Here is a 72,089-nt window from a genome sequence, read left to right on the forward strand (position 1 = left end):
TAGCACAGGGGTAGAAGTAGTGGGGAAATTTAAATTAAAATATTAATAAAATTCGTTGAATAGATGCCAAAATCAATTTTCTTAAAAAAGAAAAGAATGGTAAAGTTGCTTTGGGTTCATGATTTTTTAAAAAATCGATTCATGAATCAGTTCTTATCCTGCTTACTAACTAGCTTCAATGGAGTAGCATAGATAGCATTCTTTCCAAAAGAATCCATTGTTTTGTTGAGAGAGGGTTAACATACAGGTGCATGCTGATGAACTCGGTTCATGCCAATCAAGGGATTCCTGAAGTATGTCAGGGCTGAAGCAACTCTTAATGCCTTAATTTAAGAGTAGTGTGTCCTGATATTGTCTTCTTTCTATCTAGGGAAATGCAGGGTATGTGCAGGTGTGCTCTTGGAGGGAAAAGAAGCAGTAAATAATTTTGACAAGATAAAGCCAGAGATAAAATTATGAGTTCAGCTCTGATTTGTGCAGACATCAGATATCTTAATTTTAGCACAGAAAGATATGATTATATGTATATATTCTGCTTTTAATTATAGGTTCACTGACTTGCTGTCTATGCATTTGACACTGAGAGGGTTGAGGGGAAAAGAAAGACAGATGTCTAACATTAATTTCAGAACACTTATCCAAGGGAAGCTGTATTTGTCACACAGCAAAGTACAATAATATACAAAATTTGCAAAACTGTGATGCCTTTATCAATCTCATGAAAAACACACAAAAGACATGTTTGCTTTTGAAGATGTTGTTTTGTTTGAGACCATCTTAACTTACAACAATAAATTATTATTTTTTTGAGAAAATATGACTTAATACTTTTTTCATCTTCTCCTGTAGGATCTTTGAAATCTTTTGCCTGGTAAAAAAAAGCCGGCAGAGCTTTGAAAGCTTGCATAATGTATTTTGTGTATTTTTAGTTGACTCAATGAAAGTATCATTGTTTTGTAGATTTTGATTGTGTTCAGAATTATCCTACTCTTAGAATTAAAGGAGATTTTAGTTTCTCTTACTTTCTTTTCATATTTTCAATCTTTTTCTCTCCTACCTGGCTAGTTCAGTCAGTAGCTATTTGGGGTGGGAAAGAATGATATTCAGAAACCTTATCAGTGCAAAAGCAGTTTTCCTCATGACACTCTCATCTGTTTTCAGTTTTTGACAGATGTCCTTTATGCATATTTAGCTATGTAGCAGAGGTGATAGGAAACCTTGTTAGTGGATTACAAAGACCTATAGCAGGATGCCTACAAGTGTCCTGATGTACACCAGTTTCCCAAAGCATGATTGGTATGATGTATAACAAGACTTTCACTCATAAGTCAAAATGTGCTTCTATCCCAATGAGCATTGGTGACTTCACTGGCTCCCCTAAATAGTAGCCCTTTACTTGATTTGAACATTGTAGAACTGGCCTATTCTAAGTCTTGCAGATCTTAGTCCACTTATGAATGTGCTACCTCTCAACAGGATTCTAGTCTTTGTGTGCTTGCAGTTGTAAAAAGAACACGTCATGCATTTCTAGCACTCAGGGGTAGACACTACTACAGTATGAATATTGCCAGAATCTTGGTAGGTTGATTGATCAAGTTAAAAGAGTTGTCAAAATATTTCTTCTGGAGCTTAAAAATGTCATTTGTTTGAACAAACTCCTCTCCTGAGAAGATATGGAGTACCAAATATAAAAAAGCATTCTGACTTTTTTTAAAAAATGGATGAGCCTTTTGATGCTCTTACCCCTAAACTAAGAAGGGAAAAGAAATCTGAAGAAATAAATCCATTGTTTGTTATTGGGGATGCTATGCAAATCTGGGTTCTCTATTCACATGGCAGTGTCATTGGATATTTTTTGTGAGACCTCCAGTGATTTTTATAAGCCATCTTTTTGTAAGGTTGGGGGTTATATAATTGTAAGTGTCAAAGGAAGGAAGATTTGCAAGTATTAAGAGAAGTAATGCATGTAAGCCTTTTCTGAACAATAGCAGAGATTAAACCCCTTCACATTGACTTGGAAGACCTATGAACTTTAGGGTTAAGTGGGATATTTATAACTATCTGACAGCCGCATCAACAGAGGCCTTATCCTTGAACTTATCTTATCTTGGGCACACTGATCCATGAGCCTGTTAAAAAGTCAAGAATACTTTTATTTAATCTGGTTTAAGTCCCATTAACTTGACAAACATTGGATCAGTCAAAAAACCAAATGGTAGGACTTAAACTATTTCTAAACTAGGCTGTAAAGCTCTCCGTACAATTCCTATAAAATTTTCCAATAAACTTTCTGGGTGGGGAGGAAATCCATAGAAATCAGCAGCACTACCCACATTTCCAAGCTTGTAATTTTATCCAAAAAGATATAAGATTAATTTGAAATGAGAAACCCACACTGGCTTTTAGTAATCACAGCATTCCTTGTCATCCCTGTGTGACCAAATGGGCTGTTTAGAACCTTCTCTAATATTGACCAAACAAACTTGCCAGTAATTGCTCAGAATATCTTTTTTGTCCCCCCTTTTTAAAGGATGGGGAGAACATTGGCCCTTCTCCAATCTGCTGGAACCTCTGCGATTCTCCAAGAATTGTCAAATGATTTTCAATAGCTCAGAGATTAAATCAATGTGCTCCTATAGTACTATTGCAGCGGTGTCAAACTCATTTTCATTTAGAGCCTTAAAGTTGTCTTTAAAGGGTCATTGAGAGAGAATCCGTGGATACAGCGGGCCAACTATAATTATTTTACATAGTGGTCAGTTCTCTAGTTTTTACCCAAGGTGCATCCCAAGATGTTGTTGAATGATGACTCCCATCATTTTTTTATTATCTGTCATCCAGACTGGGGATAATGGGAATTGTAACCCTGCAGCACTTGTGGCTCTGAGGTTAGAGGAAAGTTACAGGACATGTAGACGTTTTAAAGTACTTATTTTTCCAAGTATTTATTTTTATATAAGATTGATAGCCTCTCAGAACTATTAGGCAGAAACTGGGGATATTTATCACTCATACAACCAACCCAGTAATACATACATACATAAATGCCTAGTACAATTTACATAAATTATCATTTAGGAAATAGACGGATAGTTGCTTTACCATTTTAAAAGCTAACATTAACTATTTGTTGTTATATTTTTTCTGTTTTTGCTATTAATGTGATATTGACTCTGACAATTCTTTTTGTCTCAGATGTCATGGATTTCAATGTTTTATCTTGATTTTGAATGTATAATAGATACACTTGTGTGTGCGTTGTTTCCTGATTTCATGTTAGCCTGAAAAATTTTCTTGGTATCCATTCATTCTACAATCAGAAACAGCTGTGTGTCAAATCTCATATCAACTTATGATGACTCCGTGAATTTCATAGGGTTTTCTTGGGCAAGGAATTCACCAAAAAAGTGGTTTTGCCAGTTTCTTCCTCTGAAATCAAGCCTACAGCACTTTATGTTCATTGGCAGTCTCCTATCCAAGTACTAACCAGATCTGACCTTGCTTAGCTTATAAGATCAAATGGAATCTGGTGCCTTTAGGGTATTTAGGTAGCATCAAAATAATTAGCCATCTCCAGCTCTCTGTTACCAAGGAGTACTGGGTGTGTTTGAATAATAAGGCATCACTGTACACTTCACTGACTTTGCATCACTCCACACCTCATGTCTTGTATCCCAGAAGAAGAAAAACTGTGCAACTTTAATGCAAACACTTTTGCTTCATCTCGATTTAAAAGGTTGCATTAATTAAAAGATTGCAATCATTGAATAGCTTTCCTAGTGAAATTCTAAGACAAGTAGAGCCATCTATGCTTGTGCCTTTGATTTTGGCTTGCAGGGGAAATGTATGGCATGCTTTCCCTTTCATGCAAATTGTAGGGGCTGGAATGCACTGGTTTGGATTACCAGTTCTGCTGAGATCCTTGTTTGCTGTGAATAAAGAAGTCTTGTATGACAATGACAGGAAGAATGCACCCCCCAAAAGAAAGGAGAGGAAACAAATAAACACCAATATCTTATGACTGAACTGAGTTAGTTTTCTGCATGGTACTTTGAAAAGGAAACAAGTTCATCTCCCTATCTGCTCACCCCTGTGCAAACAATTATTTGAAGAATCCATTGTCTGATTCCATTTTTTAGCTTTTGGAAGGGAGGTGATTTCAGCTTCTGCCCTCAGCCCTTCCCAGGAGACCCAGTTGAAGTGAGATGGAGGATCTCAAGGGGTTTTCTATCCAACATGAAATTTACAAATAAAAACATGATTGAAAGAGAAGAGAAATTAATAAAGGCAAACTGCAAAGGACGCAGGAGAAACAACTTTGTTGGGGGCTGAGAAAAGTGCAAGCATTTGGATGGGGGAGGGCTTTCCCTTTTTAAGTAGCTCTACATCATGGCACCAATTTAAAATATTATTATTAATAATAATATTCTATAAAATTCTGTAAAATCCATATATTACCACTCACTACAAGAACCCCATGATATATGTTGTTTCTTTCTGCAATTGTGATTCAGGCCCCTTCTACACTGTCATATAAAATCCAGATCATCTTGTTTGAACTGAATTCTATGGCAGCATAGATTCATATAATCCAGTTCAAAGCAGATAATGTGTATTATCTGCATTGATAATATGGATTATATTGCAGTGTAGAAGAGGCCTCAGTAACTAGAATCTACTATTTTGCTACAGAAGCAAATTATCATTCAGCTTATTATTCTGAATATAAACCTCAAATACTAGGGCAAACAATCTGTATCACCTGGTAGGTTAAGTATACAATCTTCCTTCCCCAATGTAGGTTTGACTTTTTCGGATTTGATGATTCACAGATTGGATTTAAAATGTTCTTGGAATCTCTAGGTCCTTCAGTGTAACCCTATAGCCAACTTCCATCAATCATGTTTAAGGACCCAGAGATTTCTAGACAGAGCACCTCTTTTGGAATTTCTAGATATCTAAAGCAGAAGTTGACCACAGAGTCATGCTGGAAGACGTAGGCCTCTTCTTCACTGTCATATAAAATCCAGAATATCAGCTTTGAACTGGATTATACAGTGTAGACTCATATAATCCAGTTCAAAGTATATAATGTGGATTATCTGCTTTGATAATCTGAATTATATGGCAGTGTAGAAGGGGCACTAAACATTCCTAGGGAGAAGTTTTCTCAGGTAGAAAAATAGGAATTTCTTTATTTGCAGTTTTTCACTTTCATTGTTTGCCCTAATCCCAGCAAACGTAACTTAACTAAGTAGCTTCTCCTGGCCTGACCTCCTCAAATCTGATGAAATGGCATTCCCCTTGTGCTCCAACCACCAACAGAATGAACTCCCTTCTCTCCATGTAGTCGATGCCCAGAAAAGTAAAGGAGGGGGTTACTATCTCATAGTATTAAGGTCTCAAGCATGGTTAAATATTTTGTGAAAGTAAAAGAGTTACTTAACTTTATTCATTCTTAACTGTTCCATATCCACAATCGCTCCTGAGTACAGTATGCTTCACTAAGTAGCTGATGTAGAATACTGACTTAGGTCTCCTAGCTTTAGAATTATTAACTATGTATCTGGTTAAATAAGTGACATGCAAATATAGTTATTGTGCCATGTAGATTAAATCATTTCTTTTGAATCATTCATGTTGTTTCTTCAGATTAACAAACTGCATAATGATCTTTGTTATGCACCAAACAAGAATGAGAGTGTTCCTATTTTTCTGGAACTAAACTGTTTTTAATTCCGAGCATACCCATTCTGGGGTGCTTTTTACAATAGATTTTATAATTGAGTATTGATAGACAAATAGAAAATAAACATGCCACCTGTCATTTATGAATGATGCATGCATAGTTTTAGTATCTTGCTTTCTTTATGAAATAGACAATGGTGATCAGGAACCATTCAGTCTTCTGCTTCCTCAGGTTTTGCCAAGAACCATTTTGATTTATATATGCATATGTAATTCACAATTAACATGGCACAAATGTATGTTGTGCTTGGGTATTTGCACTTGAGTACAATATTCTATCTATTGGGTCATATTTGTTCTGATTTAGTCCATTGAATAGCCAGCAATTTTACGTTGATAGAAAATGAACTAAAATTGTAAATTTATTATGTTCAGAATTAATCTACAGCTTTCCACATTTGCCTGCTTGACATTTCTGAATTTGATTATTTGCAGATTTGATTAAAACATTCTCCTTAGGAATCTCTATGTCCTGTAACACAACTCTGTGATCAATCAATACAATAGCCCTGTGGTTACTGCAATTCTTGGGGTCCTCTTTTTGGGGAGTTGGGGTGTATCGTAAGCATTTCTTACTTCCTGGCATAAAAACTATCCAAAACATTTTGTCTCAGGACGAAAATTGTGGAATTGTCTGAATTTTCTCTTTGCCAACTGAGATACCATTCTAAAGATTGTTTTTAAAAAATCCACATTTTAATAATGTTCTCTAGAAAATGGCACCACATCTTTCCACCACTTCCCAATAGCAAAGATATTACTGAGATCTACATAACACTAACAGTATTTATTAATTATTATTTATTTATTTAGAGCTTTAATAATCCGGTCTTCTCAACCTCCGAAGAGGGACTCAGGCCGGCTAACAGCAGGAAATTCATACACAAGTAGGATAAACATAATAGCATCGTAAAACATTAATACATAAAATACATTAAAATACAGATCATACAATTACAAAAAGCCAGGTCGTCAAAGTAAAATCACAAATTCATCACCATTCGCCGGTGTGGTCAGCAGTTATTGACTCGATCATCATTCTGCAAATGCTATATTCCAAAGCCAAGATTTTACCAGCTTTCTGAAAGTCAGGAGGGAGGGGGCAGATCTAATCTCCAGGGGGAGAGAGTTCCAGAGCCGAGAGGCCACAACCGAGAAGGCCCTGTCCCTCGTCCCCACCAAACGCGATTGCGAGGGTGGTGGGACCGAGAGCAGGGCCCCTCCAGAAGATCTTAACAACCTTGATGGTTCATAGGGGAGAATCCGTTCGGACAGGTAAACTGGGCCTGAGTTGTTTAGGGATTTATAGGTCAGCACCAGCATTTTGAATTGTGCTCAGAAGCTAATTGGCAGCCAGTGGAGCTGACACAGCAGAGGAGTAGTATGCTCCCTGTACCCCGCTCCTGTTAGTAATCTGGCTGCCGCTCGTTGGACTAGTTGAAGCTTCCGGGCAGTCTTCAGAGGTAACCCCACGTAGAGAGCGTTGCAGTAGTCTATACGGGATGTAACCAGAGCGTGGACCACCGTGGCCAAGTCAGACTTCCCAGTATGAATTCCTTTGGATTACTTCAAAACAACGGGTTTAGCAAATTCACTTGGATGGGTTTTAGCAAATTCATATAGAAACCAAGGCAACTGACTAGTTGGTTCCTTAGCCAAGTTTCTTTTTACTACCACAAAAGAGTCCACAATGATCAGAAACTGCTGCCTTCTGTAAGTCATAGAACATTACAGTGCAACATGATTTACTAGAGATATTACCTGTTTTAGGTATAGAGATACACCAGTGAACCAACTTATACTATAACACAGCTTCTAACTGACTGTCAAAATCACTGCCAGAAACAAGTCAGTTCAGGCCAAGATACATGTGCATACTTTGCCTAAGAGAAATATTCTTGTCACATAAAAATCCTACTATTAATCAAAAATCACATTACAGCTTCTGGAATGAAGTTTCCTTTACTACTTTTTAATAATAAGTCCAAGATAAGATAAAATTGGTAATTGTACATTCTCTTCTGATGGAAGATAATAGCAAAGTGGTATAGAAATTTGAGTTACAAGAATATATTCACCCTTCTAATAGGCTTTCATTATGTAGTCTTTACTGATTTATTCATTACACATTTTCTACATATATAGAAAACTTTAATTGAAAGTTGCTTAACACATTGTTACAAATGTTAACTCAAAAGTTCTTTTTTACTTCAACAATTATTTGCAGTAGAAGAGCTAACCCAATTCAATAGCACACTCTTCAAAAAGATGCAAAAAAGCAAAGAAAAACTCCCCAGAAATATTAGCTGAACAATGTTTATTAATTGGAGCATTTCTTGAGATAATTTTAGAAGCAGAAAAATGACTTATTGGTATTTGCAAGGATTCTTTTGGAAATGTTTACAGAAACCTGATCTCAGGTGCATGGCCTCAGGCTGGTACACAGAAGAAGGATGTTGTAGGTAAATGTTACAAGGTTCCAGTTGTAAACACACTTGCTAACTATTACTATTACACTTCTCTAAAGACAGCAGAATTTCCTTCTGTAGATAGAATTGCATATGAGGCTCCAGTTTCTTTATGAGGGAATAAAACACATTGGAATCATAAGCAAAAATTTTGGGTTCAGACTACAGACATAAAGATTTGATGTTGACGTGCAGTCACCTTGTAATCATGACATTCCCTATTCCATCTTCCAGTCCACCCTTCTGGAATTAGATAATGCTGTAGACAGCATGAGATGGATATGAGATGGAGTTTTTTTCACCTTGGATTAGGTGAAGAACATCACTTCTCAGCGTTTCGCTTTGTAAAACAAACACAAAAGTAAACCTTCCTCTCCCCTTGGCCCAGTTACAAAAAAAATCACATCAGGAAGCAAGATTTTGTATCCAAGTTTACTGGTTTACTTACTGCCTAGAACTTTTAATTTAGAGAAACATTGTGAAATTCTTATTTGCCACAGGCATTCGAAGACTAGTCAGATTGCAGTCTCTTTTCATTGCCTATTAGATTAGACCTCCCTCCTTCTTTCCCTGTCCTGCTTTTCTTTCTTTTTTACCCTCTCCCATCAACACCAATACGGTTATTGGAAATGCAACACTCAGAAGGTAGGATTCTCTGTGTTACAAAGCTCTCATCACTATAATATTGTTCCATGTTGATGGGTTGCTGCTTGCCCTTTGTCTACATGAAGCAAAAAAACCATATTCACTTGAACCTGTTGCTAGTAGTCTGGGCAACATATGGCCAGTCACACAATTAAAACAACTGCAGGTCATTTCCAGCAAACACTAGAATAGAGTTTTTGAGGAATTGACATCTAAAGCAGACTGGATCAGGATAAGCCACTGTTCACATGTCAATAAGACCCAACACAATTAATTGGCCAGAAGCAGATCCCCAGCAGAGCCTTGATTGTGGCATTGCTTCTGGTGAAGTTACAATGGGGCGTCAATCCATATGATCAAGGAGGGAGTCACTCTACCCTCTCCTTATTGATAACATGCCTTGGGCACACCATTGTGACCTCACTAGAAATGGTGTTGCCAGCAAAACTCTACAAGAGAGCTGCTTCTGCTCTGCAAAACGAATTGTCCAAGCTTTGGATAGATACATACAAGGAATCTGACAAATTTTCTTTGGTTTGCTCTTGTTGAGTGCTGAGTTGTGTTGGTTGTAGACAGTGCTTGTCCCAAATATTTTGCTGTCTGAAGTTAAATAATGGATGGGTCTTCTTCCCCAAGATGCCAAAATAACAACGCTAGTCAAGATATTTTGGCATCTTAGACAGATAATCTCATTGGAAGTAAAAATACAACAATTATCTGTTTAAAAAACCTAATTTGCTGCTGCTTCATACCATGCAAATAAGCTCCCTTAGGCAACTACTTCTTTCTGCCTAACGGTGGGATCAGCCTTGGTTTCAGAAAAATATGGGAATACGTTACAAATACTGAAAGTGCTGGCAGTATAAATGAGAAGTGGGGATGACAGCTTGATGTGATGAGGGAAAATCACATTTGCCACAAATGGTTAACTAGTCCCCATTTTTTTCTGAGTCTACAAATACAATCTAAAAACAATCTGTTTCAGTAGTTTGAAAATCAGCATAAGTAAGAACATCCTAGCACTCATGTCTATATGAGTTAAGTTCACATAATCATATCTGCATTACATCCCAGTGGCCTTTTCACACTGCGCAATTCTTGTGATATGATTCCACGCTAAATGTGATGGCAACATCCCGTGGTTTCTTGGACTTTGTAGTTTGGTGATGCACTGAAACTTCTGGCTGAAAATTCTCAATGTGTTTCCCTAAACTGTAAATCCCAGGATTCTATGGGATGCTATCGTAACACTTGAAATGGAAATATAGTGATCTTATTGTGTGAAAGAGCCCCCAAACCAGTTCTTTCATCATCCTCCAATATCCCACATTATATCAAAATACCTCAAATTCTTTCTTTCAACAAAATAGTCAGAATACCTGAAATGAACTCAACCTGTGTATGCATGTATCTACATAACTGATGCCAATGTTAACATTTCAAATTTCATTGGCAGTGGATTATGTTTGCTTTTTTTCTCCTGCCAGTCATAGTTTCAGCTACAACCTCCCCATGTCATTTCCCAGGCTGACTGGCATTTCTAAGAGCTGCAGACTAAAATATCAAGAGGCCAAGAGGTTCCCTGACCCTAACAGATGAATTTATAAATCGGTATCATCAGGAAATATCAAAGGGATTTCTGTTATCCAGAAGGTAATGAAGTGTTCAATTTGGAGTATAACAACACATATTGAAATCAAAATAGTCAACATTGCTTCTAACATGTTACTTTTACTTTTATTCATATTACAAGTTTTGCTTGCACTGTGAGTTCCTGAGGCTCATGATCTGAACAAGCAAATTGCAAACATCACCCCTAATTTCCAATATTTACTCGTGGAAGACATATTATATCTACAACTAATTGTGAGCCATTGTTTCAAAAGCAAAGAAAAATCTAGCAGAAAAATATCCTTGGTTGCAAAAACCAGAATCTGCAAAACATGCTATGATGACACAAAAACCTTGGAACATGGTACTGATTGCAATGCATTTTCCAAAGCAGTTTCAGAGTTTCAAATTACAGAAACAGATAATGTTGGGATCAGTTAGTGATGAAAATCAGTCTCAGTTATGATGGGAACAATCATCAAAGAAATGGCAAATCAGCATCCTAGTCAAAGGTAATGGGACAATTCCCCTTTGGGAATTGTAGTTTTGGCCCTCGTTGTAGGTTCAAATTATTTCACAACACTTTAAGCAATAAAGAATATCAATTTCAACAATGGTTAACCAGTAAATCACAAGGACCGATAAAATCATACAATGTCCATGGAAATTATTGTATGTAGATGTGAAAACAAAGGTAATCAGGCTAAGGGTTACTGAACATAAGAGATGCGTTAAAAGCAGAAGGATGCAGGATCCATTTTATGGAAAACAGGCTCCTGGGAGTCTGATAACACTAGCCTAGGAGCTGGCATATTTGTCAAAATACCCCGGATTACAACCTATGCAACTGTTGGCGCTTCAGCTTATGTAACCGAGTTACAGAGTGTACTCATTAAAGTCACTTTGAAAGCTGGGAGGTTTTCTGGAAGCATAAAAGGAAGTTTTAATTGGAAAAAAGACACATTACAAGGCTAAAAACTGAAGACTTGTCTCCAAAGGGATGATGAAGAACAAAGAAGGGAGAAAGATGAGATCTCAGAGAATACTTGGTGTGATCCTTACCTGTTAGAGGAGTTGAGTTAACCAAAAACATTTGCTCCTGTTGGCTTCTGTGTTAATGAGATGGTGAATACAGAAGTAATTCTTAGCTAATTCTGTTTATGAAGGAAACTACAAGCAATTTTAGCAGTTTTATCCCATTGTAAGAACACCTTTGAAAATTGTGATTTTGGGGCTCATTCTTTGCCAAATTTAGGTGGGTTTTCTTTACTTTTCTTTTTGGTGCAGAAAAGAATTATGTAAAGGAAACAAAATGCACAGAAAACTACATGTGAATTTTTGGTGGGTAATTCCCAGACTGGACGATTTCATCAGTACAAAATGCAGGGATTTCCTGAAATTTGGGAGAAACTTTTTTCCTAATTTTAAAATGTTTAAAAAATATTATTTCCATCCCTAGCAGTGAATCTGAGTTTCAGTGGTAAACTTTAAAGGAGCCATCCAATGTGATGTACAAAATAGTCAGCACTTTGGAGAATACCTTTAAAGTTTCAACTAAAATTCAGAGTGGAAACTACCATTTGCTTCTAATCAAAGGGAGAACGTTTGTAAACACAGACAGACAAGGAAGAAACATCACAAATTATCCCTGCCTCCCATAGTGAGCAGGCTATTGTTTCTGGAAGGAAGAAATCTTGTAATATGAATAAAGGAAAGGACACATTGGATACAATTTAGTGAACATTAACTTTATTTGCTCAAAATGAAATGCCCCTCACTGTCTTTTATCCTTACAACTTAAATATTGGTAAAATCCATTTTGATCATCTCAGAATAATTAAGTCTACCTAAAATTATATTCCACCAATTGTAGCTTTATGGCATTCAATCTATTTTTACTGCTTATTTTCTCCATTTACTTATCAGTTTTGCTCTTCTTGTTGTGTTCGGATACTATTATCGATATGTGACCAACTTTCCCCATATAATTACTAAACATAGAATTTTAAAAATAAATCAGCCCTTCTAAGCATAACTCAGCAAGACAGTGACCCTCTCTCTCCCTTGAAAGCATCATTGAGTTCTAGAGCTTAAGATAAGTTGTAGTTTTAGAAGAACAAAACTAGGTGAGAAAGGAAGATATCAGCACCTCCAAAGAAGAAGCTCTTTGACTGTCTTCAATACATAATCATACATAGCAGGGAGTGGGAAATGGCTAAAGTTTGGGGAGTCTAATGTTGTGCCTCCTCAGATGATTCAGGCGAAGAGGTTAGTCCAGATAACATGCTCCCATCAGAGCCAAAGGAGATTGGCAGTCCTGCCTTGGAAGCTGAGTTAGACCATCACAGATTGACCACGAAGAGAGGAAGCTGGAGACTAAAATGCTTCATCTTCTATATCAGCAGCAAAAGCACAAGTAAGGCTGTAGTATCCCTAAGAAAATGCTGGCCAATGAGGCAGGTATGTTTGGATAAGTTGGCACAACAAAGTACTGTGGAACAGCAGCTCCGTTACCTTGGCATTTCCTGCTCTATAGTTTTTAAATTTTCAGCTTGTTTTTTAACTCTTCTCTTCAGTTATTCCATGATGGACATCTGACTCTCTTGGGACTATATTTTGTGTTTAGACCTTAAATTGATTTAACTATTCTTCTGCTCTTGAAGATCATCTGAATTGGTTTCTCTATTTTTTTCCTTCTTGAACTAGAAGTGTACTCTCCTGAGCACTCTGAATCAATATGGGGGGTGCATTGAGCCATGGGAAACTTGGCGGGGGGGGGGGGGGAGCTACCCTCTTGATTGTCTCCATATCAAAACCAAAAAGATGTTTTGAAATGTCTCTCAGTGTTCTCTAAGTTCATTAAGAAGCAATTTTGCCACATTGTATGACTCTTCTCTGGCTGTGGGGACATAGCATTGTATATAAAGTGCATCATTTTAATATATCATTGTCTATAATGGGACCTGACCATCCACAGATTTTGACATCCATGGGACATCCTTGAACCCCTCCCCAGTGGATACCAAGGACCTATTGTACTTCCTTGTGCAATACATTTGCAAGGGCACCTGGAGGCTCCTGAGTGCAGCTCCGCTTCATAAAATCATAGAGTGGGAAGAGAACGCAAGGGCCATCCAGTCCAACCCTGTCATGTGTGAATATTGATTGGACATTGACTGCCTTCAGGGTTGTGGAATGGGGGTCTGTCTCATCCCACTTTCTTAATTCACTGAGGGAAGAGGAAAAAGTGTTCACACATGGACACCAAACAAGGTAGTTAGCAGCTAATGCTTTTCTAGGTGTCCAAGGGCAGCCAGCCAGTGCCCAGCAGCAGTGGTGGAGTGGCCAGGGTGTCAACTTGTCTAATGGCAAATGGCCCCCTATATAACAGAAGTCCAATATTATTACTATATGAAACTAAAATTTATGCTCTAGTACTAATTTAATTTTAAAATTTAATAAATCATTTTTGAAGATTTTATGTGTAAGACTACAATAAATAACTCTAAAAAATAATTCCAATTAGGGTTATTTGAGGCTGAGAAGTTTGCTATATAGGCTCAGATCTTTACTATTTCTTATAAAAATTAAATGATAGCCTTATATTTAAATTAAATTAAATGATAGCCTTATAGTTATGGGTGGCCCCCCTTTGTCTTCTGGCAACCAATATTTTTAGACCCAATCCGCCACTGCCCAGGAGGACGCCTGAAGTCCATCAGTTGGGAGGATATTCATGTGCCTGCATGTGTGCACATTCTTCCATGCACGCACCCAGTCTCATACTATGTATAATTTATTGCTCAGTAAGGGCTATACTTTTGGTTATTATAAGGTACATCTAAGTAATCTTTGAAAAGAGCTTATTTTACAATTTAGTGTTTGATATTTTGAAGAGCACGGCATTTACGCCTTGTGAACTTTTCTGTCCCTCTCACGCACATGGTGACAACCACATAGATACTGATAGCACACACCCCTTGATTGAACGTGATATGTACTTATGCATGTGTTTATTTGAGGTATTTGAATCTATTTTCTGTACCAAGAAATCAGGGCTCCAAATAAATAAATAAATAAATAAATAAGAATAGTAGTCAATATTCTTCCCTAAACACTCAGAGTAGCATATTTTATTTGCAACACCCTATTGGTAGTGCCATGTGACGATGGCAATCTGTGCTCCTTATAAAGCTCACCAAACTGACTACAGAGTCAATCTTTTGATAGAAGCATTATTACAACTGCTCTTCCATCTGTGATCCTATGTGTGTGTTTCTAGATGGTATCAGCTGTTGTTTGAATGAAGGAGCCAAGCTGTCTGAATAAGTTACAAATGGGAAAGTCCATGCATTTGAAAGAAATATTTTCTTTCAGGCTGTAACCTTGTATACCAAAGCGTCAGTGCAGAGTAAATATTTACAGTCAAGTTTCAACCTGTCCTAAAAATCTGCTTCTTGGTAGATGCTTTTTTTTAAAAAAAATAATAATACAGAACACTTTACACATCAGGGTGCAACTTTCTTCAGATAAATGTTGCTAATTATAGGTTTCTGGCAGCATTATCAAGTATATTCTTGAAATTTATTTTTAAGTGTACTGTTATAGGTTGGGCTTTTTCCTTCTTCCCTGTAACCTAGTACTTTTGAACCCTCTGCTTTGTGTATGACTTCAAGCTGTTTAACAGGCAACATGTGTATATGTGTGTGTTTCCAAGTGACTTTGTCATGCTTCATTTAGGATTCATTGGACTGCAGGTGTCAGACAAAGACAGCCTTCTACCAGCCCTGCTCAGAACCAGGTGGGCGAAAGGCAAAAGCATGACAATATGGGGGTCCCAACTTTGAAAGATTGATGCTACTTGAATATCTTTCTTCCTCCTGGAAAAGCTTAAGGCACAAGATGGACAACAGACAGATGGGTGGGGCACTTTGATGAACATCCTCAAAAATTTCCAATCGACACAAGCAAAGTCAACCAAGTTTGCTTGGACAGAAATGCACTTCCTTCAGCACCCTTTCACACAGAGGATAACCTTCATAAATCATGCAGCGACAGCTCTTACAATGGTCCGATCTTGCCAACAAGTAGACTTGTCAAAGCCCCTGCGTTTTTGTGGTCTGTTTTTCTCCTGTCCTTCACCATCTGCAGTTCATCTTATCATCTGAAGAAATATTTGAGTTTCTCCACCGTCTTCATCCCGACCCCCACCCCTCCACTTCTGGAACTTCTTCTCTTCTCCTTCTTGATTTGTTTGAACACCATCTGCTATATATAACAAGTGGGAAAGTTGTAAAAAAAACATGCTTGCAGTGAGAAAACATCAATAACTTTATGCATGAGCTTTGGGGTGGGATTGAAACAAGTTGAGGAGTTACTTTTTGTTTTCCAAGGTACCCTTTCAATGGACTATACAACTTCTATCTTGCATTTTGTGGCTTGTTTTTAAAGCTGCCTTTCTAAGCAAGTTCAACATCTGGTTTACAAAGTATAATAAAAGAAATCTTATGCAAGGGGAAAAAGCTGAGAGAGTCTCAAATGTATTTTAATGAGTTTAAGCAATTCAAAGTATTTAATAGCATTCCTCCACTTTGTGACAGATTTTCATTCATTCACTAAGTCTATGTCTGCATATTACCTATAACAAATGAAAGAAAAACATTTTTCTCTCTAAATGTTTAGAAGCAGCTACAAAGCACTTATTAAAAGGCAAAGTCTTTCAAGAAGTAGGCCTTTTGAGACTGAATGTATGTCATGGCATAAAATTACCACAGGGTGGTGGAGCAGTGCAGTTCCTCATGTACACTAGGGTAAACTTTCAAAGGCAAAAAGGAGGGGTAGGGAGAAGATAAAATAAACTATCCTGGAAGAATAATTTGTAAGTCACTTTGCCTGAGATTTAGCCTAAAGAGAGGTGTCAAAAATTCAGGTTAGCTCATGGAAAATCCAAATGGCTAAACATTTGACCCATAGCTAATCCCTCTCCCAGTTTTACAGCCCCATCATCTCATTCAATATAACTTGGCATACAAAATTGCTCAAGTTCCATGGAGTGGCACGTAGTTTGTCAGAAATTAATTTTAAGTCAGGTGTAAGGATAGAGAACATGCTCTAGTCAGGAGGCAATGGGTGCACCAAAGTGCAGCCGTGGTTTGCTGGGTGGGGGGGTTATGAGGGTTGGAGAACCGAGCCCACAAAGGCTGGCTCACGGCTCTCCTTTGTCTAGGACTGTACAGACAGGCTCTTTTTCAGGAAGCAAGCAACAATTGTATCATGTTTAATGTACTTCGAGAAATCTATAAACCTTATGCCGAAACATTTAATAGCAATTGTCTAGATCTGTCAGAGATACATTCCAAAGTTCTAAGTGGTATATTAGGGATACATTTTCCAGTCTTTTGATTAGGACTTTGCTCTTTGTAAATACATAATGGACATAGGATAAGAGTTATGGTGTATATTGAGAAAAAAGATTACTAATCAACCTCTATCCTCTTCTGAAGAGCTGATAAGGATCAACAATAATGAATGTTAAAAACTGGACATTATCAATAATTTTATTTTCATAGTGGCATTGAGGAGTCTGTTAAGAAGGTGACCAATTTGTGTTACATAACATAATGTAAAGCCGCCTTCAGTTATAAATAAAAACATTCTCCTTCTGCTCACAACTCCAAGAACATGTAAAAATAAGAGGAAAGGAAAGGAAACCCAACAAACCATCACCCTGATGTAGGGCAAGAAATATTTCGCTCTGAAGAAAGTATCTCGTCAGTCATCATCTACAGAAAAATCTGGAAGGAAGATACAAACTTTATTAGGCTCTCCAAAATTTCTAAAATGGCCTAGGAATTTGGGGGGCATTTCTTTCCCTGAAGGCACACACACACACATTTCCATTACTCCTAGAGTCTTTTTTCTTGGACATCTCACATTTGTGTCGTACCATTTCTCTTTATGGTATGATTTGTTAGTGCATTTTTATGTATAGGGTGTCTGCATCTGGGAAGGTGTACAACTGCGCCTCTTTGACAGGTCCAGATGTTGTGAAGATAAAATACCTCCTGTGTGAGGGACTGGCTGGAATTGGGGTCTGTGCGAGGTATCCTTCTTCCAGTTTCAAAAAGCATCTGTCTTAAAATAATCCCGACATCTTACTTTTCCGTTTACTCTTCTGCCAGATCTTTTTTCAGTTGATCTTTTAGAGCCACTGCTAAGGCCATTTCCAATGATTACTTACATGTTTCCATTCTTCATTGAGATGCTTTAATGAAAGAAAGTCTGAAGCAGCGTGATACACTTGTATCTTATTTGTCAAATTGGTGACACTACAAGAAAAGGTATGTTCAAACAATATTTGAATGTAAATTGGGAGGAGAAAAACAATACAATGAGAGAATTTGCAAATGAGCTGCAGGAGAAAAAGAAAGGATCACTACTTGAATGTCATCCTTCATAACTCATAGCACAGTTAACCTCTTAAATATATTAATGAGAGTTGACCCTTATTAGTTTTCTCTCAGCAGTACATGCCCTTGAGTTTCCTTAGGTGGAGTGAATGCTTTGGGGGCACACTTTAGACCACCATTATTTCTTCTCATGATATATGATATATTAATGTTATTCTTGGTACATTCTCCTTCCACATTGTAGAGTAGGAAAGCTGTAAATCAGCCTATAACTGATGATTTTTAGATTGCCGGACTTGTTTCTGAGTCCAGCAAGGGATTGTGGCACACAGCGTCCTTGAAGGTAACTTCTTTAATTTTTAAGAGAGGCCAAGAGCATATAGTGAAGAGCAATGCACTGGAGGCCAAATATGGATTTAATCTTTTTTTTAAAAAAAAATAGTCCAAAATAACTCCACATGTCCTAAAATCTTCCATTTCTAAATCTCAGTTACAATTACAAATTGTAATACAAATATCAATAAGAAAAAATAGAGCAAGTTAAGAGAATTAAAGAACCTGCATTAGTCCATATGCATGTATATGTACAAATAATGACCACTAGAAAATAGTCAAGCAGTATTATGTATATTTTATTTTGAGGCATGTATCTTCATAGCACTGCCTCAGAATGCTGTGGTTATCCCTTTCTCGTGATCCAAGATACAGTATCAGTTTATTTAAGGCAAATGAGAAAAGTAAATGATGTATACTGATGAATTACGGATAAACATAGACTATCTGCAGAATCCATCACAGGTAACTTTTTCTAAAAATGCCGATATGTTTTCACACATTATTTCAAGTAAATGAAAACCGTTTACCTTTCGCATGCTAGAGAAGATTTACAGATACGTCTCTCGTCTGTTTTGCAGATGTGCCTTGGTGAACTGAACAGTAATACAGACTGTCATCAGGGTTGTCTTCAGATCTTTGAAACCATTTTTGCATTGCACAGTACATATTTTATTGGATGTTTGCTTGATCTGGATAGATAGCTGGTATTTGTGTGTGGGCGCAGATGTGTGCACATACTGTGATAAACTCTTACAGCGAAAGTGACTTTTAAAATGCTGTACCGACACACACTCTGATATATCCTAAACAGTTAAGGAGAAGAAAGGGGGAAGAGATGCAGATTAACACTTCCTCTGCTTTTTGAAGTCACTCAGGCATTTATTCTGCAGGAGAAACAAGACAAAAGTAACATTTTGAGCTGCATTCATTCACGCAATTATGTAACATCATTTTAGCTCACTTTCCTCCCATTTCTTGTGTTTTGTTTTTGTCCAGAATTTATGTGACTACATTGATTGAGGCAGATATTTCTTTCTTTGATATTCTTCAACAAAAGATTTGAGTGAGTCACTTTTAAAAGAATAGGCTATGGAGAGGGGCATGTGTTCCCTTCCTAAAAGATATAGAAAAAGAAAAACTTTTTTTTTCATTTTTACTTTATTCTTGCCAAGAGCAGATCATGCGTACATCTCATTGTTTTTCTTTCATGAGCCTATTGCATTTTTAATTATTCAATTACATTGATACTCCAATGGAGTGACTTAAATATTCCTGGGGTTTATTTACCCTTGAACAGTGTTAGATTCCACAAAATGTAACTTCGAATCTTGAATGCACTTAAAAGGTTTCTTGACGGGGACTTTTGTAACTGTAGTCCAAAATGTATTCCTTTGTAGTATGTGTACCCACTTCAGTCAATGGATTTTTTTTCTTCTTCAAATTAATATAAGTTTTTTTTTAAAAAAAAAAAAAAAAGGAAGGAAGGAAGAGGAAAGGGAGAGATGGACATTTACTACTTAGTATCATTTATTGGGAATCCCACATCAGAACAACATATTTTATGTGTGGCCAAGATCCAAAAATAACATATAAAATAGCTCTGCTTTTTAGCAAAGCAATATGTCTGAGAACCACATATTTGGGGCTGATTGGGGTAAATCGTACGGGTGAGATGGAAACATGATGTATATACTCAGTTTTATCATATCTATTTACTGTATTGTTATATGTATTTTACTTAACTTACTATATAAAGTGTCATTAAGTTTTATCAAGCCTTTTTGTTGGGTTTGGTATTGTGATATGACCTAAGGGCTAATCAATAAAATTTCCAACTACTACTACTTAGTATCAGGAGGTGCATAGCTTGATTATTTAAGAATAGAGCTTTATTTAATATTCTAAATAAGAATTTAATCCTAACTGTAATATCTAATAATGTAAGATGTAATAATGTAAGATTATTTCCTCTTAATATGATTTCATTGCAATGTTCTTAAATCTGACTGACTTTACAAATTCTAAAATATACTGATATGCATATGAAATCCATAATACCTTTCTGCAAACCATGATTATTAAAAATAAAATCAACAATTTAAAATAATCTTGACTTTATAATCAAACTCAAAGATATTTCAGTGAAATTCAATTAAATATTCAAAGATATGGCATTGCCACATTCCAAATAATGCTTTTGAAAATCTTTGCAGAAATATCAAACAACATAAGAACTTCCTTTTGATTATTCCATAACTGTTTGATTATTGCATTTTATAAATTGATGAAATCATATTTTTTTGCAAACACGTGGAGTTTCTCTTTAGTTTTATCAAGCTTTGAAAAGTCATGGCAAAACCAAAAGCAGCATACAAGTAAAACAACCGAACATTTGGTTGTAATGAGTCAAGTTAATTATAGGCCATTTAACATTATTTTCTTCATCAAAGGAGGCACCATTGCATCCTCATTTATATACATATCATCCATTTTCAGAACGGATGCTCGGGCATGTTATATTTTGTTGAATAATCCCCTCATGACATCAATTAATTAGTTCTTCTACTAAATACATAGTAGAATTTTGATTCTGATCTCTTTCTCAGCAAAGTAGCTCACACCCCAGTTTGAAACCCTTGGGTGGAAATACGTCCTTTTGAATTAAATTGGATGGAATGTACTGCTAAGTAAGTAAGTAATCCATTTTGTACTGGAGTGTAAGAAATATATGTGTATAGACTACAATTTTGTGAATTAGTTTCAAGGGCTGGGCTGTACAGGTCTCGAGTCACTTCACTTTTGCCTTAATTATTGGTTACAAATACTGTGGCATATTTTCATCCTTGTAGAAGAGACAATTGTCAGGTTCAGAGAAAACTAGGGGAGGGGCGAAATTTCTGTGACATTCATGCTTCATTGAGGGGTTATTATAACCATCAACTCAGTAGCCACTAATTTCTCATCTTTGGATGCATGAATTTCCAAATATTCCTACATACAGTAATGGGCTTTTAAATGAGGATGTGGGAGAGGGTGGCATATTCTGAAGACAATAGATTGCAATCAGATTTTGTTTCACTTAGAATATATTTGATATAAATGGAAGAAATTATGATGGCTCTTTTCTATCTAATTCTGGATCCATCCCAGTCATGACTATTTCTACCATAATTAAGATGTGAACATGAGTGATATAAGCAACTAGCTGAAGATCAAACAGGAACCAGGTGATGGAATACAGACTGATGTGAGCTCAGTTTTGCACTAGTGTTTTCTGTAGCAAATACTGTTAAGTGCAAAGGAGACAACAGTATATTGGGTTGCTGTGAGTTTTCTGGGCTGTATGGCCATATTCCAGAAGCATTCTCTCCTGATGTTTCACCCATATCTATGGCAGGCAGTCTCAGAAATTGTGAGGTTTGTTGGAAACACAGCAAGTGGGGCTTATATATCTGTGGAATGTCCTGGGTGGGAGAAAGAACTCTTGTCTGTTTGAGACATGGGTGAAACATCAGGAGAGAATGCTTCTGGAACATGGCCATACAGCCTGGAAAACTCACAGCAATTCAGTGATTCCGGTCATGAAAGCCTTCAACAACACATTAAACAGTATATTATTTGCTACAGTGATCCACAGTGTGATGCATGTCCTCCAGTACTTGGAAACAATTGTGTATGTGTTTTGTAGTTGTCAAGTGTTCTTTCCAGGTAATGGGAATCACTCTCAAAACCTATTTTCTTATCAGATCTATAATTATCCACTCTCCTTTAATGTTAAATGGAATCAAACCCAAGCAGATACTCTGTGCACTTAACACATTTCTGAAAGATGCTAAGCTGTACATGTACTATCTGCAAACTACTTTCCAATGTCCTCTGAGGTTTAAGAGCAGCATAGGGAGATGGTTGGTAGGCATGCATCCCATTTTACATGGGTTATTTCTTCCTCAGTTCCTCTTACGTGTCTAATTCTGAAATTTTACATTGAACTCAATAGCTACAAACTTCTGCGGAGTTAACTGATGTTCAGGAATCTTTTGGGGAATGGAAAATTGTACATTCTGAATCTCCCAAGATGGGGGAGTCAAAGGTTTCTTTCCAAGTTCATCTTATTGGGAGAGGGGAGAATTATGATGAACTCAAGTAATAGTATAGTACTTGCATTGTATTTAATTGTATGTCTCTCACATAATGTCCAGTTCACATAACACACAGTCTCCTGAATCAGACTCCCAAAGTCAGGCTAGGGGCGGGAGGAGGACTGGCGCTTCGTATTTGCCTTCTTAGGCAGTTTCGATTACAAAATAGTATTATGTATGGTGCTCACTGGTTTGCCGCATAAACCAGATTGATATTAATCCTTCAGTCTGGAAGGGGAGCAGAGAGAAGAATTGCCTTTTTCTATTTCCTTGTATCCAAACTTTTACTGGCAAGAACCCAGTTCGCATACAGCTGAATTCTCCTGGGGGACAAATTCACAATTGCTTCTAGCACAGCATGTCCAATACACCCTTTTAGTCTCAGATTAGTGAATTAAAGCAATGAAAATGAATTTCACATCCCAAATCTCCCCAAATCCTGAAGACATGCCACACTGTGGGATCACACAAAGTATGGCAAGAGCAACTTGCCAGCCCTGTGACAATGTGAGAGCGCTTTGGCAGTGCTTAGGTGTTCATAGTCAATAGTGTGGGAGATGAGCGGGGAGGGGAAGGAGGGGGCCCTTGGAGGAAGAGAACTTGGATGGGAGAGGCATTCTCAGGGACAGGAATGCAATTGCCATCCACTCAGCTTGCTCCCAGTCCACCTGCAAGCAAAAGGGGATTTCTATGCTCGGAAACCAGATTTTGCTCATAATTTATAAACAGTCAAAAATAAGAGAAGGGGCTTTTTACCTCCTCCGAGCAGTGTTCACTCTTGTCCAAATGTATTATCTGTAAAAACCTGTTCCTTAGGCTTAGACTTGCCCAAATACTCTTACAGTGGTCATATTTAGTTATTTAATAGAACCAGTGGGAAAAGAGAAGCATATATGCCATGATGGCACAGAGGCATTTTTTTGTAGCATTTTCTTTTCTTTCTAGCTGTTTGAGCTAATATTGTATCATATTGTTGATCATACAGGGGTAGGAATTTTATTTCAGTTACAGTATCTATTGATGAGAAATTATAACAATCTGCTATTTTTTTCACATTCAAAGAATTTGAGATTTAACGTATCTAAATGTGAGAAAAAATCTGAAACGGATAAAATCAGCTATCCAAGCTCAGGGCTTTGCTTGCTTAATCCTTGAAAATTCTGTCTTTGAATCCTAGGATATTTGAACTGGGAATATTTGAGCTGTGTCCAGTACAAAGCAAAAGAAGCTGATTTTGTTTTTGAAGATAAGGTTCACAAAAGTCTTTATATCTGAATCTTATGGCGTGATCATTCTGGGTGCCAGAAGAAGCAAAATGAACAAATTTCCCCTCTCCTCAAATGCCCATACAGTTTAAAGTTGGGTGGAATTACACAGGACTGTTTTAGAGCTAGTTAGACCACTGCTCCATCTGGCTCAATATTGCCTATATAGAAAGAAAGAGTCTTTCCCAGATGCGCAAACATGCAAACTGAACCTAGCGTATTTCCTATTGTTATTCTACCATGGATGGAACGATTCTGGACAGTGTTTCCACTGGTTGAAGGACAGGAGAAGGAAGCAACTGATTCCTCCTTATTCATGAAGCTTAGAGTGTTCTGGAAAAGACTCCAATCTTCTTGAGAAAGTTGAGGGTGATGGGCTACAGGGCTTTTCAGGAGAACAGAAACATGTGTACCAAATTAATAAAAATCACCCGGCATTTATCCTACAGGAGTATCCAAGTAAGGAAGGTTCCCACAGTCATAAGAACATGAGATCTAACTCTGTAGGTGGCAGTCCTAGCGCCAGAACACTTGTTTCCAGAAACACCCTGGGCATTCACGTGCATAGAACAGTCTTGGTTCACAGACTCAGAGGTGCTTCAGGACTTCTTCTTTGCAACCCCTAAAAAAAGATGCGAGCATTTGCAAAATGGGCTGAGGTCAATGTTTACCCCTGCTACCCTCTCCAGTGGGTTGCACCTCTGCATTTTCAAGTCTGCTTACTCATTTGTTTCTGTCACACAACATAGTTCAAACCTGCTGATACCACATTGATATAATTGCCATAGAATACCCAATAGAATCCTGGACTTTGTAGAGTTCCTGTTTTTGTTTGTTTTATTTTATTTTGTTTGTTTTGTTTAAAAGATTTACCATTATTTGCCAGAAAGTTCTGGGGTCCCTCAAACTATAAATCCCAGGATTCCATGTAATGCAGACCCAAGGCAGCTTACATACAGAATACAAACATTAAAATCCTTCAATCAGGAGAACAAAATAGATAAAACTATGATAAAACAACAATCAATAAAATAATAATGTAGGTGCAACAGTTAAAGGAGTAATAAAGTGCTACAAATAGGTAGTGTTAAAGGTACAATAGTGTTACACCCTGGCTATGGTTGTGCAAGACCCACTGAGCTAACATTTTAGTAAGCCCTAGCCGTCTCCTGCCACATGTTGCTGTGGCCCAGTCTGGTGATCTGGAAAATAAAGTAATGAGGAAGTGTTGGTTTCTAATATATGTAATTTCTTTATGCTTGTGGGTAAACAGTATTTAATTACATTTTCTTGCCTTGGTGAAGGGAGTTGGACTGGATGGCCTTAAGTGTTTTCTATTGGTCATAGGGGATCTGTATGGGAAGTTTGCCCCAATTTTTCATTCATGGGTTTCAGAATGCTCTTTGATTGTAGGTGAACTATAAATCCCAGTAACTACAATTCCCAAATGTCAATGTCTATTTCCCCAAGCTCCATCTGTGTTCCTAGTTGGGCATATGGAATATTCATGCCATGTTTGATCCAGATCCATCATTGCTTGAGTCCACAGTGCTCTCTGGATGTAGGTGTACTAACTCCCAAACTCAATGTCAATGCCCACCAAACCCTTCTAGTATTTTCTGTTGGTCATAGGAGTCCTGTGTGCCACGTTTGGTTCAATTCCATCTTTGGTGGAGTTCAGAATGCTCTTTGATTGTAGGTTAACTATAAATCCCAGCAACTACAACTCCCAAATGACAAACTCAATTTTTTAGTGATGGTCACTCCTTGGGTTAGTGGGTGTTTAGTGGCCAAATTTGGCGGCAATTCGTCCAGTAATTTTTGAGTTATGTTAATCTCACAAACGAATATTACATTTTTATTTATATAGATTGGCAGCATCACTGAAAGGAACTATGGACCTCATCATATGGAGGTCCCTGATCCGGCAATAGCAAGGGGATTTACAATGGCTCGTGATGAATCCGGTGAGGGGGATATGGGGAACCCAGCTCCCTGTGACACCTCATCCCATGGGGGGAAGCATTATCACCCTGATTTCCCTGTTCTTTCCTATGCAACATGGGAATCCTCCTGTGTTGTTGGTGCAACCTCTTATGATGCTTTGAGTTCACCTGAGGCATGGAACCTCACTGATAGTAGATTGATATCATGTGATGGAAGTCAGTGTGCTCTGTGCCTCAAGTGAAGTCGAAGTGTCACAGGATGGGCAATTTTGCCCATCTGATGAAGCAGTAAGTTAAAAGCACGGTCAGTCTTAGAAAGTAAAATATATGTAACAGAGAATGTTAGCATTTCTCAGATACATGAATTAGGAATGTATAAAGACAATACTATCCAGGCTACTCCACGTTCAGGATAGACAATATTTGAAATCACAGCAAGTAACTACCACACAGGAATTTTTTTAAAAAACTGAATGATATATGCACATGAGGGTTTCTCAATGGATCATCTCCCAAAAGTCCCAATTTGATGGGGACAGTATCATGTAATGGTTTATCATCCCACTTTTTCAGCTGTTTTTAAAATGTTTTTCTCCCCTCCTCCTGCTTTTCCCCTTTATCTTTCACTTAATTCAGTTGCTAATAATAATAATAATAATAATAATAATAATAATAATAATTTATTTATACCCCACCACCATCTCCCCAAGGGGACTTGGGGCGGCTTACATGAGGCCAAGCCCAGCAATACAGCAGTGCAAATAAACAACATACAACACAGTAAAATATAAAAAAATAAAATTAAATACAAGAAACAATATAAAAAACACATCAACAATATAAAATCACAATAATTTAAATACAGAAAATAAATCACAGTGGGGAGGGCTCACTGCTACAAACTGTGGCCCCATCTACACTGCCACATAATTCAGTTTCTGAATCCATATTATCTGCTTTGCACTGGCTGTGTAGACTCATATTATCCAGTTCAAATCTGGGTTTAGAAATTGGATTATTTGGCAGTGTAGATCCAGCCCGAGTTCAAAGTTCACAAGTCGCTTGTACACAATTCAGCAGGTGGGAGATGAGAGGAGGAGATTCTTGCTCTTCCCAATAGGTTCAGGCAAAAGCAAACTGCAGTTGCCACTCCTAGCTTGCATGCTCTCCCTCCTTAATAACATTCTCTGACCACATTCTGATGTTACTTGTCCAGGTTGTCATCTGTGAAATGTTGGAAGTTATGTCTTTGGGGCTGCAGATCAGAGGCAAACAAGGTTGAATGCTCCTCTCTACACTGCAGTCAGGAGGAAGCATCAATGGGACATTCGCCTCCCAAGAATTTGTGGGAGGAGGGAATTAAAGCTCTTCTTCTTGTGTTCTCACTTCCCATTGAATCAAAAAAGCTGAAACCTTACATGTTAAGATCTCATCAGGAAAAAGTAAGGAATTTGTCTAAAGACAGTTGCATAAAAGCTATGAATGTTTAAATTTAATTACATAATTCATGGAGCATGTTAGTTTCCAGCTTTTCCTTAACCCTTGGAGCTTATCTGAATATATTTAGTAGATAGATCTTTATTTAGTTTTCAAACCACAAGTTACATCTTGCCCTGCAAAACAGCCAACTATATTTGAATATCACCGAAAGATAGGATTGAGGTACATTAAATAAACGATGGGAAATATACTATGCATTTGATTCTTTCTGCTTTTTTTAAAAAAAAACTCACCTTGTCTAAAATCTTCCTGATCTTGTCCCTGCAAAAACTACAACCAAGCTACATATGTGATTAATTGCTTGAATCAAATTAATATGCATATTTTAGAAAAGGTAAAGAGCTGCCACGGCAGAGGAGAAAGTAGCTAGGAGGCCTCAGGGAGAAAGGAGGAAGAGTTTCACCCTTCTCCGTGAATGTGGTTCTAATGCTCCCCCTCCTGCATTTGGAAGTAACTTGTTGCTTTTGATGTTGCTGATTTTTTAAAAGCAATTAATAACATTTATGCTCATTATTCATTCTCTGGGACTGGGACAAGTGTTGCCTCTTAGCTTAATTATATATGAGGTGGCCCCAGGGGGTTAAGCTATTCTTTAACATTGAAAACAAGGGTCCCATAACATGGAGCCGCACTTCACTCTTCACCTAGCTTTCCCTTGAAAAAGATTATCAAGTGGGATAAAGAAATGCAGGAATCCTTTCACACGATATAGTTACAGTTCCAAAATCCACCTTGGTGTTTGAATCTAACATGTTTTATATGCAGCATTGTATGAAAACCTGGGATCTGTAGTTTGGTGAGGTACAAGAGCTCTTTAATTACGGTACCTCTCCCCAATCTGCTGATCTCGAATCTATAGGATTCAAGAAGTTGAAGTGGAATCATAGCTATATTAAACCAACTGTCAGTTAACTGGCAGCCAAAAGGATTGTTAGATGCCAGATAAATGCAGTTTCTAGTTGCTTGAGAAATAAACATTAAAAATAGGCCGAACTAATGCTATACTCCATACTATACCAAACCATGAACTGTGTATTTACTTGATAATAATGTTGAAATGCAGGAATTAAAAACAAATAAAAACAAATTTAACTTACACTTACATTTCCACTAAAATGATTTTATTTTACTGGGATGACGTGTGGTTTCCAGGCTGTATGGCCGTGTTCTAGCAGCATTTTCTCCTGACATTTCTCCTGTATCTGTGGCTTACATCTTCAGAGGATTGATGCCAACCACACATGCAGGTTTTTCTGGATCACACAATAGCCAGTTAATGAAACACTGTTGTTGTTTTTTCATGGATTGGATGTTTTCCACCTAGATGCCTTATCCTTCTGATTTCTCTCTCAAAGCAGGCTTCTCCCAGTGGAATAAAATGAATATATGTGGTGCTACAGTGACTGACACAGTCAGGAATTTTGCTGGTTTGTCAGGTATTATGCTTTACACTTAATGCTGTGCATGCAACTTATTCTAGCATTAGGTTCTATTTAAAAAGAAAGAAAAGGAAATAAGAATGGAATATCCTTTTCTATTATATTGTTTTCTTTTCTCCACTTTCTCCAAAACTCCAGAGAATAATCTACTTACTTGGAAATCAACCCTTTTGCAATTAATATAATCAACTTCCAAGCAAAGAATGGTTTTGGTTTTGAAGTATAATACAGTATAATTAAATGTGTAGGCAGAAGTCCTGGTGATATTGCTCATTTTTAGTGAGTTGGTACAAAATGCAGCTGCTCGGCTTCTTGCGGGAATTCCGATGAGATGCCACATAACACCAATCTTACTACAGCTGCATTGGTTACCAATTGAGCACCGGATCACTTTCAAAGTGATGGTACTAACCTTTAAGGCCTTGCATGGTCTGGGGCCGATGTATCTGAGGGACCGCATCACCCCCTACCAACCCCAGAGATCCCTCCATTCTGAGGACCAAGATCTCTTGGAAGTCCCCAGTGTCAAGACCTTGCGGCTAACAGCAACCAGACGCAAAGCCTTCACAGCAGTGGCACCATCACTCTGGAATACTCTGCCACCTGAAGTCCGTGCCTTGCGGGACTTACCAGCTTTCCGCAGGGCATGTAAGACATACCTGTTTCGACAGGCTTTTAATGTTTGATAGTGTTGTTTTTAAATTGTTTTAAATTGCTTTTAAATTTTGTTAGATTTTAGCTAGTCTTGTAAGCCGCTCTGAGCCCCAGGGGAGTGGCGGCATATAAGTTTAAATAATAAATAAATAAATAAATAAATAAATGATTGAACTATCCCATGCCTGCTCCACAACCACAACCACAGGGAGAAAACTCCACTTAATAGTCCATTAACTCAGCTAGGTAAAAGTTCAGTGAAAAGGACTCTTACAGCAAATATTTTGTTCTGCCTATCCCAGGGGTTAGTTTGTACATAGTCAGCAGATTCAACTGGTAGTGGTTTGCCTGGATTGTGCAACTCAGACTACAGGTCTGAACATTAGAATGCATCCTCATAAATAGCAGCAGTTCCCTTTATAACAATTCATAGAATCATGGAATCTTAGAGTTGGGAGGCGCCAACAGATTGGCAGCTGAAACACATCTCCATCCTTAAGGCGTCCATGCAGATGGAAGGATAATTGGCTTTGGTCATAAGGCTGAACTGGTCAGCATTTTAGAGACATGAGAGTCTGCTTTGTCAAGATCTGCATATGTATTACCCATGACTTTTTTATCATAATTTAAGCTAAGAGGAAGGCTCTCAAGAAGAGAAGCATTGCTTTTTCATGAAAAGAATTAACATTGTATTGTTGGGGGCTTTCATGGCCAGAATCACTGGGTTGTTGTGAGTTTTCAGGCTGTATGGCCATGTTTCAGAAGCATTCTCTCCTGACATTTTGCCTGCATCTATGGCAGGCATCCTCAGAGGTCACAAGAACCCAGGAATTGACTTTGTTGCTGTCACTATAGTCAACACATTTGCTGGGGTTAAAGGACAAATGACTCAGTGAAAAAATGAAAACTGATTTTAAAAAAAACATTTTTTACTTTATCTCTGTAGGAATCTCTAGCTTCTGCAGTATGACTTTATGGTCAACTTCTGGCTGAGGTTGCCCATAGATGTGCACTCAAAGGCTCAGAGATTCCTAGAGAGGTGTTCTACTAGGAATCGTTATGTCCTCCATGTCACAGTATGGAAACTGACCACTAGAAAACCTAGAGATTCTAGAAAGAACATTTTAATCAAAATGGTAAATAATCAAATTTGCAAAAGTCAAACCTACAACTGTATGTGCCTTCAAGTCAGCAATATCAGTCCCATCATGGGAGCTAGGGTTAGCAAGATTTCTTCAGAGTGGGTTTGTTCTTGCCTTCCTGTCAGGTTGTGAGTTACTCAATCTGAGTAATGCATTTGAAGATGCAAGCCTATATCAATAGATTTGGGCAGGGTGGCCCTTGCAGTAGAATTACAATGCTTTGGTTTCACTTCTGAGTCTTTTGGCATTTATTTGAACTGAACTTTTCTAATGCAGAAATCTATCAGATGTACTGTTACTTTTCATTAAAGCCAAAGAGGAGTCATTAAAGAGCAGCAATGTGTTTGACCTGGAGTTGTTTCAAATTAATAACAGGAGAAGCAAAAGGCTTTGTTATCTGATTGTTTAGTCATACAGTGTGACAAGCAGATGTTTTCAGGTGCTTCTGCAGTTAGGAAAGGAGAACCATCTACTGTCAGACAAACATCAATTCCAACACTCTTGAACTTCTTTACTGGCTGTTAAGGTGGGTGGCAAAGCCATGTTAAGATCTGGATCCTAATTTTGCAACACTTTCTATCAAACTTCCAACAGGTTACCAGAGGACAAATTAGCAATTGCTTTGAGGTACATGGCTTCAGGATGAGTCAGTCAGGCCTTGATTCTTGAACACAGACTTTGACATAACTGTTAGCAGCAGAAATAATGAGGGAATGTGCAAGTCATCACTGGTGTGTTGACTCTTGTGGAGTTCAAGATCTGCAACAGAGAGATTTCTTCCATAAATAGAAGGGAAGAAGGGAGGAAAGGAGGGAGAGATGCAGTAGTTCCAGTGTTTAGATTGCAAGGACATAGAGGCATGGATCTCTTTCATTTGGTGACGAGCCTCAACCAGGGCCAACCCAAGACACTTTGCTGCCTAAAATAAAGGATGGTGTCCTATCATGCATGTAGGCCAGCTGACAGTCCAGTCTTACTTTGACACAGTACAACTGAGACAGCTAGTTTAGAAAGTATTGACTAAATTATAGAGCAAAAAGGAACAGCTACGGAGTTCCAGAAGAACAAATAGAGGCTGCTTCCACTGATTCTCCAACAACAGTTACTGACTGGGGACATCACACTATTTGTCTTAATAGAAGGACAAGGCTTGGAACTTCCCTCTCTATTGATTTTCAAAAATTGTCTGGAACTGTGGTTTGCCTGAAACTGGGGAGAGTCATGAAATTAATGGATTACGTTTAGGTTTCATAACCATATGACCTTATCAGAAATCATGTCCCCACCCCCAGTAACATTATTGCATGGAGAGGAAGGCTACGGGGCAACTTGAGTCATCCCATGAGCCACACACCACCACCCTCCTTCTCGTGTAATGGGAATGGAAGGGTAGAGCAATCACTATGGGGTCACAGCCTGCATCATCTGATGGGCAGTACGAGAGGCCACAAAATAAGGTTAAAGTGCAGAGCCCAGCATTATTTTCCCTATCTCCCCCCCCCCCCAGGTCTGATGAGGTCCCTGATGTTACCATAATATAGCACAGTGATGAACACCAGTAGGCATCCAAATGTTGCTGAACTGCTACTTTCCTTATTCCTGACAGCCAATAGAGAGGAACGCTAGGAACTGCAGCACAGAAACATCTGAAAGGCTATAGCTGCCCACCTCTAAAATAATTCATTTGACATCAGTAAGACTTATAATTTGTGAACTGTTGCATTAGGTTTTTATTCCAAGGTAATTGGAAGAAAATACTCTAAGGGCACTAGATCCTGTCTGATCTTGGATGGTAAGCAGGACCAGCCCTGGCTGGCACTTGGATAAGAGATTGCCACCAAATATTAAATGCTGTAGGCTATATTTCAGAGGAAGGAACTGGCAAAGCCACCTCTGAATATCCCTTGCCTAAGGAAACCCTATGAAAAATTCATAAGACGACAGGTGACTTGAAGACACATACAAATACAACTGTGACTCACATTCTCATATGTCAGCATGATTGCATTGTTACTACACTATAACTGCAATGTGTATATAAAAATGTTTTGCCTTTCATCATCTCTTTGATAGTCTTGTGCTGAAAGGTGATTTTGAAAGTTATTAAATTCATACATATATAATTTATATTTATATCTTCTGAAGGTCTTCCCTGCCAGTCATCACTGGGGCTCCTGTGGGAGTGGAAGAAATGACACAGGGTAACCAATAAACAAAAAGAAAAAAAAACTTACAAGAAACTCAATAAAATCACTAAACCGTAAAACCATGGCTACAAAAAGTAATAACATAACTCACAGCAACATCCAACAAGCTTGTCTGCCAAATCTTCTGGCTCTTCTGGCATATGAGTCATTCTCAAAAAAAAGCTGTCTTCTACTCCCATGTTGATTTCTGGAGCACAACTCTGTGCTACCATGTAAAGCTTTCTTTATCTACCCCACAATGCACATTATCCAGCCTCTGTCCTGTTTATTGTCTTAGCTAAATCTTGTTTTGTCCTCTTGGTAGGACTATACCACTTTTGTGTTCTTTCTCTTAAGGCTGTTCACAGGTGCATGTGTCTATCATTTGATAATATCAGACAGAGACTTCAATGTGGGGATCACAGATTAAACACTACAGGCTTAATTTTTTTCACCTCGATAAAATCTTGAATGTCATATACATGTCAATGGAGTTTAGTTAAGTAATATTTGTGATGACAAACCAAGCTATCTATATTCATATGGGAATTGGCCTTATGTAGCTAGATCTTAACATGTGTTTTTCACGACGTACATCTACATGTAAAGTGCACGGGTTTTGTTCATGGTGTTTCCTTTCATGAGTTTTATATTTCTCAGCTTCATGACTCATTACCCCTAAGCCCCCAGAAGGAAGACACAAAACAAATAAAATGAGTCTCAACTTTATTAAACAGACAGCTGATATAAATAAAGAGCACCAATTCAATCCACCACTTCCTTTGCTATTGAAGCTATTGCCAACAAACCAAAAGTGGGGAAATCATCTGCAAGACAACTCCGACGGACATCTCTTCCCTGGCTCCAATCATTGGATGAGCTGTGGAAGTTGTCTTACTGTCCACAGCTATGAGAAGAGGAGGCTCTTGTTGGTAATGGGGATAAATATATGTGTGTCCTTGTTCCTTCAGGCTGCCTGTCGATTTCTGACAACCCCATGAATTTCTTAGGGTTTTCTTAGGCAAGAAATACTCTGTGGTTGTTTTGTCAGTTCCTTCCTCTGAAATACAGCCTTCAGCAGCTGGTATTGGTTGGTGGTCTTCCATCCAAGTACTATGCTGGGGCCTAAATAAGTCAAATTCAGATGCACACTGTAGGACTGAGCCAAATGTTTTCAGTGTGCTTCTTTGATTTGAAAATACTAACTCTTAATCCTAGTATTTCAGGGATTTTCACTACCATGTACAATCATTGGTTTATCCTCTTCTGCTGTTTTATTAATAAGCATGGTTTGATTGCTTTTGAGAGGGCAATATGACCAGATTATGCTATATATTAGCCAGCTATATACTACGTATTCCACTCTATGTTGTCCAAGCAGACTTGTGCTAATGCAACAGAATTTCGTTTCTCCTTTCTGCAATCCTTCAACCCACTTCAAATATGATCTGGCGTGTTCCATCCTCAACCCTTCAGATTTGGGACATGCAGGAAAATAAAGGAAGGATTTTCCTGCTTCTTGGCAGGAAGTTGGACTGGATGGCCCATGAGGTCTTTTCCAACTCTATGATTCTATGATTCTAATACTCTCTTCCACCAGTTTCCATTGTACTGCAAATGAAAACAGAGACATTTTAATGTATTCCTGTTTGTTGCTGGTGCTTCTAAAGGCAAATGTAGCCCATTTAACTAGCTGCAATGTTTCTTCAACAAGCTCTGGATTTTTTTCATGTCAGGAGCAACTTGAGAAACTGCAAGTCGTACATGGGTGAACATTTTCTTTGAGCTCGTTGTGAATAAGAACGTAATAAAATGTACAAATGCCTTCATATCTGGGAGAGAAAGAATGTGAGATTTGAAAAGGCTGAAGGTGGAAGAAATGCAAACCCACTCATTGGGTCTAATTAAACTGAGATTGGCAGCAGGATTTAAGCCATGGAGTGTTCAACTCATTCAAAATCTGGCCTTCAAGGATGACATCCATCCATCTTGCCCATGTTTGGCCTCTCTTCCTTTTTCCTTCCATTTTCCCCAGCATTATTGTCTTCTCTAAGCCTTCCTGTCTTCTCATTATGTGGCCAATGTACTTCATCTTTGCCTCTAATATCCTTCCCTCCAGTGAGCAGTTGGGCTTTATTTCCTGGAGCATGGACTGGTTTGTTCTTCTTGCAGTCCAAGGCATTTTCAGAATTTTCCTCCAGCACCACAGTTCAAAGGGGCCTATCTTCCATTGCTCAGCCTTCCTTATGGTCCTTATCCTACAGATTTTTTTCTTGTAGCTTGGGATGGTTCTGTATCTGTAAAACATATGTAATCTGAAAAGCTGCAAGCCTAGAAGAGGTCCTAAAAGCCGTGAAGGATTTCTTCCTCAGTTGTAGTCAGACCTTCTCGTGTCACATTGTTCTTGAACACAGTAAAGTAAAGCCCATTTATCCGACTGTAAAGCAGTGAGAGCAGGGTAAATCTATTGGCTGGCATTCAGGGAAATCTAGAAAGTAATTGCTGAGTTTGTGATCAGTTATGGGTTGAAAGGGCATGGCTTAATTGGGTAATATATGCAGCCACATACTCTCCTCTGTTGCTATGAATACTTTGGTCTCCTGTCCTGGAGACTGATTTCTGGGTCTTTGCCTTCTCAAAGAGGCCAAAGCAGCCAGCTTTTGGGCTTACACCCTTTGATTAGCCTTCCAGTGTATGAGCTGGACATTTGAGCAACCATGTTAATCAGGGATTGCTCTTAGAGGCTTTGGTGTTTTGCCCAGGGAAGGATGGGGGCTCGGGTCAAAGGTGACTGATCACTTCAGCCCTCCCCATATCAAATTTGCCCTTCCTCCCCCTCCCTCCCCCCCAAGTTGATTTCATATCAATAAGAAACAGTCCAAAGGTAACAATTTGAAAAAGTTGCCCTTTGTTTATTCCACTTCTGTTCTCTGGTCTTTTTATTTCCCTGATTTGTTAGCAAATGAAGTCCTAATTAGTGGGTTGTTGTAGGTTTTTCAGGCTGTGTGGCCATGTTCTAGAACATGGCCATACAACCTGAAAAACCTACAACAACCCAGTGATTCCGGCCATGAATGCCTTCGACAATACACTTCTAATTATGCTTAATCTAATTAGCTAGATATATAGGATGGTTCCTGGATCAGTTCTTACTAAATGCCTGAAATGATGGAAACAGAAAGGTTGGACTTTCTAAGGGCCACTTTCTAGATATTACATTTACATGCATGGAAATAATAACATCAGAGAATGTGTGGTCATTCCAAAGTTAACAAGCAACTGGGGGGAAAAAGCTTTTTCCCTTACAGGAGCCTAGTCCAAACCCCCTTTAGTTATCTTCTGTCTAGCTAAAAGTTGTTGTTTGCTTGTTTGTTTATTAATAGCATTGATATCAGATGCACTAAACCTTTTCCTTACATTTTACTCTAGGGACGTCATCATAATGGCTGCCAGAATCGCAGTGTATTGTGACAAATCTGGCAGTGCCCAGCAGGGAACAGGGGGAACCCATCGCCCCATACACTGCATTGAGCTGCTCCCCCCCCCCCCCATGACAGGAGGAAGTACTCACTGCTCTGCTTCCCCCCATTTGTCGCAGTGTAACACGGAAAGCCCCCTTTGTTGTCGCAGTAGTGGCATATGCCAATTCACTTTCCCCTTTGCAACAAAGTCTCACCAGAAGTAGCTCTAAGTTGTGGGATGGGAACCAGAGGTCTCCATCGCAAAAGGGAAGGTGAACCAGCATATGCCATCAAAAAGTACTCCATCTGATGAAGTCATGGGTGATCCTATTATAGTTTTGAATGCTTACATACAGCAAGCAAGGTAAACAGCTGCTGTATGTTCAGTTACTGAGCATATGTGATGAAGAAAACAGAAAGAAAAGCAGAAAATAGATTAGAAAGAAAGAAAGAACTCATTCTGGAATACATTTTGGAATCGTCTTTCAAGTGATCTGTAGAAGATTTGAAATGTTTTTGGTTATTCGTGTAAGGCTTATTTAACCTGGCTGTTTAATTTCTCATGTGCATAATGTTACTTCTGAATAAAAAGTGTTCTGAAACATGTTGAACTGTTCTTTTTTGTAGTGCAGGAAACCATCTCTGTTTTTCCCATGTTATTTCTGCCCCTGACACCAAAGTTTCTGTTAAAAATAACAAAACCCAGAAATACATCTATTTTGTTAACCGAGGTATACTTATATGTGCATGAGGTACGAGTATGTTCGTTAACAAATAAATTCATGGTTCAACCAGCTAAGTCCACACTTCCCACGTTGAGTTTTTCTCAATAGCCAAACATTAAAGAATCCTAAGAAACAACGGAGCTGAAGAAATTATAAGATCTCAAACTGAAAGTGAGTTTGGACTGGGTGCGTCATGCATATGATAAGCCCAATCTGCTTATGTCTCCCATGTACTTACTTGGAAATAAACAAGAGAAGGTCCTTCTGAGTTGCATGCTTTACATAAGTGTTTAAAATGGTATAGCTTCCCATTTTGAAATGAAATTCCCATTGTGTCTTATTACACTAGTATGGAATGGCAGTCCAACAAGATAAATCACACTCTGCAACATATTAACTGTACCATGTAGTTCTTGTTTTCCCTTTCTGCTGTGTTCTTGTCAACATTCAGGACCATATGTATAAAAATACAAAAAAGGAAGAAACTGGACACAATCATTCAGAGAAAGAGCATTATGGTATGAAATGTTAAACTTATCTTGTCTATATCCTAAGTGTATGAGTGTGTTGGGGGGGGGGGGAGCTAGAAAGAAACTCATTACAAGTCTGAATTTAAAATATATTATGAACGTTTCCACACAAGCCCGCTTCTTTTTGGAATGCTGAGATGAGGGGGGAGGGGGTGAAAGAGCAGCTGAAGATTGCTATGAAACTATTTAGCCATGTCTAATTCGGCAATGTATTAGAAAGACTTTCACCCTAATACACTTGAGTCTATTGTATGTACCCAAACATTCCAGTCAACCAGACTGATAAAACCAATTTAACGGGTCTATTGGCAAGAGTGATCTCAGATTTTCTCAAAGTCATATCTATGTCTGCGCATGCAAAGCAGCACATTTTCACTTGCAAGTTATATTGATTTTTTTTAAGTCCTCATGGAAAGCAAAGCAATTGACATGTGCTCCATATAGTAGATCATTCCTTGATTATTGTTTTCAGCCAGCACAAGACAGTGATAAATTCTGTGACTATTTTAAAGGATTCATATTGGTTGCTCTAACATGCAGAACCATCAGCAAAGACTACCAAGAATAAAAAAAAGCTGGAAATTTTGAACTGAAAAAAAATCTGCTTAAGTTTTAATGTTTGTATACTTATGGTTAAGTGTTACAATATTATAATCAGTGTGCTGTAGTGGTTAGAAGAGAGGCTCTCAAACTGTGTTCCACGCAGCCTTGGGGTTCTGCAGGTGATAGTGAGGGGCTCTTTCCTCCTTCAGAGAAATGCAGCAGCAGCAACAGTGTCCTCCTGTGGCACAGGCCCTTTCCCCACCGCCTCCCTTGATCCCCAGACTCCTTTTCCTGCCGCAGAAACCCTTTCTCCTGCCTCCCTTGAAGCCAAAAGCCTTTTCCCCTCACCAGCCAGATTATTTTCCCCTGCCTTTTTTTTCCAAAACCCTAATTCCCTCCCACCTCTCAGGGGGTGCTTTGATTATGCTTTCCCTGCATAAGGCAGAAGGGGGTTGGATTGGATGGCCCCTGGGGTTTCTGCTTTTTTAAAAATTATTTCTGAAGCAACTTGAGAACATACTTCAAGTCACTTCTGGTGTGAGAGAATTGGCCATCTACAGAGACGTTGCCAGGGAACACCCAGATGTGTTACATCCTGCTGGGAGGTTTCTCTCTTGTCCCCATAAGCTAGAGCTGACAGACAGGAGCTCACTCCGTCTCGCAAATTCAAACCAGCAACCTTCTGGTCAGCAACCCAACCTTCAGTCAGCAGTCCAGCCAGCACAAGGACCCATTGCACAACTGTGGCTCCGGGTTTCTGTAATAATAATAATAATAATAATAATAATATGCTTGGGAAATGTTCGACGCTTGGGAAGTGTTCGACTTGTGATTTTGTGATACGAAATCCAGCATATAGATCTGATTATTATTATTATTATTTTACTGACACAAAAGCACAGTATGTCACAGCAAATGAGATCTATATGCTGGATTTCGTATAAAAAAAATCACAAGTCAAACACTTCCCAAGCGTCTAGGACTGTGTGATGTATTTTCAAATGATGCGCGCAGATCCAAGTAAGGTGGCCTTTTGCAGTTGACAGATCATGATTTTGTCGATGTTTATTGTTTCCAAATGCTGGCTGAGATCTTTTGGCATGCCACCCAGTGTGCCAATGACCACTGGGACCACCTGTACTGGTTTATGCCAGAGCCTTTGCAATTCGATTTTGAGGTCTTGATAGCGGCTGAGTTTTTCCTGTTGTTTTTCCTCAATGCGGCTGTCATCTGGTATGGCGACATCAAAAATCCAGACTTATTTCTTTTCCACAATCATGATGTCTGGTTGTTGTTGTTGTTATTGTTGTTACAAAGGCTGGCTGGCTATCTGTTATGGGTTCTTTGATTATACTTTTCATGCATGGCAGAATAAAGGGATATAGACTAGATAACCCCTGGGGTTTCTGCTATTACTAGTATTACTACTACTACTACTACCACTACTGGATGGCCATCTGTTGGGGGTGCTTTGATTGTGCTTTTCCCACATGACAGGAGTGGAGTGGACTAGATGGCCTCTGGGGTCTTCCACTGAAAGATTGTTAAGTTTATGTTGGTTAAAATTGTTCTTAATTTTAACTATTGTATTGTTCCCAGAATAGATTTGACCTATGGATGCCATAAATGAGAAATGACTTGAGGACACACAACATACCGTAGTTCTTAATATTTCATTCACTCAATACAGCCCTAACATGTGTAATTTTTTGAGTTTGGGAGAGTATATACATATGTATCCCAAATGAAATGTTATTTCCAAAGTGAAAGATGAGATTAATCACAGTGTTGCATAAATGGTAGAATCAGGTTCTGGGCAAATTTCCCTTTCCTTCATTCAACATATTAATCTCCAAATGTATGAGGGTGTTCTACCATATGGCAAATGCAGTCATTCTATTTCGAGACACCATGGTCGGATTCTTGAAAACAACATTCTTCCCATGAAATTGGTGAATACCTCACTGCAAGTGAAAAGCTTTTCACCATGTAGGCTTCCCTGCTTAGCCCTTGCTAATTTGTTTCTTCCCATCCAATTTTGATCTTCACTATAAATGATCTCCTTGTTTAATTTATAAAATGGCATTAGGTTTCTTCAGAATGCCAAATACACTATATCTGACCTGTCTTTCAAACAGTCCTACCTTGGACCAATTCTTCCTAGTGGAAGTAGGAATTTAAAAAATACAAAAAATACAAACACCAAATGCTGCTTATTGGATTGAGTTCATTGTTCCCAAATAAAATATCATCCCTACTTGATGATCTTGTTTTTCAGCAGAGATTATGATTATGAACAGGTGGCTGGTTCTCAGTACAGATTATGAACTCTCTATTTTCTTTGACAATGTATATACTTTCCTTCTAAAATACCTTAGAATGCTATTACCATTGAACAGGTGGGATTTCCAGTCCTGCACATTTTATGAGCATCCATGTAATAGCCTGGTCTTGTGCATGAATACTTGGAAGCAAGTCCCATTGAATCTAGTAGATTTTACTCCCAAGAAATTGTGCCTAGGAATAGAAGTAAATATACTTACTAAAGAGTATGTTCCATAGGATATAATGCACTTGCATGTGGGTAAGTGTGTAACATTCAAGCAATTAAGTTATTGTATTAATGCCTTACAATATGATTTAGTTGGGCTATCAGAGATAGGTATCTCTTACTTTGAAATCTGAATTAATGACACTAGTAGTACATATACAAATTGTAAATTTGCCATCAAGATCTATTACTTTGATGGCTACTACACAGGACCTTGTTGTTGCTGGGTGCATTCAAGTCATTTCCAACTTGAGACAAGCCATAGGTGAACCATCATGGGGTTTTCTTGCAAGATGTGTTCACTGAGGGTTTGCCTTTGCATTCCTCTAAATCTGAGAGAGTTTGACTTGTCCAAAATCAAAAATCTCCTAGTGGGTTTCCATGGCAAAATAAGAATTTGAATCCTGGTCTTCAGAGTCATATGCCAACACTCAAACTAGTATACTGTAATGGTGCTCTATTCCACCTCAAAGTAGGGACATAAATATTTAAATAAAGAAAAGACTTTTACTGCCAGAGTCTTTAAAACCTGGGCAAGCTTCATGTCTACTTGCAGGCTACAGAGTGTCTATAGTTGCCTAATCTATGCTGTCAATCTCCACAGCTATTTTCATTTCAATCTGCTAAATCCAAAATGAAATGAAATTGAAAATTTTATAGCACCTTGATGACTAATACACTTATTTTGGCACAAGTTTTGCTACAATTATGTACACTCTAGGCTTCTACCATTCCAGTCTCTTGGGCACCTTCAGGTCATCACCAAGTTGACAGCTAACATTCACTTCTAAAAGGAGTCAGACTAACTCCATCCCTAATGGCTTTTCAGTGGATAGTAAAACAATTTTTACAGTGGCTCTAAATGGAGTTTTAATTGAAACCACCATTTAATGGTATGATATTTAATTTAGACTGTCTAGTAGTAGGAAAATTCTCCTGAGTCTAGGGGGATCCTACAGAATCCACTAGTTTCTGAGGATGAGCATTTAATGGGTTCTCCTGCTGCCAAACAGAGCTCAGGAGTTCCAGAACATCTAAGCCCTGTTGGGCACAAGCAGTAATCTCGCCAAGTAAACTCTGTGATTGGTTTGCCTTATGGTTGACATAGGTTGGAAACAATTTGAAGGCTCACAACAACACTCTATTCTAGCCTTTGGAAGAATGAGGAAATAATGTCATGTGGCCAATATGGGATCACCTTTTCCTGGCAAATACTCCAAAGCTGTTCCCTTCTATTGCACAACTTATTATGAGCCCAGAACCACAGAGACAGAAGGGACTTCAGGGTCCATCTAGTCCAGCCCTCTGCCATGCAGGAATGTGCAATTAATGGCCATCAGACCAGAATACAAATGTTGGGAGACTGTGAAGTTTGTTACTGTAGTTATTAGGGTATTTTAAGTATCCATTCTATATTGTCATTGACTTTTTTCTCTCTGGGAATTCCTAGGGCTAGTTGCAACATTTTATTCCCAGTCTTAACTGTTTCAAATACTTTTTTATTTCCCCACACACTCACATTGTGCTCTTTGAGGTGTTTGACAAAATGCTGGGCCACCACTTATGGTTACCTACACCTCTATTCTGCTTTTTAACCTCTTGTTTTGTCATACTGTACAGACCTTTTTGGGGAAGCATGCCTCTCATTGTTTTTAGCATATATCGACTTTAATTTGGTCCTTTGCTTTCATTTCATTAATTGATTTAGTCCTTCTAATTGATACTAAGGAGATACAATGCAAAGGCAAGTTATTATCATTGTAATTAATAGTAAAATAAGCAAAATAAGCTATGATACAATCATAACAATCTCACCAATTATTTGGTTAGCATGGTATTTTAACTAATAGATTGTAGCACTCTGAATATATCACATCAGCATAATCTGAATGACCAAGTGTTTGGTGATTATTTTAGATCTTAATGGAGTGAACATCAGTCCCCTTGTTAAATAATCCATGGCGGAAAGAGCTTTTCAGACCTTTAGAAACCCACTGACCACCTGGATGAACCTGAGGTTGGCCTAAAGTTAGCCTTAACACACTTTTCCTGTAAATGCACAAAGAAGCCAGATGCTCCTGTTGTTATTCTACCATCCTCCAGTCAGCATCTGTATTTTGCCATTTTTCTCTGGGAAAAATGCAGTTAATAAGCTCTTCTTCTCTCTTGTGTTGTATTAAGCAGAAAAAGTATTTTTAGAGAGGTAATCCTTAAAACACACTCCCCACCCCCAATACAGCATGTATTTCTCTCCACGCAACATCCAGACAACTTTCCAAGCAAGAACATCCTTAATGCATTAAAGCAGGCAGCCAATAAACATGTGCCTCTGAAGAAGATCTGTGGCAAATGGGATTCATATGTTTGCTATTACAGTGCTGCTCACAGGTGCACGAGGGAGAATGGAATTCTCTTGTCATCCATCTTTTAAACCTTTTACACTTTAATGCTTCTGGTGCTTCATTTTCATAGCTCTCAAAAGCAGGAAAGTTATCCATCTCCTTGTTTTCCAGAAGGGAGGCAGAAAGAGAGAGATGTAATCATGGCTTCCCTGAAGTTGCACAGCTGGCCCACCTGGAAAGCAAAGACCTCGTGCCATAATAATTTGACCACACAACTAATAACTAGCAAATAATTGAAGCATGTAGGAGCTGGTATTCATAATCCAGAAGCTATACACCAGATGGCAAGAGATAAGGCTATGACTGCTGCGCTCCACAATTACAATGATCAATTCATATTTTGCCACTGATTTCATTAAATTTGCACCCAATAGCTTTTATACATTCTCAAAGTCCTAAATACACTGTGGTCAAGAGGATGATTCTTGTGGCACTTCTAAGCAGAAGCAAATCCAGCTTTACTATCACTTGAAAATTTGTCTACCAATACTATCAGGTTGGTATTTGGAGCATATGCAGGTGGAACATCCCTTATCTTGAATCCCAAAATCCAAAATAGTCCAATATCCAAAACTGTCCACATGGGTATTTGTAATAGTGACTCCTTTGCTTTGTGATAGTTCAATGCACACAAACTTTGTTTCATGTACAAAATCATTACAAATATTGTATAACATTATGTGTATGAGGTGTATATGAAACATAATTGAATTTCATGTTTAGACTTAAGTGCCATCTCCAAGATACCTTGTAATGTACATGTGTGGAAATACAGCTACTCCAAAATCTGGTGGGGGGAAAACAAATTCAAAGCACTTATGGTCCCATGCATTTTGGCTAAGAGACACCTAACCTGTATCTGTGATGCATCTCATAATCAGCAAAGATGGAGCTGCTGCTGCAAAACTGATATTTCCTCATCATTTCTTTATTGTTTCAATTTCTTTATTGTGCTTCAGCAGGAGTGGATGTTACTGTTTACACTGCACTCTCCATTTTGCAGAGCCAATTTATCTCAGGATGTGGGATACACAGAGATGAGCTGCAAAGCATTTTTGGCTGGACTCAGATTTTCCAGTGACTTTTTATGAAGCATGCTGTCTTCCTTAATATGAGCTGCAGTGCACATTGGAATGTGCATTTTGTAGCTGCCACAGCCTTGAGCTGGTGTTAGATAGTCAGTGCAGAAGCATTCAAAGTGGTTCACAACAAATTGAAAAAAAGCACAGCTTCAAAAACTCTATTAATTCAAATTACAATCAATTAACAATCAATTATTTTAAAATGCAATGTTAAGACAGTTTCAAATACATTTAACACCTCATAAAATGATAAAAGCAGAGCATCTCCCATTAAAAGCCTCTTTGCCATATGAATTCAGAGCCAAAGGTCTACCTAAATACAAAGGTCTTTGTCTGCCAGTGGAAAGAGAACCAAGAGGGGGTCAGCCAGACTTCATGAGAGAGGGGGTTTTACAATCCAGGAGTGACCACTAAAAAGCTCTCTTCCATGTATTCACTTGACATCCCTGTGAAAATAGTGAGACCAAGTGAAAGTTCCCTCAAAGATCTTAAGACTTGGGCAGCCTCATAGAGTCATAATCGGTACTTTGAATTCTGTACACAAAAAGACTAAAATACAGTCTAGTTGGTGCGTGGATAAATCACCACATTGTAGCAATTTAATTTTAGGATTGAACAAAATGAGAATTATGGCTGTGTCTTGAGATAGGACTGTTTTGACCAGCTTCTTTGCCTTGATTTTTTCTGACACTTAAGAGATTTTCTAGTGTTAGAAGTTCCCTAGGTCTCTAATCTGAGAAACTAGGGATCATCTATTAAAGGAATTCATTAGTTACTTTATGAATGAGATGCTATATAAATGTTAAATATGTCTTTCTAATAAATGAAGGATCCATAATAGATATTTTTTGTGATCACAAAACAAAAGCAGGGACCTAGGGCCCTTCCATACGAACCAGGATTTTCAGGATTTTGATTCGGGTGGTGCTGAATTTGCTTTGGGGGTGCTGAGTTTGATTCTGGGGGGGGGGGGTGATGATCTACCCTAGCAAACCTTTGTATCATTATCCCAATACCCCAATGCATATGGGATATATTGAGCATGGTGATCAGATCATGATATGAATAAACATAACAGTTTAAATAATGTACCAGTAAGGCCTTCTCATGGGCCACCCTGAGAATTTGGGGGGGAGGGAGGGATGAAGCCCCTCAAGCCCCCCCCCCCCCGGGCTATATGCCTGATACCAACCATATAATGCAGTTCAAAGCTGACTTGAGGCTGCAGTGGCCACAAAATGCACAATGCCAATGCACACTGCAGCATGCATTTAAGGGTATACAACATGTTTTTAAAAGTCTGAATTCAGGGGAAAAAATGCACTGCAGCAGATGCTAGTGTAATCTAGATCCAAGATGAAATTGGCACCACAAAACATAGAGCACATTTCAGACACCCACTCCTGATGAAGCGCATTAAAGTATCTTTAGTGGAGATTGCCAAAAAAATGCCCCAAGAACATGGCTGGGCAACAGGGGGCTAATCGATCACCTGGGAGGGCTAAGTGATTACTGCCACTGCTGTCACTTTCCCTCTTTTTTTCACCCCATAGGCCTCTGGTGCACTGATGCGCATCTCTCTGGAAATTGATAAAAAAAAACTGCAAAGTTGTTTGAGACCAGGTTCTGTGGTAAATTTAATCACCTTCCTGGCTGAAAATTGACTCCAGGCATGACAATCTGACCAACTCTCAGAAAAACTGATTCCTTTTGAAATGGTTCTAAGCTGAATTTTACTATCAGTGTAGAAGAGCCCCTGATTGTTACTGATATGACAAACCTAATTCTGTGTTGTGCTATTTCAGCTCACATATCTAAATATTTTCTCAACCAAAAAGGAAATCATAGAATCACAGAACCATAAAGTTGGAAGAAACGACATGGGCCATCCAGTCCAACCCCATGCCATGCAGGAAAAGCACAATCAAAGCATGCCCCAACATATGGCCATCCAGCCTCTGTTTAAAAGCCTCCAAAGAAGGAGCTTCCACCACATATAGAAACTAGAATATTGTTGAATTCTTCCAATTATGGTTATTTTCTGCATAGATGGTCATGGTACATTCAATCTTGTATATATCTCTTCCTTTCACACATACACACATATCCCTTCAATTTGAGGTGGTAAAGCCCAGTGCTTCTGAAATGTTGGTTGCCCCCGTGTTTTGTATTAAACTCCCAGAAACTCCCAAATTACAGGAGTGAAGTCCAACACAATTAAAGAACCAAAGTTTGAAAACTATCAATATAGATCATAACACTTGCCTCCCATTAATCAATGGATTAAGGCCTTGTTATCCTTTATTATCAACATGTGGCATACAGAGAATAATACATTATTACTATTGTTATTATTGTTGTTATCATCATCATAATCATCATCATCCTGGCTTTCTCTCAAATTTGGGACTTATATAAATACATTTACTTCAATTTTGTATGTCTGTGTTGATCATGTATGTGTTTTCCTTTAGTGGACGTGTTTTAGTCTTTATGTACGAGAGTGGGTCAAAAAATGTTGCCTCCTGTGTCATAAAAACATAATAATAATAATAATAATAATAATAATAATAATAACAATAACAATGACTTGGGACAGCTACCATGAGACCAAATCCAGGAATTACAATAAAGCAAAGTAAAATACATACAACAGATAATTACATCAATCAAATGCAAATAATAACAAAATAATACAGTAGGGTAAACACAGGATATAAGATAAAATAATAAAAGAATTAAACACAGTGGGCAGGGCCAAATGCAAGGGATAAAATTATAAAACCCTGGGTGAGATAGATAAATAGAGTAAAGAATCTGGTGGGAGATTCAGATGGGACAAACGACATGGCATACACAAAGGGATGAGATAAAGTGCCTCAAAAGGACAGATTTTGTACTGGAATAATCATGGTATGGGATTTGTTTTTCATTCCTCAAAAGCACACCGGAAGAGCCAGGTTTTCAGGCTTTTCCTAAAGGCTGCCGGAATGGGTGCTTGCCTAATCTCTCTGGGTAGTGAGTTTCAGAGCCCAGGGCCCACCACAGAAAAGGCCCTCTCCCTCATCCCCACAAGCCGCACTTGTGACGGAGGAGGAAGTGAGAGAAAGGCCTCCCCGGAAGATCAAATAGCTCATGCAGGTTTGTAAAAGGAAATGAACATATAACAGCAGAAGTTGCTGCAGATCATAACCTGAACTGCCCTCTACGCAAAACTAACCCTTCATCATAGTCACCATCAATTTATACATATTTGTGCCATTATTTAACCCAGGCATCAAAACCATTTTGGAAAAATTTGAAGTTTTGCTTCAAGATCCATGATTTTAAAGCTGTTTTAACATCATTCACATCATTGAATCTGAAACCACATAAGTTGTCTTTCAGAGGAACTCTGGGTTTTCTGTATAGTCTGACATTGAATGACATTACAACAGCTTAAAAACCATGGATCATGAAGCAAAACCCTGAATTTTTCCAAAATACTTTTGATGCCTGTGTTAAATGATGGTGCAAATGTGTACAAATTGATGAATGGTAGTTTTGTGTAGAGGACAGTTCAGGCTATGATCTGTAGCAACTAGGGCTGTCCAAACACGGAAAAATTTGTTTCTAAACTCGATTCGTTTTTAGGGGTTTTTTGCGTTTTGTTATTTAAAAGAATTCCGAAATTTTCCTTTAAAAAAGTTCGATATTTACGAAATTTCGGAAATCATAAAACAATTACGAAACAATTACGAATCGATTACAAATCGATTCGTTAATGGCGGCCGCGATCGCGCAATACGCTAAAAAAACTTCTGAAGCTTCCCTCTCCCTCTGTTGTTGACTGTTGGTGTGATAATTATATTTTTTTTCACTGAGAAAACAAACAGCAACCCTAAAACTTGCACCAGACATGCGGAAATAATAACGAAACATTTCCGAATCAATAATGAATCAATAACGAAACAATTCCGAAACAATTACGAAACGAATTGGAAAAATTCGTTTCGTTTTTTAGTTGCTCCTGAATGGTTCAATATCGCTTCGTTATCAAAAAAATAACAAATTTTTAACGAATTACGAAATTACGAAACGAAACCGCCCAGCCCTAGTAGCAACTTCTGCTGTTATATGTCCATTTATAACATTTTTATGACACAGGAGGCAAAACTTTTTAACCCTCCCTCATATATTTTGCATAATAAAGAAAGGAAATACAGGAGAGAGAGAAATGGTATAGGCTATAAACATGGTTATCATCTGTGTGAGAACTACACCAAATATGTAGCCATTGGGCAGTACATTTTATAACTACTTTATTTTTAAAAAGAATAGCCAAAACATATGTATAAGAGTAAATTACACTGTGCCCATCTCCACAGAAAAGGGATGTTTTCAAAGCTATGGGAGTATCCTAGATTCTCCTTCAATATATCTTACACAATTGTGCTCTTCCCTGTGGCACCATGAGAAGGCACAGAGGGGCCTCTATTTTTTTTTTAATTTCCACGTGAATGAACAGCGCACATGCAAATCAGAAGTAGAGGCACCATTTAAAGGCAGAATGTCTATTCTCTTGTGTCTTCCTTATTTAATTCCATTCTCAATCCAACCAGGAGTTGAAGAATGTTGGATTTTAAGTCTATCTGTTACTCAATTAACTGCAGGCAGGATCTGCCCTTCCATAATGCAAAGTGAGAAAGACTTCCCAGACAGCAGATTTGGGGTTATCGTGAAAGGATAGCAAATTGATGATTATTCTGCATGGAAGTTGTATTTTTACTGCCAAGGATGGGGACTGGATTGGAGCTTATGGTTTTTCTACTTCTTTGCCAATTGGTCTTAAATACCTTAAACTGTGGGGGCCCATTTACTCTTTTGTCTTCAGGCAGCACAGAGTTATAGAATGGCCACAATTGTAAGACTGGGCGTACAATGTGGACAACTGAGTCCACATTTGTTTTCATAGTGTTTGTAACATTCTTGCATCAAAATTCACTGTCCAAGGCCACTTGCAACTCCACAGTCCCAAATTTCAGCCACTAGTTCTCTATGGATGAAAACATTTATTTCATCAGCTATATATTCCTGTACTCTAGTAATTCATAAACCACAATGTTGTTGGTCCTTTGTGTTAGAGACGGAGAGGCATGTAAGTCCTACAATGTGTTATCAAGAACTCAACAGATCTTAGATGCAACTTACTGTGTGTGAAACTGTAGACTGCACACTGAATGTCCTTTTGCATGTTTTTTCAAGTGAGGTGGACTAGCTGAATTTTTGGTCTATTACAGTGTCTCTTTTGTATCCACGGGGGTTTAGTTTTAGGAGCTCCACGAAATCTATAGATACTCAAGTTCTATTATAGGTAAAGGTAAAGGTTTCCCCCTGACATTAAGTCCAGTCATGTCTGACTCTGGAGGTTGGTGCTCATCTCCATATCTAAGCTGAAGAACTGGCATTATCCATAGACACCTCCAAAGGTCATGTGGCTGGCATGACTGCATGGAGTGCCATTACCTTCCCGCTGGAGCGGTACTTATTGATCTACTCACATTTGCATGTTTTTGAACTGCTAGGTTGGCAGAAGCAGGGGCTAACAGCGGGAGCTCATGCCCCTCCACTATACACAATGGCATAGTAAGTGTCCATGATATAAAATGGCAAATGCAAGGTTTGCCTTTGGGACTTCTAAAAATATTTTCAAGTGATGGATAGTTGAACCTATAGATGCACAAACAGTGGATACAGAGGGCTAGCTGTATTTTATATGCATGGATACTGGAAACAAGACACAACTCTGCTGCCAGCATCTGAGATTGCAAGTTACTGCATTTGCATTTGTGCTTTCTTGTAATTACCTTCTTTTCCCTTTAACTCCACACAACTCAAAGTTAAACTGTGGAATTCACTTTAATGTCTGCTAGATTAGAAGGCTTTAGAGATAAATCTATGTGACTGCTAGTGGCTCCTTCCCAGGATTCAGCACTGGAGGCAGTGTGCCACTATGTGACAGTTGCTGGGAATATTAAAGAAGGTTGCAATGGTCTCCTGCTAGTGGACTTCCCATTGATGACAGATTGGCTTTAATCTAATCCAATGTGACTGCCCTTATGTTCCTAAGGTATTATATTGCATCACGTTGATAACTTAAACAAGAATATGTTAATTCCTTTTTCACTGTAACTGTAGTGTGTTCATTACCATACTTTTATTGCTATGGTACTGTGGCTTCACTAGATGATATGAGAGGAATGTCACATGGCTCATGTTGCCTCAGTCTCTATTGTGATTGCTGATGAAACTAAGGGAACATCTACAATGTAAAATTAATGCAGTTTGTATCCCCTTTAAGTGTCATGGCTCAATGTTATGAAATCATGAGAGAGTTGTAGTTTTGCTAAGTCTGTAGCCTTCACTGCCAGAGTCCTTGTCCTTCACCAAACTGCATCTCCCAGGATTCCATAGCACTGAGCCATTGCATTTAAAGTGTGTCAGATTGCATTCGTTCTACTGTGTAGATGCACCAAAGATACACAAAAGGAGAGTGTGTTTTGTATCACTGACAGCAATCATCACATTCCTATTTTTCAATGTACTTTTTCAAACCTCTGAGAAGCATGGAAGTAATGTTACTTTTAAACAATTGCAATTAAAATCATCAACTGGATTACCATAAGTTTTTTGGGCTGAATGGCCATGTTCCAGAAGCATTCTCTCCTAGCTTAGATGGCATTAGAAATAAATTCACAAGGCTGCTACTGGCTCCTTCTCAGGATTCAGCATTGGAGGCCATACAGCCCCAAAAATGTACAACTCAGTGATTCTGGCCATGAAAGCCTTTGATAATACAAGTCATTAACTGCTTCTCGGGCCTTGGAACATGGCATATACATACTTATACAGGACTGAAGATTTAATAAAATGGCTTAAAAAAAAACATGGGATGGGACCACCAACAAACATTACTAAGAGTATCACCATAAGTTTTTTTAAGCAGTAATTTAAGAGTGATAAAGGCAGATATCATATGACTTCAGCTGGTTACAAAAATTCCTGTGCCTTGCAAACATTGAAATATAAATAAAATTAATAAAACCATCTTCCAAACCAGTAAAATGAAGCAGCAGGTTAATTAATTGATGTCTCCTGATTTGGATGAGGCAGTTGTGCCATTTGCTGTTCGGCCTTGGGTTGCAAAATGTCTTGGGTCAGCCCTATTTTTTTCTCTTCATGTGTTTATTATTCCAAAGGCCAGCATTTTAATGCAGGACTCTGTGCATCTGTATATGGGTGTTTTCAGTTTAGAATTATAACCTTTCTGGAATACATTGTGGTACATTTTCTTATATTAACATGCCAGGCCAACGTACCAATTAGGAATTCATAGTGAAAGCGACAGCAAAGTGTGATCATCAACAAAGCATCTGTGGAAGTGACAAAAAGTAGACCCTTGAGCTCAGAGAGAGCCAGGAAAAATGGAAAGGAATGCGGGGATTTCTTCAAAGCTTGAGCAGGAATGGAATATGTTGCATGCAATTGCGGAGGGAGAGCAGGCAACTGCAGAACAAGAATGTGGATCTGTGTCTGGAAAAGCCACCCATTGAGAAAGAGAGGGAGAAATATTCACATGGAGTGGGTCTTATGATTCATCTTATGCAAGGCGTATATCTGAGAACACAGACTCACGTTGGCATAACATGTCCCATCCCCATCAAAAAATAAAAGGCTAAAAAAGCACAGCATTCTCTTTGATCAAGGCATATATTGTCAAGATGAGGAAAAATAAGGTGTTTTTTTTTTTCAAGTTTGTGGTGGGTGAATTGTTTTTGTAACATGCATGTATATTTAAGGCGGCTGTCCCTAACTGTGGCAGATCCAATATAATCCTTCTTCTAGTTCTTGAAAGGTATCCACTAACAGTAGCCATTCCTGGTGAGATGTTTGCCCAGACAGCGTGCTGTGCCAATGTTAAATCCCCAATCTGCTTTGAATGCAAATGCAACCCAACAGCTACGTCATAACATCGACAAGATGGCTGACTTACATGCGGATTGTGGATGTCTCTTCTACTACAATTTATCAGAACCATCTGGTCACTGAAAAAGAAAGTTTATTTTATACTGGATGTTTCTGGAGAACTCAAAACTGTATACAATTTCTCACCAACAGAAATTGGTCCAATAAAAAGCAAGTCCTTCATTATCTAGACTCTATACACCAGGGAATCTTACTCTTGTTACACATTCTTGACTCATAGAATTCATTCTTCTGACAGCCAAGTTAGTTCCAATATGGTAAGGTGAAGGGGATCCATTAGCCATGCATACTACTGTTTTAGTACATTTGTTATTCCAAAACCATTCCCTCCCTCCCTTCCTTCCTTTCTTTCTTTCTTCCTTCCTTTCTTTCTCAAGAGTCCTCAAGACAAACTCTGGATTAGTAGTCTCAAAACCAAGATAATAATGCCAGATAATAACTCACACTACATTATGGTTAAATGAATGTCATGCTATATCAGACTAAAATAAAATGGATAGCACACTATATTAAGGAATAGTAAAAAAAAATGCATGGTGGAGTGACAGATTTTTGTTTTAAATCAGGCCCAGTTATTAATTTTCTAGAAGCTTGTTTCTTGCCACACACTCCAGATTTATCTTCATGACCAAAGCGTATATATTTTGACATACAGTAGAGCCTCGCTTATCCAACATAAACAGGTCTGCAGAACATTGGATAAGCAAAAATGTTGGATAACAAGGAGGGATTAAGGAAAAGCCTATTAAACATCAAATTACGTTAAGATTTTACAAAACAAGCACCAAAACATCTTTTTTTAGAACAAATCAACAGGAAACACAATTCAATATGCGGTAATGTTATGTAATAATTACTGTATTTACAAATTTAGCACCAAAACATTGCAATGTATTGAAAACATTGACTGCCTAAAGAAACAGCTGTGGATCCGGATGGGAGGCAGACTGTGTTGGATAATACAAAATGTTGGATGAGCGAAGGTTGGATAAGCAAGACTCTACTGTACATTTTTCAAAAAGGACATGGGAAGAATCAGTTTGGGGGGAAATTGCAAGAGGTTCCATAGCAGTTGAAGGCATGGTAGGAGGGGCACTATTGACAATGGGATTGTGGCATAAAAAATTACATTGGCCCCATTGAAGATGATGGCAATATCTACAGTACTTCTCTGGCTCCTTGTTTTTACTTTTTGTTTTTAAGCAGTCATGACCATCATCATAAGAGTATTTGGAAGCTTGTGCTCCCATTTACATCTTATACTGGACAGAACCAGTTAAGACATTAGGAAGCTCTGGTTGGATCTTTCCATTTTTGTTTTTACTTTTTGTTTCTAACAGTCAGGACCATACATCTGGGGAAGAGGGGCTTAAATCTTTCGTCCTCCATTGGTTTTCTGATCAACATTATTGTTCAGAATTTTTTTATTACATACCCAAAAAAATTAATAACATTAAAACTTATACCATGCCAAGATTGATTGACTGATTAGCTAGATAGTTAGCTAGATAGATGGATGGATGGATGGATGGATAGATAGATAGATAGATAGATAGATAGGCTAATAATAGGTTAGACAAAGGTTGGAACGTTCACAAACAGTGTGAGAGACAGATTTAAAAACCTACCATTCACCTGATGCAAAACATGTGCTCCTTCAATGACAAATAAGTCAGCAAATCTAGTCACAGATCTCCTATATCACATCCATTTCATCCTTTGCTACCGGAAAGGTACTGGTGCTGAAGCTGTACTACTAAAAGTGTCTCACTTGCTGGATATTTGCCATGCCTTAGCATTACATCATGTTAGAAGACTGTTGCTTCAATTAAGTTAAATATTTCCTGCCTTTCTGGCTATTCAGATATTGTATTTTGAGCACTGCGATCAAGAATATTGCCAAGTTGATTTGTTCTGCGTGTTTATCAGTGTTCTGCACTGGATAGACGTTCACAGATTGAACCTACTGAAAATGGGATGCAGTTTTGAATTCATTCTTGATAGGAGGATCTGTGTTTTGGTAAAATAACAATGGAATTTGGAAAATATGTTTATTGTGATTTTCTTTCATGTAGCAATGTTGCAGTAATTAGGAATAGCTGTTAGGGATCATTTTGGTTCTTTTGTGTATGTGTATGCGTGTGTGTGATTTCTTTCCTATCTTGTATTCTTATCAATTTGAAAGAAGTAAAAGGTCACTTTTTTCAGGGAAGAAATTTTTGGCAATTTTTTTAAAAAAAATAAAAGTTGTAAACTTAACGTAATTGTTGTTTGAAAGGAGAAGGATTGCAGTCATATTAAGCTAATACGACTTTGGTGGTCCTTATCAAAATATTGAAGTTTTTCCCCTAATACATAAAACTTCCTGTAAACTAAAACCATTCAAAATTGTTAAAAACAAGACTCCTATTGTGTAGAGTTTAGCATGCACTGTATGACATTTGGGGAAGGGACAGTGAAAAAATATTTATACTTCTTTCTTTCTTTTGTTCGAAGTACAGTATACGGCACACAAAAACTAGCAAAAAAGGAAATGGATATTAGCAGATATTTTATATTAAGCCTAATAAATCACTCTAAAATTACTAACAATGGTTAATCTGGATGAGCACAAATATATATAGGAGAGCTTTCTAGGAATGTAATGATTTGACATTTTCAGTTCAGACTCATTCTCTCTGTCTGTGAATGGACCTTAAAAACAATTTGGTTTGTATTTTCCTACTAAGGCATTAGGAATTTGTGAAAAGGAAAGTAGTAGGGTTTATCTCTACAGTGGAACTTGAAGATAAATAGATAAATGGACGGATGGACAGAAAGAGGGGCAGACAGATTCTCTTTCTCTTTGTGTGTCAGTCTGCGGGAGAAGGAGGAAGAATGGGAATTAGCTAGTGATACATGCAGGAGGATCCATAAATCTTATTTCTGTTGCTTTTACATTATTCAAGGGTTGCCAATACCATGAATTTCTGTTGGAAGTCCTTCTTGGCAAAAGATCTCCCAGACGACCCATCACATTAGAAAGACCCGACAAAGTCTGACTTGACTTAGGGAAGCTTTTCATTTTATTTTATTTACTTGTTTCTTCTACACATTGAAGTCCTGTTCTAATGTGGACTCCTGAAGTTGAACTCATTGGGGAATGGAAGCTGCCCCAGGAATAACTATTGCCTTATTACCCCTGGTAGGAGAGCTCTGTGAAAATCCTGTGTGATCACTTTCCCTTCCTCATTGGTTCTCATGGATAATATTGTTCATCTACACCCTTCACATGAAAGCAAGGATGCACATGTTCATAGACTTCTTTGTATGTCCAGCATTGCCATCATATTTTATTGATCATTACAGAGATCAGGGTGAATGCAAGCCATTAGCTGTTTTATGACTATTTTTATTACTTATGTGGCTTCAAATCCACAGATGTCCCCTTATAGATCTGACACTCAATGTGAATGAAAGATAATTCTACATTTACACATTTCAATTGGAAAGCATAATTCTTCCTATTAATATTTTTCAGTAGATGTAAAAATTCATTTAATTCACGGGGGTAAGGCTCAAGAATGTAAGAATAATAGTGCACCAGACTGGGATGTGATATCTGCACCTTGAATTTCAGAAGGATCTACTGCATGGAGTATGTGTGGCATTTGAGACTCAGGCTTCCCTGGGGGTTGTAGGATATCAGAGAGGAGGGAAATGGTAAAAGTCATTTAATATGGGGGAAAGGGCATTTCATGAGACAAACGCATTGTGAGAAAGACTACATTTCTTTATCTTTCCTTTATCTTTTTTCTCTGTTCCTCACAATCTGCTCATTTTTTTTCTCTGAGCAGTTATCTATCTGACACACTCGCACATCATCTCTTGGAAATACACCATTACAGCTCTATATACCAAGTATGTAATTTGTACTTAACAGAATGATATTTAGGATCATTTACTCCAGTCTAGGATTTTCAACCGCATGGTGGGAGGTAATGCTTCAATGAAACCTTTGTATGTGTATGTGTATATGTGAGTGTGTGAGAGAGAGAGCATTTTAAACAAAAATCTTCTGATACAGTTGCAGAGACAGTTGACTGGCTCGAAAATTACATTGGTCCTTTTTTCATCTGGGGCTCAAATGCAGGGGGTTTTTTTGTGGGGGGAGGACACCTTAACAAAACATATTCTTTTATAGGGAGAACTATAATTAACTATATGGAGCATTTCACCCATTACACACCCGTCCTCTGCCTCTCTTGTTAGAGGAGCTTCAGGCAAAAGTTGTAAACTGAAAGATAGAAAGAAGACAAACTCCAATAGGGTGGGGAAGGCCACTTTAAAACTCAGCTACTATAGGGTGCAATTTTTCAAAACAAAATCCCATGTTTCTGCTTCTTTTCAAGAAGCCAAGCTAGGAATCTACCCCAGGGCTGTAGGTTTCCAGCCAAACTGGACCACTGCAAATTTAACCTCTTTCCAAGGAAGCTTGCTCCTTATTTTTAATTTTGTTTTGTTCCTTCATGACTGGAAGAGTACAGAAAGAAAAGCAGCACTTGCCTTTGCTTGCATGGTGAACAGGGATGGCGAGCTGGGTGGTAATGGGGACATAATATAAAACTGTTGCCTAGTGTTCCACTAAGCTCTGTCCTCCTCTGAAGAGAGAAAAAAATCCCTCATAATTCAGGCAACAGCTGGAAAGCTTAGCCTAATGGTCTGTGCTTAAATCTGGAAGGTCACAGGGTACTGATCTAAGGAACTCAGAAGCCTTGCTCACCCGACTGTTGACATTCAGTAAACGGAGGAGGAGGGGACTGGGGGGCATCTGAAAAAGCCATACCCAGGCAGCACCAAGAGCACCCCCCTCCATCCCCCCCAAAAGGAAGCAACTTCTATTCAAAGTTTGCAGGGGTCCTGGAAAGACTGGGGAAGGGGGAGAGCTGCAACAAGGCCCTTCCCAGCCTCTGAGTTACCTTGTATTATAACAGGATTAAAGTACATTTCTCTTCTTTATTAGCATACTTTAGTCCCTATTTAGCTCTACTTGATGTTTCCGATGGGCCTTTGATCAGCCTTGCATGGTGCTGGTCAGCTCAGGACACAACAGTCAAAAAGCAAGACTGTGAAATTATCCTGATGCTGAATCTCACAGATATTTCGGACTGTTTTCAGTCACTCTTTCCTGTCTCCTACCAATATTCTAGTTAACACACACACTGCCGCCGCCTTTATTTTCCCCTCCCCTTCTTTCCTTCTTTTCACCCCTTCTAAAGAAAAGTGATTTCCACTTTGTTAAAAAAAAGAGAGTGAGCAAGAGAGAAAAGATTAAACGAAAAAGGTAACACTGTGACCGATAATAATTAGTTCCTACAGTGAAATCACAATTCCCGTTTACGTGCCACTTTAGCAGCATCTCCTAAAAAATACTATAATTTTGACAGTGCCTGGCTTTTTTATTGCTTACATTTGCATATAAATTAAATCCATATTGTAGCTTTAAGGCAAGTTCAGCGTAGAATTCTGGGCAGCTCAGCTCTGGGATCTATTGTTTTACATTCACTTCCTACATTGTGGATAAATGGAATAGGGAGGGGAGGAGAAGTAAAAGAGGAAGAGAGAAAGTCACTTTGGCTGAGTTTTTAATTGCTTCTTTGCCAATTATGACCAAATTAATATTTAAGCATTTTCCATGGCTTGTGAGAAATTGTTTACAAAATACACTTCCTGATATACCATGCCGATGTGCCCGTAGGGCAATAGTAATATTGAAATATGTGCAGAAGGAACTTCAAAAATAATGAAAGGAAGGGGAAAAAACCATGTTCTTTTTTATAGTTTTTATAATGAATCTTATCAATCATATCTAAAAATAAAAATAAGAAGACTCTAATAATTATTCCCGGCGCCCAGCCAAGAAGCTTGCATTGGTCTGCACATGTTTTCTAAGAAACAGGAGGAGAAAAAATGAAGTCATGTCATTCCACTCACTTGATTTCTTCTTTAAGATTTCTGCTCTTGGCTTTGTTATCTATGCCTGAGAAAGCTACGTAGGCCCGTGTGAATTTCTGTTCCAGCGAGCTTGAGAAATCCACAGGCCACTAATGCTAACACATCAGGACATAGCCTGGGAAGACAAGAGATGTTTGCAAAGATGAGTAACAAGAAACAAATGATGCCTTAAAGTCTTTGTTTCAAATATTCTTTAATAAGGCAAAGCATGGGGGTAGATCTGGTTTTCCTCCTTTCTTTTCTTGGGCCGGTGCCCTAGAATGTACCAACCACTGGGCTACATTTGAAGAAACATCTAAATCAAAATGCTGAAAAATTCACATAGAGATGAGAAAATTCTACTATTTGACAGGCTGAGAAAAGAGCAGGCCTTTCCTATAACTCTTATGAAGCCATGAATATATGTATTTTCCCCATATATATTTGCCAGTGTCCCTCCTTACGAGATATTCACCACTGTGGGAAGTGATGGTGGCTTTCATCCTCATGCTAGTAAAACCTTGTTGCTGCATTGCTTATCTTTTGATTACAAAACAACCCAGCTCCTGCTTAACTTGCTTTGAATCTTGCATTTAATTACCTGACTAAAGACTAAAAGTAAAAAGTTAGCAAAAGAAGTTCTGGATAACAGTATCTAAATATTATCCCTAGGTCAAGAAGGTGTACTCTACCAGAACTAAATAAGCTCTACTTCTACCTATTACTTCTGCTATATTATAGATAGATGGATAGATAGATAGATAGATAGATAGATAGATAGATAGATAGATAGATAGATAACTTTAAGAGAATAGGGGGAAAATCATATCTCAGATCTTTGACTAGATGGGAAAGAGAAAATATTAGCATAGTAGTCTGAATCCCATTTGTTAGTGCCAACAAAAGTAAAGTCATTAAACTAATTGCTGAATGGTGAATCAAATAATAGTAAATGCAATTAATTTAGTGGGTTAGGCCAATGTAACAGGAAGTTTTTGGACCAGTGTGATATACCAACATTAGCTATCATATTACACAAGAATAGTTTTAAAAACCAATTATGATGCTGCCAGTCATGGGTATCATATCACTATACCTTGAGTATCCCTTATCTGAAATGCTTGGGACCAGAAATGTTTTAGATTTCGGATTTTTTAAAATTTTGGAATACTTGTGTGAGTGTGCATGGTTGCGTATAAATATATAAAAAAATATCTTAGAGATAGGAGCCAAATCTAAACATGAAATTCATTTACAGTATGTGTGTTTCATAGGGCTGGTCAATTCGTTTCGTTAATTCGTAATTCGTTAAAAAATTCGTTAATTTTTGAATTACGAAACGATTACAAAACTTTTTTTTAACCTGGAAGTGTTTTTAAATATCGAAAGGCAGGCGCCAAAAAAATTTGTATTTCCGTCCATTTCGGAAATACGTAAGATGGCCGCCTGCCGATGCTTGCTGAGAGGGGCGAGCGAGAGGGGCGAGCGAGCGGCGAGCGAGAGGGGAGGAAGCACTCTCTCCTGACATTTCACCCACATCTATGGCAGGCATCCTCAGAGGTTGTGAGGTCTGTTGGAAACTAGGCAAGTGGGGTTGATATATCTGTGGAATAATGTTCAGGGTGGGAGGAAGAACTCTTGTCTGCTGGAGGCAAGCGTGAATGTTGCAGCTGGCCAGCTTGATGAGCATCGAATGGCCTTGCAGCTTCATGGTCTGGCTGCTTCCTGCCTGAATGTTGCAATTGGCCAGCTTGCTTAGCATTGCCTATTAATAATAATAGCGAGCGGCGAGCGAGAGGGGCGAGCGAGCGGCGAGCGAGAGGGGCGGAAGCACTCTCTCCTGACATTTCACCCACATCTATGGCAGGCATCCTCAGAGGTTGTGAGGTCTGTTGGAAACTAGGCAAGTGGGGTTGATATATCTGTGGAATAATGTTCAGGGTGGGAGGAAGAACTCTTGTCTGCTGGAGCGAGAGGGGCGAGCGAGCGGCGAGCGAGAGGGGGGAGCGAGCGGCGAGCGAGAGGGGAGGAAGCACTCTCTCCTGACATTTCACCCACATCTATGGCAGGCATCCTCAGAGGTTGTGAGGTCTGTTGGAAACTAGGCAAGTGGGGTTGATATATCTGTGGAATAATGTTCAGGGTGGGAGGAAGAACTCTTGTCTGCTGGAGGCAAGCGTGAATGTTGCAGCTGGCCAGCTTGATGAGCATCGAATGGCCTTGCAGCTTCATGGTCTGGCTGCTTCCTGCCTGAATGTTGCAATTGGCCAGCTTGCTTAGCATTGCCTATTAATAATAATAGCGAGCGGCGAGTGAGAGGGGCGAGCGAGCGAGAGGGGCGGAAGCACTCTCTCCTGACATTTCACCCACATCTATGGCAGGCATCCTCAGAGGTTGTGAGGTCTGTTGGAAACTAGGCAAGTGGGGTTGATATATCTGTGGAATAATGTTCAGGGTGGGAGGAAGAACTCTTGTCTGCTGGAGCGAGAGGGGCGAGCGAGCGGCGAGCGAGAGGGGCGAACGAGCGGCGAGTGAGAGGGGCGAACGAGCGGCGAGCGAGAGGGCCCGCCAGAGTGAGTGCCTGCCTTCCCTCCTTAACAATAATTAATAATAATTAATCCCTATTCTACTAAATTAATAATTAAATTTAAAAATATTTTAAAAATATTGGGAAAAAAAAGGGCGCCATCTTTACAAAATGTTTTGTAAATATTTACGAAATTTCGTAAATACCGAAACTTTTTTTTGGGAAAGTTTTGTAATTATTTTAAATATCGAAACAAAAAAAAACCCCAATTACAAATCGATTTTAGAAACAAATTTTTGCGTTGTTACCCAGGCCTAGTGTTTCATATACACTTGATATACATAAAGTAAAGATAGTTGTATACACAATATTTTTTGTGATTTTCATACATGAAATAAAATGTGTGTTCATTGAACTATCAAAAAACAGAAGGGTGACTATTTCAGCCACATATGTAGATGATTTTGGAATTTTTGGAATATTTTGGATTTTGGAATTCTGGATAAGAAATGTTCAACCTGAAGTACTGTTAGTTCAAAAATGTGTGATTTCAGTTTTCCCTTCAGAATTTGCACCAGCTTCCTGATTTTATGAATTTCCCCAGTTCTTTTATCATCTTTCTCTCCCACTCCCTCTCTCTCTCTTTCTCTCTCTCTCTCTCACACACCACATAGTTCACAAATCTCTTTCCTAACCCCTTTTCTTTTCTAGGATCTTGCTCTCTTCAAACTATCCAAATGTCCCACCCTAAATTATAAGCCCCAGAATTCTGCAGGAGGCACTCACATGACTGAACCTGGGAGCCAGCATTATAAAACAATGTAATATCGCTCATAGTTACATATGCACGTGTAAGTGCAGCTTACAAATATATCCCTTGTTGCACACTTATCTCTTTTTGGATTTGGTACTGGTGGATATTCCCTAGAACTTTGCACTCAATTTGAAAGATGCTCAGTTCCAGGAAGCTGTTGCTGCTTTCTGGTGGTGAGGAAAGGAGAAGACAATTCAGATGTGATTGTTTTGGGCTCCAAGGGGAAGGAAAGGGAAGGTGTGAGTTCATCCTTGTTTCATTTCCCCTTGGAGCCAAGACCAATCACTTTGTTGAATTGCCTCCCTTCTCACCTCCCAGCTGCCATACAGACCTGAGCAAGTGGAGTGTTAGGAGAGAGCTTAGCTCTTGTTTCCCATACATGAAGTAGTTGAATTACATTACTAGCAATTTGTATGACTATACATTTTTTTATTTTTCAAACAGTAATTCTTCAAAACAGACTGTAACAAAACAAAGAAAATGTAACTTTCTTTGACTACACATCCCAGAATCCCCCACCTGGCAGGGTTGCTATAGCATGATTTTGGGAACAGTATAGAATCATAGAATCATAGAATCAAAGAGTTGGAAGAGACCTCGTGGGCCATCCAGTCCAACCCCCTGCCAAGAAGCAGGAATATTGCATTCAAATCACCCCTGACAAATGGCCATCCAGCCTCTGCTTAAAAGCTTCCAAAGAAGGAGCCTCCACCACACTCCGGGGCAGAGAGTTCCACTGCTGAACGGCTCTCACAGTCAGGAAGTTCTTCCTAATGTTCAGATGGAATCTCCTCTCTTGTAGTTTGAAGCCATTGTTCCGCGTCCTAGTCTCCAAGGAAGCAGAAAACAAGCTTGCTCCCTCCTCCCTGTGGCTTCCTCTCACATATTTATACATGGCTATCATATCTCCTCTCAGCCTTCTCTTCTTCAGGCTAAACATGCCCAGTTCCCTAAGCCGCTCCTCATAGGGCTTGTTCTCCAGACCCTTGATCATTTTAGTCGCCCTCCTCTGGACACATTCCAGCTTGTCAATATCTCTCTTGAATTGTGGTGCCCAGAAATGGACACAATATTCCAGATGTGGTCTAACCAAAGCAGAATAGAGGGGTAGCATTACTTCCTTAGATCTAGACACTATGCTCCTATTGATGCAGGCCAAAATCCCATTGGCTTTTTTTGCCGCCACATCACATTGTTGGCTCATGTTTAACTTGTTGTCCACGAGGACTCCAAGATCTTTTTCACACGTACTGCTCTCGAGCCAGGCGTCCCCCATTCTGTATCTTTGCATTTCATTTTTTCTGCCAAAGTGGAGTATCTTGCATTTGTCACTGTTGAACTTCATTTTGTTAGTTTTGGCCCATCTCTCTAATCTGTCAAGATCATTTTGAATTCTGCTCCTGTCCTCTGGACTATTGGCTATCCCTCCCAATTTGGTGTCGTCTGCAAACTTGATGATCATGCCTTCTAGCCCTTCATCTAAGTCATTAATAAAGATGTTGAACAGGACCGGGCCCAGGACGGAACCCTGCGGCACTCCACTTGTCACTTCTTTCCAAGATGAAGAGGAAGCATTAGTGAGCACTCTCTGTGTTCGTCCACTTAACCAATTACAGATCCACCTCACCGTAGTTTTGCCTAGCCCACATTGGACTAGTTTCCTTGCCAGAAGGTCATGGGGGACCTTGTCGAAGGCCTTACTGAAATCCAGGTACGCTACATCCACGGCATTCCCCGCATCTACCCAGCTTGTAGCTCTATCGAAGAAAGAGATCAGATTAGTCTGGCATGACTTGTTTTTGATAAATCCATGTTGACTATTAGCGATGACTGCATTTGTTTCTAAGTGTTTGCAGACCGCTTCCTTAACAATCTTTTCCAGAATCTTGCCCGGTATCGACGTGAGGCTGACCGGACGGTAGTTGTTTGGGTCGTCCTTTTTTCCCTTCTTGAAGATTGGGACCACATTGGCCCTCCTCAAAAAAGTACACCCCCCCCCCTCAAAAAAAAAAAAGAAACAAGTTTCCTAACCACCCAAAATAATACCCAAGGCCAGAATCAGCACCTGTCACCCTTGGGCAGATCCCTGCCCTGGGCCTTCCAAAAATATCCTCAATCAACACAGCTTTCCCAACAGTGTCTATACATAGCCAATCTTAACATTTCCCACGATGTCAATGACCTAGTGTTGTGTTGTTTTAGGTCATTATGCACAACTTAAAGAGTAGCTGCACTCAGTTGCCACGTGTTGCTTTAAACTATCTGATCCGCCAAAAATATAATAGTTTGAACAACCCACTAAAGTAAATATACAATTGCAATGATTAGATCCGCCCAGTAACTAAGGACAACATTGAGCTAGTATAAGAGAAAAATATACTCTTGTTATTGTCAGTGTTGTTATTGTTACTGTTATTGTTGTTGTCTTCAACAATGGCTGTAAATTTTTTACCATTTCAGTATGCGAGTTGTCTTCATATGTAGAAATAAAGATTCAAGCCCCAAAAAGTATATTCGTAATATTAAATAGATTAAATCACAGCCAGAAGGCACTGCTATCTTCTGAAACTCAAGGTATTTATCTCAAATATACACCTGCCCACAGATCAGATTTATAGCCATACCTCTCAGATGCAGATATGTGATTAATATGGATTGATTCCAAATGTCATACTCAGATATGACATGGAATTTTGTCAAGCAACATCAGAGTGTGGTTGAGATGGCAAAAGTTATTAATGAGGACGAACAAGTAAGTTAAGAGAGACTGCAGTTTGCTTCCCTGAAACTACTGGGAAGTACAAGGTTTCACCCCCTTCTCTCCTATCCCCAACTTGAGTTATGCGACATGCATATAACTTAATGAGACATGGCGCATTATCACGGGGTGTCTGCGCCCTTCACCACTGGAGAAATTACACTGTTTAGCCAGTATTGCACCACCTGTCATCTGCCAGGGTATAGCAACCAATAGTGAAAGAACCAAGGCAGTGACATCTCAGGCCCACTCCGGGCTGTTTGGGTATCAGCCAGCATGCCAATGACTTAAATCAAGAAATAGTTTTCTAAGATCTACAAAGACACTCGCTGGAACACCTCAGCAAGCAAGAGTCCAAAAGTGGCAGGCTCAAACCCAGAACCTCAATCAATAGCTAATACCAATCCTGGGCACACAGAAAACTGGGTGACTTGGAAGGCGCTGAACAGACTGCACTCTGGCACCACAAGATGCAGAGCCAACCTTAAGAAATGGGGCTATGAAGTGGAATCCATGACATGCAAGTGTGGAGAAGAGCAAACCACAGACCACCTACTGCAATGCAACCTGAGCCCTGCCACATGCACAATGGGGGACATTCTTGCAGCAACACCAGAAGCATTCCAAGTGGCCAGCTACTGGTCAAAGGACCTGCAAACTTTGTGTTTTGTTTGTATGTTTGTTTGTTTTTAATGCAATACAACTGTTTTGGTTCACTCCTGACACAATAAATAAAAATAAACTTGAGTTTATTTTTAAACTTGAGTTAAGTTTTTAACTCAAGTTGGAAGCAATTGAAGTAATCTGAAATATACATTTAACAGCTAGCTACTGCATTTTACACTAGCTGTAGCTTCTGAACATTTCTCTAGGGCAGCCGCATGTAGAACTCATTATAGTAGTGGAGGTAACAAATATGGAAGTAACAAAGGCATGAACTACCATGGCCAGGTCTGCCTTCTCCAAGAAAAGATCTCCCACCAGCCGAAGGTAGGCAAAGGCACTCTTTAGCCATGCAGAAATAGTGGTCAGTTTTTACATGCAGAAGGTCTTGAAACCCTTCATCTGCAATGGAAAGAATCTCTGGGCAGAGTGATGGGAAACGAATAACCATTTCTGTATACCAGGAATGGGCAACAATGAGCCACCAGATGTTTTTGACTGGCTGCCCATCAGCTCATTTTAGCCAATGGTAATGGAAGATAGAAGATGCAATCGGAAACATCTGAAAGGCCAGTTACCTGGACCAATGGAATGACTCAGTGTAAAACTAATCTAGTTGACCAACCTTCAAAGATGAATCTGCCTGCTTTAAACTGGCACTGTTTTCAGCCCCTCGAATCATGGCAAATGGTTGGGGATCATGGATAAATGATTGGAGGCACTCATGTTGTGGAAATCTGTTATATATACTTTATATCAAACCACTGTTTCATGGGGAGGACTTTGGCACTGCCATACAATTCAGATTATAGAAACAGCTATTCCACATTATCTGTTTTGAACTGGATTATATGAGTCCACACTGCCATATAATTCAGCTCAAAGCAGATAATCTGGATTGTATATGGCAGTGTAGAAAGGGGCCTGAATTAGGACCAAATTTTAGACTGGAATCATCTTGAAATAGTTGTTGAATCCCACTTTTGTTTTCTTTTCCCAGGGCCATACCCAAGTTGTACTGCTGTTTGAAACAGCATACCAAATAGCTACTAGGTTTGTGCATGGATTCATTATGAATGCTTCCCTTTGACTTGTTTGGTAGGTTCTGAAGTCCATAACAGCATGGACTCCGCTGCCATTTTTTTCACCGGCCACAACAGAACAGTGGCTGTTGAAAACCAGCTGCTTTCAGTTACATCTGGAGTGCAGGTAGGGAGACAACCGCTAAAAGGAAAAGCACGAGGGGGAACCGGCACCATTCCAGCACCTCCGAATCAAGAGAGAAGAGGCCTTTTTTTAAGGAAGTCCAGGGTAAAATACCTCCAGTTTGATCCCTCTTCCCTGTGAACTTGAGAAGCCTCCTTAAAATGTCTTGGAAAACTGTCTGCTGCAGAGAGAAAGCATGAGCGTGTGCAGCTCCTGTCTCCTCTAGAGGAGAAACAGCTTTAACAAAGTCTCCACTACAGACAGAAGGGAAAGGATCACAGAAAGAGTGATATCTTAACTTTGATTCTTTTAATCCAAGCCTTAATGAAGGATATAAGGACAAAAAATGTCTAAAATGATGGGAAGAGGAGCCTGTGGGAAGTCCCGTCCCCCCCCCCCCCCCATTGCCACCAATGGGCCAGATAGAAAATGAATCCTTTGGCTTCCCAGATCAAAAATGGATTTCTGTCCTCCCAAATTCAGGAGGCTCCCGAAAAATGGATCAGGACCCCCACCAAAATCTGGGACATCAAAATGAATCATGGTTTACCTGAATTGCACAAGTCTAATGGCAACACTTGTACTGGGGATCGTGAATCTAGAGAAAAGGGAAAAATCTACAAGCTTCTTCCCCCTTTGTATTGTTGAAGGTTTTCATGGCCGGAATCCTGGGTTGTTGTAGGATTTTTCAGGCTATATGGCCATGGTCTAGAGGCATTCTCTCCTGACGTTTCGCCTGCTTCTATGGCAAGCATCCTCAGAGGTAATGAGGTCTTCCCCCTTTCCTTCACAGTAAAAGATAATAGCATCTCTTCTTGTACTTTTCCACCCTCTGGGATAACTATGTGAAAACTACTTCTACATTTTGACTGCAATGTGCAGCAAAAGAAATAAGCCGAGGACAACAGGAGGAAATGAAAGGAGGAGACAGAAACTGGGATATTTTAAAGGCAGCTAAAAAGTGGGACAATAGAAGATTAATCAAGTCTGTTCCTGCCAAATGAGTACAATTGGAAGCTATGTAATTGCATAGCATGAAAGAACTGCTAGGTTTAATCAATTGAATGTTTTAGAAAAGGGTCTTACAATATGTCAGAAACATCCTACCATCACTGATACCACAGCTGCTTAAACATTGACAGTTTCTCTCACTGAGTTTGTATTCAATTGTAGACATGTCAAGCTACAACATACACATAACTATTCAATGCATCTATGCATTGTGGATTTCTTTCTTGTTGCCAAATCCTCTGAATGGAGAAATTACATGTGGGTTCATTACAAGGATTTGGAAATGGTAGGCAATATATTTTAAATATTGCATTGCTCATTCATCTTTTGAGTGAGCTGGTTGCATCTTACACCCCATTTTGCATTCCCCAAAAGTAGCCCAAAAAGCATATGTTGAGAGGTGCTCATTTTCAAATGTTCATAGACCCCCATTTATTGTGAAATAGTAGCTGGACCTGTTGATAAGAATATTTTTCCCCCTGGGAGGCACTAAAAAATAATAGTAAAGGGGGAAAGCCATCATTAGTATTTTTACCAGTCCTGTAGATTACTTAACATTGCAGTCTAGACAAATTTAAGCACATTTGACGTTTCCATGGTCTACCACTAAACTCAGAAATCTCCTCCTCCTTCTGTCTCTAGCAGACAACAGGATCAGAGCTGTCAACACTGATCACTTATTTTTTCTGGATAAGAATTATTTGCAATAAACATCAATATAAAATGTAATATGTTCAGGAGACTTGGGTTTTTCATAATGTAGCAATTCGGAAAATATTAAGCGCTCTTTAATATTGAAGTATCATCGCTATGCAATTTTGTGTGCTTCACTTAAAAGCTGTATGTGATGACAACTAATTATGTACATTTTACCAAGATATAGATCTCCCGATTCTTATGAATTTGTAATATACTGTAGAGGTTATATTATCTTGTCAAGGTTTGATCTGCAACCAGACCACTTGGTTGAAACCTTCCTTTAAATGTCAATGGAACATTCCATCTTTATTCTACCAGAGGATACTGTGGAAAAGCCATAACTTCAATATCATATCATTTTCTTTTTCCTCTCCACCCCAACCAGTTTTTGTAACATTTTGTTTGACAATCTTGGGATTCCAAAAGCATAGACTCATTTTCCCTATGAGAAGCATATTAAAGAGCTGGGTATGTTGAGCCTTCAGAACAGAAGGTTGAGAGGAGACAAGATAGCTATGTATAAATATGTGAAAGGATGTCTAAAGGAAGAGGGAACAGGTTTGTTTTCTGCTGCCCTGCAAAGTAGGACTTGGAGCAATGGGTTCAAATTACAGGAAAGGAGATTTCACTTGAACATTAGGAAGAATGCAGTTCCTGACTATAAGAGCTGTTCAGCAGTGGAACTCTCTGCCATGGGGTGTGGTGGAAGGTCCTTCCTTGAAAGCTTTTAAACAGAGGTTGGGTGGCCATCTGTCAGGGATGCTTTGATTGTGCTTTTCTGCATGGCAGGGGGTTGGACTAGATGGCCCATGTGATCTCTTCCAACTCTATGGTTCTATGATTTTGTATGCCTCTTTGGCAGCCCTATTTCACTTTGGAATTTTTTCCCCTTATGAGAAACATTGCTATCTTTGTTTTCCGTGTACTTATAAAATTACCATGACAGTTTTGAAGTCATTTCTTTAAGAGATCAACCCACCCTGTTATAGGAAGGACAAGAAGGAATACATTTGCACACATGAGGCAAGGTGTGTTTTTTTTCTTCTCTTTGGCTTTTTTTTTCTTTTCTTTTAATGTGTCCAGTCTAAGTGCCTAGACTGCATGTTTACTGATAGAAAGAGCTTGAAACAAAAATAGGAAGGCTGAAAAGAGCAGAGAGGCTTCTTTTAAAGGGGTTTTGAGGTTTTTGGAGTTTTTTGGATTTTTGGTGCATCTTTATTTCAGAATGGAAAGGAGACAAAAGTTCTTCCTGAATTTTCCAAAACTCACAGAAAATGGGTCCAATTATTTGACTGGAAGAAGAGATTGGAGCTTCCACTGGATTCAAAGCAAACAAAGGTCTGTCAACAAGATCCACCCCAAGCTGATGATGATGAGTATGAAATGTGGACAGAAATCGGCAAATGAGTGAAAGCCTTAATTACCAATTCCTTATCTGGGAAGACTTTTGAATATATTAAGAATGATGCAATGGCGAAAGCAGAGTTCTTTAGATGAAAGCATGTTGATGTATCACAAGCTGTTCAAAGCTAAAATGGACTCTGAAGAAAGTCTGGATGATTTTCTACAACATGTGAGGTTTTTAATTGATGAATTAAGATCGATGGGTAAGAATACAAACTAAAGAATCAGAATTGCCATAATATTTGGAGGAATTCACAAAATTTATGAGAATTCTGTACTGATGTGACGGAGGCTCCTTCTTTGGAGGCTTTTAAGCAGAGGCTGGATGTCTATCTGTCGGGGTGCTTTAAATGACATGTAATATACGTATTGAGGTGAAACAGCATGCCCTACTTGCACCTAAAGTAACTGCTGAAAAAGTGACTTATTTTGATGAGAGTGCTCAGGAAACAGAAGGAGAGATTCCTGATGGGCAATGACAAGAGTCATTCTGTGATGAAGGGACACGTGTACTTGTGACTGAACTGACTCTAGCCCAGCTATCAAGTGAATGTGTGGAACTAGGACCTCCCAGTGATCAAACAAAGTTATCACTTCAAAGTTCAGAAAGAAGTACAAGGACAGTTCCCCCAGTTCACTTGGCTTATGTGGCTAAGACAGCGGAAATTCAGAGGCGATCATCCTGGGATGAGGTGTGGAGTTTACCAGTGAGCGAAGGAGAGAAATGGAAGAGTGCAGCCATTGGAGGAACTACACTTTTTGCATCACGATGAAACCTCGGAGTTTGTTCTTGCATCCAAAGACAAGGATATTGTTGGAAGTAAATGGGTTTTTAAACTCAAGCAAAATGAAAATGGATAAATTCAACAGAAAATGATGAATCCTATAAACTTGTGCAGTTATGGTTGAAGCAGGGGATTGCTGGGATTCAACCTCAGATTGCCCAAGACTCTAGACCAAGGGTCCCCAAACTAAGGCCCGGGGGCCGGATACAGCCCTCCAAGGTCATTTTACCGGCCCTCGCTCAGGGTCAACCTGAGTTTGAAATGACTTGAAAGCACACAACAACAACAACAACAACAACAACAACAACAACAACTATCCTATCTCATTGGCCAAAAGCAGGTCCACACTTCCCATTGAAATAGTAATAACTTTATATTTGTTAAAATAGTTCTTCATTTTAATTATTGTATTGTTTTAAAGTGTTTTTGCACTACAAATAAGATATGTACAATGTGCATAGAAATTATTCATGGTTTTTTTTTTCAAATTATAATCCGGCCCACCAACAGTTTGAGGGACTGTGACCTGGCCCTCTGTTTAAAAAGTTTGAGGACCCCTGCTCTAGACCTTAGTATAGACTAAGGGTTTCTCTTCTCCATATATGACAGTTGGGAATGTATCTATATCTTCTCTTCTCTCTGTTTCTGCTCTCATTCTGATTGGTTGTGTATAATTTATACTTTTCTACTGCAAGGTTTTTAAAATCTGACTTCTGTTTCTTACATCTCATTATGTGCTGTGTGCTTTGAGATCTGTGTATGTGTGTGTCAGAGAGATATAGTAATTTGTAGTTTTTCCCTAGCTTTGAAATCTTAGAAGAGAGATTGGTGTTAGAGTAGCTCAATCCCAGTTCTTGATTATTAAGAAATGTAATTAGTTCTTTATTATTGTAAATAAACCTTTTGTGATTTTTAAGATTGGGCTCTACATCTTTACCTGCCTAAGCTCTAAATTCTTTACAGCCACATCATACAGCACTTCATGCACTGCTCGCTAATGAGCTGATGCCCAACTTTTGTATCCTGTTTGTATTTTGGATGCTCTGCTTATTTTTGAGTAATTTTCCTTAACAGTAACAATACATTATGACCCTGAATTTCATTACCCTATAAACAAGCAGTTCTCACAGTGTGCTCTGTGGAGCCCTTAGAGTTCCATGAAACATACTGAGGGGCTCCACGGTTCCTCATCCTCCCGCTCCTCCAAGCTTCCCCTCCTCTTTCCTGCTCCTCTCTCACCTACCTTGCCACCAAAAGCCTTTTTTCCACCTCTCACACCCAAAAGCCTTTTCCCCTGCCTCCCTCACCCAAAAGCCTCCCCCCCCCCACCTCCGTCACCCTTAAATCCTTTTTTTCCTTGGCCCCCCTCAACCTTGTGCCCTTGCCTCCCAAATCCTTTTTCCCTTGCTTCCAAAACTCTATTTCACTCTCATCTCTCAGAGCATGCTTTGATTTTACTTTTCCTGCATGGTGGAAGGGAGGTGGACTGGATGCCCCCTGTGACTTCCGTTGAAATACTGTTAAGTTTATATTGGTTAAAATAGTTCTTCATTTTCAATATTATATTGTTCTTTCCTTCCTTCCTTTTTTGCACTACAAATTAAATATGTGCAGTGTGCATAAGAATTCATTTTTTTTTTCAATTAGTTCACACAAACACTCTCCATCCATCTGCCACTGGCCTGGCCCATCTGTCAAATTTTAAAACACAATGTGTTAGAAAGGTTTCCCATGCCTGAAATATACCCATTACATATAATAAAATATATAATCTATATAAATAAAAATGTAATGTTCATTTGTGGAATTAACATAACTCAAAAACCACTAGACAAATTGACACCACATGTGGACACAATACATGTTTCAGGCCAATGAGTGACCATCACTCATATAAACACTGAAAAACACTGCAAAAGAGACTTAAAAAGCCAAAAAACAAAAAACACATTACAACACATGCACAAAACCACACATATATATGCAAACACACATTTACACATATATACACACAGAAAACACATATATACAGACTGGGCCACAACAACACGTAGCAGGGGGTGGCTAATATAATATATAAACATTTCTTGGGGCTCCACAAGAAACTTTTGCTTAAAAAATGGCTCCGCAGCTGAAAAGGTTTGAGAACCCCTGTTAAAAACCATTGCACTGTAAAGGCATAGAACTGACCCCAGAGTTGGGGGAGAGTGGTATATCTCCATATCCCCAACCCATCCTATGTTGCATCTCCTTACAACTGTTGATATATCTGGTGGCAGAGGCAGGTAGCAGTGAGGCATGTCACGATACAGCAGTGAGGGCGATGATGCATGATAAGACATCAGAACTAATTCCTAGGTCCATCTGGCAGGGACGGGAATTTCTTTAGTTGTCTTTATCTTTACATTTTACAGTTTAATACATAAAAAGAAAATTCCAAGG

General features: G+C 38.8%; 2 long non-coding RNA genes across 2 annotated transcripts; one reads left to right on the forward strand and one right to left on the reverse strand.

Annotated features, from left to right (window-relative positions):
* Positions 1–14,952: 14,952 nt before the first annotated feature.
* LOC137095946 (uncharacterized) lies at positions 14,953–17,806 on the reverse strand. Its single transcript, XR_010909093.1, has 2 exons — positions 17,713–17,806; positions 14,953–15,737 (listed from the first exon to the last, which is right to left on the reverse strand). It is a non-coding gene; the product is annotated as an uncharacterized lncRNA (long non-coding RNA).
* LOC132761932 (uncharacterized) lies at positions 17,650–35,985 on the forward strand. Its single transcript, XR_009630023.2, has 3 exons — positions 17,650–17,812; positions 28,423–28,503; positions 35,918–35,985. It is a non-coding gene; the product is annotated as an uncharacterized lncRNA (long non-coding RNA).
* Positions 35,986–72,089: the final 36,104 nt, after the last annotated feature.

This window comes from Anolis sagrei, chromosome 1 (genome assembly GCF_037176765.1).
Source record: "Anolis sagrei isolate rAnoSag1 chromosome 1, rAnoSag1.mat, whole genome shotgun sequence".
Lineage (NCBI taxonomy): Eukaryota > Metazoa > Chordata > Lepidosauria > Squamata > Dactyloidae > Anolis > Anolis sagrei.